Here is a 72,089-nt window from a genome sequence, read left to right as displayed (position 1 = left end):
AATTTATTTCAGGGTACAACGGAGCTTCCAAATACTAAATATACAAAAAAAAGTAGCATAACAAACAAATACTCACCTATTTGATTAATGCAGGCAAACCCTAAATATTATTCTTATTTTTATATTTGTGCTTAGTTAATATTTCAGTTCAGTTCAGTCATTCTGTGAGCAATTAAACTCAATATTTAAGGTGCATTAGAACATGATGGGGAAAATTTAAAAGGGCCAATATCCTACATTTTTCTTGCATTAATTTTTTTGGTCCATTTAAGACATTTCTGTGAAGGTATGTTCCAAAATCAGTCATAATCCATTAATACATGACCATTTTCAAACCTCTCTTTAACCCTTAGAATTACACAGGCTGTTTTTGTTACTATGCCTTCAACACTGACATATGTAAATGGGCTTTGCTCTGATTGGCTGCCCTGTATTATTCCTCATTCAAAAGACAGTCCAGGCTAAACCGGACTTATCAGTACTACTACAGAATGGACAGGGCTAACCTGCTGCAGGCTGAATAGGTGGATATTTGTAAATGTGTTGGGTTTCATGACTTCACAAAAACAGTGAATTCAGTGGGTTGTTTTGCAGTATAAGACCATATGGACTGAGGAGTGAACTGTACATTTTAAAACACTGTTTACATACTACATCAAACTCTTTTCTTTCAAAAGAACGGAAATTTCGGGTTTCTGTGATGTAAAAAATTAAGACATAAATAATTTACCAGTAACGCCCGTCCTCTGGTCTCGATAGGTAACAGGACAGTCCCCACAGCACACAGACAACATGCCAGAGAAAATGGACATAAGGCTAACAGCACAGACTTCGACATCAACACCTGAGACACACAACACAGCACACATTCACAGTTAACTGAGGTGAACAGGTACAAAGTCACCACTTCAAACATTCATGAGCACCAAGACAAATTCACAACTGTACCTGGGCTATAAATGGTGCTATCATCCCCCCGATTCGGCTGAATGAAGTGCAGAAGCCCATTCCTATAGAGCGCACTGCCGTAGGGTAGACCTGATTCACATGGAAGAAAAATACATGTACATATATTTTCTCATAATATATGAACAATATATCGCTGCTGTTAGAACAAAACCTCGTATCTCCAAAAAGGTAAGTTTACAGGAGAAGGAAAAACATTCTCAACTTTTAATGGAAGTAATTGGAGAAATAATTTTTTCTAAGTCATTTTGGACAATTTCTGTTGGTCCATTCATTATGAAGATTTGACACAACATAAAGAGCAGCTGCCTTTTTCAAATTATGTCAAAAAATGAAAAACGACAAAAATGGAGATATGAGGTTTTGTCCTGACAACAGTGATGTGATGTTTTAAAATGTGGGTACTAAATATATTTAATGGTGCTATTTTTGAATATTTAAATATATGCTAATATGTACACATATATGTCAATATATTGAAGCATACACACATGTAGATGAAATATATACACCGATCAGGCATAACGTTACGACCACCTCCTTGTTTCTACGCTCATTGCCCATTTTATCATTATTATTATATTTTATTATTAAAATATAATAGTAATAGTTATAAATCTATAGCTACAGTGATTTTTTATTTAATATTTTACAGACTGCACTTCACTAAATCCAATTAAAGAGTCCTTATTATGCTATTTACACCAATCAGGCATAACATTATGACCACCTCCTTGTTTCTACGCTCATTGTCCATTTTATCAGCTCCACTTACTATATAGGTGCACTTTGTAGTTCTACAGTTACAGACTGTAGTCCATCTGTTTCTCTGCATACTTTACTCTGTTCTTCAGTGGTCAGGACCCCCATGGACCCTCACAGAGCAGGTACTATTTGGGTGGTGGGTCATTCTCAGCACTGCAGTAACACTGATGTGGTGGTGGTGTGTTAGTGTGTGTTGGGCTGGTACGACACAGACACAGCAGTGCTGCTGGAGTTTTTAAACACTGTGTCCACTCACTGTCCACTCTATTAGACACTCCTACCTTGTCAGTCCACCTTGTAGATGTAAAGTCAGAGACGATAGCTCCTCTGCTGCTGCACAGTTTGTGTTGGTCATCCTCTAGTCCTTCATTTTGTTTAAAAACTCCAGCAGCACTGCTGTGTCTGATCCACTCAGACCAGCACAACACACACTAACACACCACCACCACATCAGTGTCACTGCAGTACTGAGAATGATTCACCACCCAAATAGTACCTGCTCTGTGAGGGTCCATGGGGGTCCTGACCACTGAAGAACAGGGTAAAAGGCGGCTAACAAAGTATGCAGAGAAACGGATGGACTACAGTCTGTAACTGTAGAACTACAAAGTGCACCTATGTAGTAAGTGGAGCTGATAAAACGGACAATGAGTGTAGAGGTGGTCAAAATGGTATGCCCGATCGGTGCCAGTGTTTTATATTTACATGTATAGTAGCTGTCCAAAAAACAAGTATCTCCAAAATGGTAACTTTACAGGAAAAGGCAAAAATATTCTCAACCTTTGGTACAAGTTGATGTAAAAAGAATTTAAAGTAATTTTGGAGCTTTTCTATTGGCCTATTCATTATGATTTTCATACTCAATGTAAAGGACAGTTGCTGTGTTTATATGATACAGAAAAAATAGAGATATGTTTTTGGACAGTTTTGGACAGGATGATGTGTATCAAACATATAGAAATATAACACAAACTTCACATATTTAGAAAAATATATGGAAATATTTCCTTTGCGTACAGGGTAGCAACAATACAGTGTACCTCTCAGTATATTTCTTCTTTATAGAACTGTATCTTGCACAACTTTGCATGCACGCAGATCAAGGGGACATGCACATACAGCTTGGAAACTGGCAAAAGTCTATGAATGAATGTTTCAGGTTATTGACCTTAAATGAAATTTCACTGTGCGGTGACTCACCTCTGCGGTGTAAATATAAACCACATTAAAATTCATTGAGACCAGCGAGCGGAGCAGGAACAGCAGCACAGTGAAACCAAACCTGCAGGAGAAAAAGATCACAGCAACTCAGCAGTGCAACAGAAGAGGGCACTACAGAGGAGAGTTACGGTATCTGTCAGAAAAGGATAAGAATGTATAGATACCTTTAAAAAAGTCCTGCACAGCTAAAATCAGCAGTCGCAGTAAAGGAGGCCAATATGACCATATTTATCCTGATAATGATATATTACATCACGATATGCTACTCTGTGCATATCATGGATATGGTCAGTATTACCTTCTGACAATGTCCACGATATGCTCAGAATTGCATATTGTGATGTAATTTATCATGATAAGGATGCTGATCAACATGTTTCATTATATAGAGAGCATAATTAGTCCTGTTTGATTGGATTTAGGAAAATGCAGCAGCTGAAATGTTGAATAGAAATAATTTTATCCACAGGTTTATTTCTTTAATTTTTTTGTAAACTGGCTGGTTTATTAAAGATTTGGGAAGAGCAAATAGTTATAACATTGTAAAAAATATAGTATTTTTTGCATTTCATTTTTATTTGCAAGACTGCATCCATAAATACGTGCCAATAACAAAATCTTTTTTCAAATAATTTAAAACCCCACTCTATACAGATATAATAATAAGAATACTATGGTTAAGGATAGTGTGATGATGTCTGGGCTCTATAATGCACATTGCATGCATTAATGTCTGGAGAAAGGGGGGCCACCTCAGTTTGCTGGGACTGAATGAAGGAAATATGACATTCAGTTTTTGGTGATATATTTTTTGTCTGTGCCAACTAAACATTATGATGCATATTGTGTATCGTGAAAATGTATCGTTCTATTATTGTTCTGCTGTACTGCCCACCTCTGAGTCGCAGCCATACTGAAGCTTAAATTTTTGTCCATGTTTTGTTTATAGATAACAGTGTGTGTCATACGGTGTCAGAAAGCACCTTAACAAGTCTTTTAAAGATGACTGAACAACTCAGTTTGAGGCAAATGAGTGATGATTTATGCATGCATGCAGTTAGCATGATGCTAACTGGTGAGTATAAGCTTGTAAGCTACATTAGCCTCATAAAACTAAAAAAGCAAACTTCAAAGACCTAATATGTAAACATTGATCACACATGTGGGGTAAAAAAATTTGCACAAATTAGATTTTTCAATTCATTTCCCAAAAAAAAAAAAAAATCAAGTCTTATACACATAACTTGAATATCTGAATACTTAAATAACTCACAACTTTACGAAATAAAGCACAGGGTGTCGGTACTCACATTGTAGTGCAGATATTAACCAGCATGAAGAAGATGGCGGACAGAAGTAGCAGGATGATCATGCTGCTTTTCCGGCCCACCACGTTCAACAAGCCGATGTTCAGAGGGATCACTGCGGGGAAACCAAACACAACAGCATTAGCTAATCAAACACACAACTGTAACATACTACTTAGAGTAAGTCCAGGTTGGTCATTCAGACTAATGGTGCCCAAACCTGGTCCTGTAACCTGACCCTGCACTTTTTTAGTATTTTCCTACTCTAACACACCCAGATCAACTCAGCAAGGGCTTGTTAAGTTCATAAGATGAATTAGGAGCACAGAAATCAGCAAACTATGCCATGCAGGGTTGGAAACCACAGGTCTAGATGACTAAATTGGAATTACATTAAGTAGTTTGTGTGATGTGGCACTACTGTTTTTGGTGTATCATGTTTGTTCCAATTTGTCAAACCTCAGAACAATATCACATTTGTGAAAATGCATCATGATGTAAATGTACAATCACCAAGCACTTTATTGGGAACACCTGTACACCTACTCATTCATGCAATAACCTAATTGGCCAATCTTGTGGCAGCAGTGCAGTGCAAAAAATCATGCAGATACAGGACAGCAGCTTCAGGTAATGTTCACATCAACCATCAGAATGGGGGGAAAATGTGATCTCAGTGATTTTGACTGTGGCATGATTGTTGGCACCAGACTGGCTGCATTGAGTATTTCTATAACTGCTGATCTCCTGGGATTTTCATGCACAACAGTCACTAGAGATCAATCAGAATGGTTTACCATCTTCTAATGGCGACTTTCAGCATGATAATGCACCATGTCACAAAGCAAAAGCCTCAAACTGGTTTCATGAACATGACAATGCATTCAGTGTTCTTCAGTGGCCTTCCCAGTCACCGGATCTGAATCCAACAGAACACCTCTGGAAGGTGGCAGGAATGGGAGATTCACAGCATGAAACTGCACCTGAAAAATCTGCAGGAATTCCATGATGCAATCACGTCAACGAGGACCAGAATCTCAAAGGAATCTCTTTAACATCTTGTGGAATCCATGCCATGAAGAATTAAAATAAGAAAGGAGGCCCTACTCAGTATTAGTATAGTGTTCCTAATAAAGTGCTCAGTGAGTGTATATATAAATATACATTGCTATACTTTTTATATACATATATATGCAATATTTTTGCAATATTGCCCACTCCTCATCCCAATACACAAATACATCATTTATGGTAAGACATCGTGCAAAGGAAAGAGGTCAAAGGCCACCCACGTGCCACCTCTCCCAGGCAGCTGATGAGGAGGGTCTGGTAGTCGGCCATGTTGAAGGGGATGCAGTAGCACAGCGCCTCTTCCTTGTTGTGTTTGATGCTGTGCTCTGCATCAGCGTCAGTCACACACAGTAGGTTCTTCTCCAGCAGCTCTGAACTGCTCAGCACTGAGCCGTAGTAGGAGAAGGAGGCCACAAACCTGCAGAGAGCCGGTCAGTTACATGGAAGTAACAGTGCAGCTGGTGGATGTGCTTTAACACTGACTGGAGGTCAGTTTAGCCATTGACTGATAGAATTTGGTTAGAGCTGCTCACATATTTGCATAAATGGGTGTTTGCTGGGTTGTTATGGTTGTAAGAAAACTCCAAAATAGCAACTTTATAGGAAAAGGGAAACAATCTTAAAGGGATAGTTTGGCAAAGAAGATCTAATTTACACAGTATTGTACTTTCTCCAGACGTAATTGATCAGCCGAGTCTTGTTTGGTGTCCAAATTATGTTTCTTTACTTTAGAACTGGAGCTATGAGGCTAATGTGTCTATAAAACAGACAACAGCCACCCTAATCAAAAAAACACATCCACCAAACCACATCCAGCTCCTCATCAAGGCCACACAAACTTGTCGATGTGGTTTAGAGCACAATATAACTATACAGTATGAGGTATACAAGCAAACAAAATCTCACCTGCTGCAGCGCTGCAGGAAGACATTTTAGACAGGTGCTGTACCAAATTCTGACCGACCTTCCTATGCATTCACGTCAGACAGAAATATGGACGCTATCGGTTACATTTGCAATTGCTCATCTATATTTTTCAAACTGGACATTTATGATTACAAATAGAAAAAACAGAAGTCGGGAGTCAGAATTCAACCCAATGCCTGCTGTCTCAACTGGCTGCCCTCAGCTGTCAGCAACACAGTGAAGTTTTATTCATTTTTACAGCTCACAGTAAGTCAGATGGTGCCCTAAACCACACTGACAAGTCTATGTGACCTTAACTCTTTTAACCCGAAGCCCACATTTTGCTGACTTCTAGCTTTCACAACTTCGGGCAAATTCGGTTTTCCATGATTTTGGCCCTTTAGTGAAAGGCTGGATGCAGTTATTGCGGATTGAGAGACGTTTTGGGGATGTATTAACAGAAAACATTTGGGTGACTATTGACTTTAAGTGTTAGCAACATCTCTCTTCTAGTGCCAGTTTAAAACTGAAGAGGCAAAATTTATATTGGCTGATCAACTACATCTGGATTAAGTGGAAAAACAGTGTAAATGTGATGTTTTGCTTTTTCAACATTTTTATTGGTCTGATAGTCATGAAATGTTCGCACAATGTAAAGGGCAGGTGGTCTTTTTAAGTGGTGTAATAATGTTTTTTTTCTTATAACAGCAACAATATAGAGTATAACAGTGTCACATACACACAGACACATACAGCCATCTGCAAAAGTTTGAACACCCTTGGTCAAATGACTTTTCTGTAGAGGATGTGTTAACTTGTTTTCACTTAAATCAACCAAACATATCATTGTCCAGGGGTGCCCAAACTTTTGCATATGACTGGATAGGAAAGAGAGTGAGTGTGTGACATTACCATGAGTACCACAGCAGGAGAGATGTTCTCCTGAAGGCTGGACTGAGCAGCGTGACTGCATTTCCTCTCTCTGTCTGAAAATACACAACACAGGTGGACATAAACTACTGGACAGTGGTGGCTGTATTTATGTGTGTGCATGTGTGTATAAAAGAGAGCTAACACACCACTACAGGTTCCCGTAGCTCTCCCTCTGGCAAACTGGCTCCATTCATCTTAGCGATCCATTTCAAGGTAGCAACTGCACCTTCTACATTACCTGCTGAGACCTGGAACCTCGCTGACTCAGGGATGAACTAAAAACAAGAACAAATGAAGGACAGAAAGAAAGAACAACTTAGGTTCCTAGTTACTGACCAGTCATCTACTCATGAGCATGGGTTGATAGATTAAAGGTTAGAGTAAGCTTTTTAAAATTTTGAAAAAAATAGCTGAGTGAGATTTTCTTTAGCAGGTATTTGTCTTTTGGAATGTGTCCAAAGTGGAGAACAAGACACAAACTGCCTGTGTCTGTTCCCAGTATGTCTTTAATAGCTGATAGCATTTCCCTCTCGAATGGCTGTATAACTGGACAAAAGATACGGAAATGACTTGTCCTTTTAGACATTTTCTGTGTTAGAAGTGAAAAGGAAGTTGGTAACTGAACTTTTTAATGTTAAAAGCGCGTAATTGAACGTGTTGTATGTTTGCTATGAATTCTGGGTAATGTAGGAACTTGATATCTGGTGCAAAGAGAACCATTAATGGGTATCTTAAGTATTTCTTTAATGCTCCTTTAAATGTTCTGGCTCTATGCCAGTTGGGTCATGTATAAAAGCGGAATTTTTAGTTATTCTTCAGCTATACAAGTCTTCAGTTGTGCAGCCGTACAGGCTTTCGATGTTGTATCCATGTTTTTAAATTCAGGTTTTTAAATTCACAAGGACTACATCGACTATTTCCACAAACAATCTAAAAGGTTGACTCATCAGACCACACAGGACCGTGCAAAAGTCAGAGACTTTCTTTATTAAGTTTCTAGTCATTCCCAGTCCATCCATTAAGCACAAGTTATTATTTTTTATCATCAGAAAAAAAACAGTAAACATATATTTAACAGAAAATTACACAGAAGCCTCAACAACTAATTCTCATTTGAAAACTTTCAGTATTGTCCACTCTTATCCACAAAGGGTGGGTGTGGCTGCAGGTTTTAATTCCAACAAAGCAGAAACACAGCTGACCAACTGTTTGAAAACTGAGATCAACTCATTAAACAAGTAGAATCAGCTGTACTTCTGCTTTGTTGCAAAGAAAACAAGAGCCACACCGGTCCTTTGTGGGTAAGACTGGACAATGCTGATTTTGTGTGTCCACTCTTTTCCTTTATTAAAAAATGTTTTTCAAAGAAATCTGCAGGGATATTTTTCCACACCTCCAAAGTTCAGTCTTGGAAAAGTGTTGCATTTTCTGCTTCTCACAATCCAAGAGACCCCAAACAAATTCAGTGATGTTGAGGTCTGGACTCTGGGGTGGTCAGTCCATTGTTCAGCCTCTTTGTTTGATGTGTCCGTCTCCTTTTCTCAGTGAGGCTTCCTGACAGCTGCACATCCTTTCAGACCCATAGCGCTGACTCGTCTTCTCACAGTGGAAGGATGAACAGAAACACCTGTGGATGTTTTCAGATCTGAAGCAGCTTGATTTTCTCCTCTCTCTCAAAGATGAAAGCTTTAACTGCTATTTATCTGAAGGGGACAGTTTTGGTGTCTACCAGGTCTGCACGGTTGTTAGGAGGATATTCCCTGAATCTTTTAACCATTTTTTGAAAAGTTTTGGAAACTTTCTTGTCTCTTTGAGGGGAAACATAATGTCAGTGATGCCTTTTGGAACAGCTTTTGTTGGGAGGACACAGCTGGAATGGTTTTAGGACTGGAAGGATGGGAGAGTTAAAGCAGCAGTAGGGTGCACAAACGTAAAGAGTGGACAAATTAAATACTGATAGTTTTAATATTATTAAAATATTTAATATTTTTAAAAGATGTTTTGACTGGAAAAAATGAATGAAAGAGTGGTCTCTGACTTTTGCACAGTACTGTATGAGGAGAAACCAACAAGTCATGTTCATTACGTTGGACAACAGAGTTAATATAATCTAATCTAAGTCCATAAGTATAATTTCATGGCAGGTTAAGGCATTCTAGGGTTCACCTGGAAGAGTCCAATGAGTATGAGGCCAGGGACGACGGACAGTCGAATCATCCACCGCCAGCCCAGCGTGGGCACAACTGTCATGCCCAGAATGATGATGAGCAAAGACCCCAGCATCCAGAAGATCTAACAACAGTTACAGGCAACAAACAGCAATGAGCCAACATTAGCATGTAGAATTTCTCTACAGAATAACAGCTCTGTTATATCAGGCCTTGATCGCTCACTCACCGAAGCAAGCGGCAGAAGGAACGCTCTGTGTTTGGCAGGGATGAACTCAGTTTTCAGAACAAACCTTAAAGAGGGAGATTAGATGAGTCATAGTCCGCTTTAGACGTCTATGACACATTGAGACACATCATTCTTGAGTGCAGTGAAAGGAATTATTTCATAATATAGTGTGCATTCGAGTGTGTGGGTACCCTTGTGATGTGGCTGCTACTCCACAGCCCACCATGCTGCGCAAGAAAATAAACCAGCCGTAGGATGGTGCGAATGACGTGAGCACAGAGAAATACGCAGCCCACACAAAGCCTCCAAACACCACCTGCACGCACACGCGCACATATAAACATATAAACACATACATGCATACATGACACCTAGCTTTTCAACACGTTTTAATACAAATGACTGCCAGTGTGCAATAACTTAACATAGACTGCCATTCAAAAGTTTGGAATCACAACCCATTTTAATATTTTTTGTTATTTTAAGTGCAATATATATAGTATGGATATGAATATTATTATAGACAGGACAACAACAGGTATTTTTCGGATGTTGAATTCAATATTTTCAGTTTATTTTTTATGCAATAATAACTTAACAGTTGTATGCAAAAGTTTGAACACCCTACCCTATCAAACTGCATATTTTGTTGATTTTCTAAGTTAAAATAAGTACAGGGTACAAACTTAAAGATGGCATTTCTTCTGCACATTTTAGCGCACAATTATATATTTAGTTATTTATTTTGTTAAAGTTTAACATATTTTATGAACATAAACTGTGCCATAACTTTAACACAGGTCACATTTTATGTTTTATTTCTTTTTTTTCAATATGTTAAATTCAGTAAATAACCAGTAATTGTGCATTAAATGTGCAGAAGTGTGTTCTTTGTGGAGGAGGTGTTAACTTTTGACCAGGGAAACTAAACTTTTGCATATGATTTTTTTTTTTATATCAATTTAATATTACAGACTAGACACCAAATGCTATTTCTTAGATGCTTTATTTAATGTTTTGAGTATTCCGGGATCAGCAAGAAGTTATTAAACAATAAATCATATACTGTTCACTGTTTATAGTAATTTTATCAGGTTTTCTGCCTCAAGATTTGATCTTCACTTTAGAAACAAACAGATATTCTGGATATTAATTGTTATTATATTTTTATTCTGGATGTTACACGGCTTTCTGAGTCATTTTGGAATCACTTGCAGCTCTGCTTATTATTTTAACATTATTCTTTTCCAACTTTCTTCTGATTATTTGAAAGCTGTGAAAGTGTGCAGGATTAACATATTAGAATATTTCATACATTTTTTTTGGGAACAAAATGCATTTTTTATACTGCTTCCAAACTTTTGAACAGTAGTGTATGAAAGACTAAACAGGTTTGTTTTGAGGAAAACAACATTACCTACATTAATTATTAGTGACAGTATTTGTTACAGTGCTATGTAGAGTAGTATTCCACACGTTCCCCTTGTTGTGATGTCAGCACTCAAACCTTTCAGCTGTTTAAACGCCCTTCTGGGCCAAAAGTTTCAATATGTACTTTTAATAATAGTTCAAAAAAAAAAAAAAAGTCATATCATTATTTAAGCAAAAACTGCTCTTCCTTCCACGAAAGACACTTTGGTGAACATGAAGTAAGACGTATATATAAATATCAGCAAATATCAACAAAATTCTGCAGGTATTTTCTCTTATATAACTGAAAACTAACAGTGAGAAAATTCAAAAGAAAGAAAACTGTCCTCAAACTTTTGACAAGCAGTGTAAAGTGAAGGCGTGACTGTGGTGCCTAAATGCTGTAAGGAGGATTGTCTGACCTTCCAGCGTCCATATTTGTCTGCCACATATCCACACAGCACCCCACATACCATGAAGCCGAGGAACACCATCTAGACACACACACACCATATACGAATCTTAATCCAAGAAAGTTGAGACTGTATGTGAAATGCAAATAAAAACAGAAAGCAGTGATTTGCAAATCCACTTCGACCTGTATTTATACAAAAATAGTACAAATGCAAGATATTTAAATGTTTTTCCTCATCAACTGCTTTGTGAAAAAACACAATACATTCTGAAATTGACACCTGCAACATGTTCCAAAAAAGTTGGGCATTTTAAGACTAGGAATGCTGTGAGATGTTCAGAAAACACCTTAAACAGGTGAGGCAATCAGGAGCATTAGGAGAAAGGAAATAATGCATAACGTGTTCTCTGGGCCAAATAAAAAAATGGACCATCCAGACTGTTACCAGTGTAAAGTTCAAAAGCCAGAGTCTGTCATGGTGTGGGGGGGGATTAGTGGGTAACTTTGACATCTGTGAAAGCAGCTGAAAAACACCGAGCAGGCATAACATTATGACCACCTCCTTGTTTCTACGCTCATTGTCCATTTTATCAGCTCCACTTACTATATAAGTGCACGTTGTAGTTCTACAGTTACAGACTGTAGTCCATCTGTTTCTCTGCATACTTTGTTAGCCCCCTTTTACCCTGTTCTTCAGTGGTCAGGACCCCCATGGACCCTCACAGAGCAGGTACTATTTGGGTGGAGGATCATTCTCAGCACTGCAGTAACACTGACGTGGTGGTGGTGTGTTAGTGTGTGTTGTGCTGGTCTGAGTGGATCAGACACAGCAGTGCTGCTGGAGTACAAAGTGCACCTATATAGTAAGTGGAGCTGATAAAATGGACAATGAGCGTAGAAACAAGGAGGTGGCCATAATGTTATGCCTGATCGATGTATACAGACACATTCTGGAGTATCTGCTGCCTTTTAAATGCCATCTTTTTCAGAGACGTTCCTGCTTATTTCAACATGATGACGCCAAGCAGCATTCTGCATGTGTTACAACAGCATGGCTGTGTAATCAGAGAGTGCGGGCGCTAGACCGGCCTGTCTGCAGTCTAGAACAGTCTCGCACTGAAAACCTGTGCTGCATTACGAAGCACAAAATATGACAAAGAAGGCCCGGCACAATCGTGTAGCTGAAGACATTTTTAACCGGAGAAATATTAGATTTCTTGACTATATTTAAGATAATTTTACTTGACAAGATGCCATTTCTGTAGTGTAGTAAACAGGTAAACAGGTAAACAGGTAAACGCGCCCTTGTATGTTTTTTCAATTGAATACAGGTCAAATAGAATTTACTAATCACTGCTTTCTGTTTTTATAGTCATTTTACATGCTGTCCCAACTTTTTTGGAACTGAGGTTCTAAAGTTTAATGTGTATAACTCTATGGGTGTGAAACACCAGCAGGTTTAACTTCAGTTAAATTGTTTACTAGAGACATGTCTATAAATGAGTACCAAAGAATCCTGATCTCTGATTGGCTAAAATGCTCACCGTGGAGACCAGGGCCACCTGCCAATCCTCCAGACGCCACTCGCATCGAATCTCAGGAGAAACCACAGCCAACAACATGATCTCCATCGCCTCTACAATCTGTACCACACACACACACACACACACACACACACACACACACACACACACACACACAGTAAACTAGCAGGAAGTGTTGATTAAAACACAGTATGCATTATTTTATCAGAGAGAGAACTTTCACACACACACAGAACAGATCTCTTACATTAGCACTGCCCATAATAACAAACAGGAGGACATGAAAGCGTCCGAAGCCGATACTCTCCACAGCCTCCTCCACACTGTAGAACTTCTGACCTGAGAGAACACAGAGGGTCACAGGGTCAGGCTAGCAATACAACAGAGAGCAACAGATACAAACAAATCTTCACAGAGAACTATTTCACTTCATATAATACACACACATCACCACGGGACTCGCACTGTGAATCTGACAGAGGAAAATCTAACAGACTGTGAGCCGAAGTTCTGATACTGTATCATTCAAAACAAAACAAAAAAATCCCGGCTATTTATGGTAGATAGAAAAGTCAAAAAGAAAGAAAGAAAGAAAGAAAGGTAGGAAAGAAGGAAGAATGAAGGAATGAAAGAAAGGGAAGAAAACAAAAGGATAGAAGGAAGAATGGAAGGAAAGAAAAACAGAAGAAAAAAGAAAGGAAGGAAAGAAAATAAAATAGAAAGAAAGAAAGAAACAAAGAAAAACAAGAAAGGGAAGAAAGAAAGCAAAACAGAAGGAAAGAAGGAAGGAAGGAAGGAAGAAACAAAGGAAGATAGAAGTTTAGGCCAAAAGACAGAAAGCAAATGAGACAGAAAGACAGACAAACAGAAAAAAAACATAGACAGACAGACAGAAAGGCTGAATGACAAAGAGACAGAAAAAAAGATGGTCAGACAATCAGAAAGATGTCAGTGAACAAATCCCATCCTTATTTTCACACAGACCCCCAGTGTGAGGCCCCTCATACTGCCCACCTTGCCCTCCGTTGGCCTTGCTCTGCGCTGCATCCCTCCTGTTCCTCTCCTCCTCCTGCTGCTGCTGCACCTCCACCTCCACCTCCTCCTCCTCCAACTCCTGCAGCTGGATAGCATTCACCAGCTGAGTCTTCATGGAGCCCTTGCGTCCTCCCGTCATCCTCCTCAGCACTCACTCACTCACTCACTCACTCAGTGAAATGATGAATGATCCTGAATGAAAAACAATAATAATTATACCAGTTTGATCTTAGACTCTGACTCTGTTATAAATATACCAGTCTGATCTTAGACTCTGACTCTGTTATAAATATACCAGTCTAATCTTAGACTCTGACTCTGTTATAAATATAACAGTCTGATCTGAGACTGTGACTCTGTTCTAAATATACCAGTCTGATCTGAGACTGTGACTCTGTTCTAAATATACCAGTCTGATCTGAGACTGTGACTCTGTTCTAAATATACCAGTCTGATCTGAGACTATGACTCTGTTCTAAATATACCAGTCTGATCTGAGACTGTGACTCTGTTCTAAATATACTAGTCTGATCTTAGACTCTGACTCTGTTATAAATATACCAGTCTGATCTGAGACTGTGACTCTGTTCTAAATATACCAGTCTGATCTGAGACTGTGACTCTGTTCTAAATATACCAGTCTGATCTGAGACTGTGACTCTGTTCTAAATATACCAGTCTGATCTGAGACTGTGACTCTGTTCTAAATATACTAGTCTGATCTGAGACTGTGACTCTGTTCTAAATATACCAGTCTGATCTGAGACTGTGACTCTGTTCTAAATATACCAGTCTGATCTGAGACTGTGACTCTGTTATAAATATACTAGTCTGATCTGAGACTGTGACTCTGTTATAAATATACCAGTCTGATCTGAGACTGTGACTCTGTTATAAATATACCAGTCTGATCTGAGACTGTGACTCTGTTATAAATATACCAGTCTGATCTGAGACTGTGACTCTGTTCTAAATATACTAGTCTGATCTGAGACTGTGATTCTGTCATAAACATACCAGTCTGATCTGAGACTGTGACTCTGTTCTAAATATACTAGTCTGATCTGAGACTGTGACTCTGTTCTAAATATACTAGTCTGATCTTAGACTCTGACTCTGTTATAAATATACCAGTCAGATCTGAGACTGTGACTCTGTTCTAAATATACCAGTCTGATCTGAGACTGTGACTCTGTTCTAAATATACCAGTCTGATCTGAGACTGTGACTCTGTTCTAAATATACCAGTCTGATCTGAGACTGTGACTCTGTTCTAAATATACTAGTCTGATCTGAGACTGTGACTCTGTTCTAAATATACTAGTCTGATCTTAGACTCTGACTCTGTTCTAAATATACCAGTCAGATCTGAGACTGTGACTCTGTTCTAAATATACCAGTCTGATCTGAGACTGTGACTCTGTTCTAAATATACCAGTCTGATCCGAGACTGTGACTCTGTTCTAAATATACCAGTCTGATCTGAGACTGTGACTCTGTTCTAAATATACCAGTCTGATCTGAGACTGTGACTCTGTTCTAAATATACCAGTCTGATCTGAGACTGTGACTGTTTTACCGCTGAGTATTTTGCTGTTGTTTCCTCACAGACTCCAGCCAAAGCTCGTCTATACGGAAACACAGTGTTTATCAGTGCTTTATTAGCTCCAGAGCTAAAACAGCAACTTTTTCCTGACTTACAAAAGCTGGGCTCGATCTAAACATCATAAACTTTCGCCATGTGACGTTTTTAAACTGCACTGTAATCTCGAGCATTAGCTGCAACGTGTTTACTCCGCTAAGTTGTTTTCTCTTTGCCGAAATTTGAATCACCAACTTAACTCAGAGCTAGATTTCTAGCTACCAAACTGCAACCAGAAGCACTGATAAGCAAAGGAGGAGGATGTAACACACAGATAACCTACCTTCCTTCTTCAAAGGGCTGGAAAAGTAAGTGGCAGTGATTTCAGAGGTGTTATAAGATCCCGGTCTGGACGCATCTTTGCTCACCCATTTCTTTCAAAAACAAAGTACCGTGTACCTGCCAACAGGTAACAAGCGTCACTGAGCCCGGAGGGAGGGGGCTGGACTTGGTTTTAAAGGGCCATGCTTACTGGGATCCAGTTACTGTGGGTGAGCGCACAGGGCAGGGCTGGCTTATGGTGGATCTACATTCTAGACTGCGGGTGGAATGAAGCTGTAAAACAGGTTTTAAAGCCTGTCTGTGGGTTTGCTGAGCCTCTCCTGCTCTCCCTCTGGTAACCGGAGTATCAGGAACAACAGTATGTGGCCCTTATTATCATGAGTAGAGAGACAGCTGATCATACAACACCATACAAACCTCTCAGAAACCTCACTGGGGATCCAAACAGATCTCTGTCACTTCAAAATGATGGTTCCTCAAGGGTTCTTCAGTAAAGAAAATGGTTCTATACAGAGCCATGAACACTCAAAGAACCCTTGGCATAATTAAAGGGTTCTTCAGATTGATGGAGAAAGTGCTGTAGATGGTTCTATGTAGAACCTTTTTGAAAAGCATTCTATGAATTTATCAAAGAACGCTTTACATAGTTAAAGGGTTCTCTGCATCGTGAAAGGGTTCTTCTTCTATATAGAACCTTTTTGAAAAGGGTTCTATAAATTTCTCAAAGAACGCTTTGCATGATCAAAGGGTTCTCTGCATCACGAAAGGGTTCTTCTTCTATATAGAACCTTTTTTAAAAGGGTTTTATAAATTTCTCAAAGAACCCTTTGCATGATTAAAGGGTTCTCTGCATCGTGAAAGGGTTCTTCAGATTCACAGAGAAAGTGCAGTAGATGGTTCTATTTAGATCCTTTTTGAAAAGCGTTCTATAAATTTATCAAAGGACCCTTTACATAATTACAGGGTTCTCTGTATTGTGGAAGCGTTCTTCGGATTGACGGAGAATGTGCTGTAGATGGTTCTATATAGAACCGTTTTGAAAAGGGTTCTATAAATTTCTCATAGGGTTCTCTGCATCATAAAAGCATTCTTCAGATTGATGGAGAATGTGCTGTAGATGGTTCTATATAGAACTATTTTGAAAAGGGTTCCATACAGCACTGAAAGGGCTTTACATCCACAAGGTAGACCAACAAGGTAGGTGTGTCTAATAGAGTGGACAGTAACTGAAAAGGCCTTTTTGGTGCTATATAGAACCCTTTTCAAAAAGGTTCCATATAGAACATCTACAGCACATTTTCCATCAGTCTGAAGAACGCTTTCACAATGCAAAGAACCCTTTAATCATACAAAGGGCTCTCAGTGTTCATGGTTCTAAACAGAACCATTTTCTTATATAAAGAACCCTTAAAGAACCATCTTTTTGAAGTGTGTAGCTTTATTTCATGGTCTGTGTTCATATTACTGTAGCCTAATTAGCAGTAAACTCAATGTTCTATTGTTCCAGATTCCCTTGTTCTGTTTTAGTTCCCTTCTTCAAATGAGAAATCTTAAGCTCATCTCCTATTTCTTGTTTTGACTAGTTATCACTTTTACTCAAAAACTGACCACTGCTGATGCACACCGACCGGCCACTTCATTAAGTACATCTCCTTGTTTCTTCACTCATCAGCTCCACTTAATATATAGGTGCACTTTGTAGTTCTACAGTTACAGACTGTAGTCCATCTGTTTCTCTGCATACTTTGTTAGCCCCCTTTTACCCTGTTCTTCAGTGGTCAGGACCCTCACAGAGCAGGTACTATTTGGGTGGAGGATCATTCTCAGCACTGCAGTAACACTGACATGGTGGTGGTGTGTTAGTGTGTGTTGTGCTGGTCTGAGTGGATCAGACACAGCAGTGCTGCTGGAGTTTTTAAACACCTCAGTGTCACTGCTGGACTGAGAATAGTCCACCAACCAAAAATATCCAGACAACAGCGTCCTGTGACCACTGATGAAGGACTAGAGGATGACCAACACAAACTGTGCAGCAGCAGATGAGCTATCGTCTCTGACTTTACATCTACAAGGTGGACTGACAAGGTAGGAGTGTCTAATAGAGTGGACAGTGAGTGGACACAGTGTTTAAAAACTCCAGCAGCGCTGCTGTGTCTGATCCACTCGTACCAGCACAACACACACTAACACACCACCACCACACCAGTGTTACTGCAGTGCTGAGAATGATCCACCACCCAAATACCTGCTCTGAGTGTTTCTATGTGGTTTTAACAGTAAAAACTAATGTATCTCTAATCTCTGGTACAACACGCTGACTGAACGTTTATATATTTTTTAGTAGACCAAATAGATGTTTTTTCTTAAAGGGTAATTCCACTGATGTTTCAAAATATTTGCATAATTAAAAGGTTAAGATGTAAACAGTCATTCAAGATGGTTTGACATGAAATCCTCCACTGTAGTGAAATTCACCCAGTCTGAATTATTCATGGTGGCAGTGATGGGAACTTCATATCTTAAGAATTTAAGGCCTATAAAAGCTCCCTCACAGTTATTAAATGAGATGATTAAAACTGGGTTACCTGATGTCCGAGACGTTGTTTTACAATAGTTTTGAGATACGATGTTGGCCTAAAATAATGGTTTTTTTTGTATATCCATTAATGGCTGAGTGCTACATGCAGGCAAAATAGTACTCAAAGAAAGCCTAACCACTATTTTGCCATTATCAACATTACATGTTAAAACTCACAAGACATGTTTAGGGTCACTGGTCATGTTGGATAGTAAATATATTTTGAGTTGTTGACATTGTGACCCCTGGTTCCCATCACCGCCACTGTAAAGAAACCTGAGTCTACAATTACCCAAAGCACATCAAACCATTCTTAATAACTTTGTTTACAACCGAACCATTGATTTATACAGAAATTTTGGTTGGATTCCCCTTTAGATAGACAAACTCTAATGTGCTTTTTCCCGCGTCCTGCATGTTTACTCAGCCTTGTGCTCTGTTGATCTAAGAGCAGTAAGTCAACGTCTTCAACCATCCAGTTCACGGAAGGTGTGGTTAGCTCATTTACTCGCTCAGCTGAGTGAGTGGAGGCCAGTTCCACTTAGCATTTGAGCTAACCACCGTCAAGGTCAATCAGTATGACCTCCAAAGGTCTGTACCAAAACGCTCGTTAGTTTTAATGCACATAATTTATTATCCCATGTTAAATTTACACAACAATCTAGAGACAGTACACACCAAATACAGGGATGCAGTTCTGCAGGGACCAAGAGAGAGATGAAGTAAAGAGACGGGGAGAAGAAACGAAAGGAAAGAGATTTCCTAGGTGCTGGCAAGGAAACATCTGCGAACATGAATGTAGAATAGAGATGTTCTATGAGTCTCCAAAACCAATAAACCAAAAATGAACATTCTTTAAAGGGGAATTTCACTGATTTTTCTTACATTTTACAAAATCCAATCAGTGAGACAGAAACAGTCATGTCTTAAATGTGAAACGGTGGAGAAACCTGCATACTCAGATTTCTTCACAGTGGTGTAACAGGAACCTACAATGGCATTTTATTTACTGTCCAAAACGACCCGTCAACCTACACGTGTTCTGAGCTTTCATATGTAATGTTGGTACAAAATAGTGTTAAATCCAAAAAATATTCTTAATGAGTTTCATTTGAGGGCTATTTTGCCTTACGATGCCCTGTATGTACCTCTCCATACAACAAATATATTTAAAAATAAGTTATACGTTTTTCTAGAACGACACATTTTACATCAAACCACTCTGAATGACTTTGTTTACATCTTAATGATTGAATTATGCAGAAATTTTGTAAAATCAGTGGAATTCCCCTTTTAAGTTTTCCTTAGTTTCCATGGCCTCCTCTATGGCACTCATACAGGGGCAAAGGGAATCATCTCTCACAAACAGACATACACACACAAATCCAGGAATATTCAGTATGAATTCTGCTTTCCTCTTTACAGAGTTTATACATTTACTTTGCTGCTGATATGATTTATCTGGGGTAAGGTTTTACTGGTCTTACACATTTGCAGTGGTCATTATTAAGTAAATACACACACGCATATCCACACACAAACACACACACACACACACACACACACACACACACACACACTCTATTGAATAGCACCATATCGGTCAAGTGGCTGGAAACATTACATGTAGCAGTATAAACAAAGGAAAAACTGTTTAACCTTTGCTTATGAATGAACACATTCCTGATGGACAGGTGCAGTGCCCAAAGAAAACCAAAATATTTCCAGATGGTCTTCGCAGAAGGCTGATGAAGAGGAGGGTCCTAGCAATGACGTTTGCCTCTACACGTTGTCGTTTTCAAATGTGGAGAAATATAGGTCCATATACATATTATAACTCTCTATAGTTTACACTTTAATCATAAATACTGACTTTTGAGTGGTTTCAAAAAATATTATTCACTTCAAGTTTATAAACGGCAAAATACTGAAGCTTCTTTTTTTCTGATGATTAAGATGGTTTTCTCTGTGCTTTGACCGCTCGTGGTTAGTCTCTTATACCAGTACACAGTATTCACTCATGTTGAACGAAATCTATCAAGCTCGGTTTTCATGTTTTTTTTTAAGCATTTCTTTTTTTAAGCATATATATTAGCATGCCCATCAAGACATTAACACATTAAATAAAACAAAAAAAGAAAAAGCTTCATTCCACATGCGGATTGACTTAAGGCCTGCTGGGGTGTCTCCTTTTAACTGTTAGAGACGAGAGAGAGAGAGAGAGATAGAGAGAGAGAGAAAGATAGAGAAAGTTAGAGGCTGGGACAGAGCAATTAGGAAAATACAAAGGAAAAAAGGTGAGAAGAAAATAGAGAGATCAAGAGAAAAAGAGACTGAAATAGAGAGCCTGAAAAGAGGTTGAGAGATCGAGAGACTGAGAGAAAGCAATAAAAAGAGTGAGGAGTTGTTAGAGATCAAGAGTGAGAGAAAGAAAGAGAGGGAGAGAAGGTGAAAAAGCAAGAATGAGAGACAGAAAGAGAGGGAGAGGTTGGGATACAGGGCCATTAAAAGAGAGACAGAGAGAGCGCAATCAAGAGAGTGAGAAAGTGGGAGCTCAAGAGCGAGAGATTGAGAAAGAGATCGAAAGAGGCTGAGACAGAGCCATTAAAAGAGTGAGAGACCAAGAGAAAAGGAGAGTGAGAGACTTGAGGCAGATAAGAAGACTGAGAGAGAGCAATTGAACAGAGAAAGAAAGAGTGTGAGATAAAGACAAAGGGAGAGAGAAAGAGGGATAAAAAGTCAAAAGAGTGAAAAAGAGTAAAAAAGCTAGAATCTGAGACAGAGTGAAAAAAGGTGAGAAAGAAATAGAGATTGAGAGAGAGAAAGTAGCTGAAATAGAGAGCCTGAAATGAGAGAGATCGAGAGACTGAGAGAAAGCAATCAAAAGAGTGAGAAGCTGTTAAAGATTAAAAGTGAGAGATGGAGAGGGAGAGAAGGTGAGAAAGCAAGAATGAGAGAAAGAAAGAGAGGGAGAGGTCGGGACAGAGCTGTTAAGAGAGACAGAGAGCAATCAAGAGAGTGAGGAAGTGAGAGCTCAAGAGCGAGAGATTGAGAAAGAGCGAAAATGAGCCATTAAGAGTGTGAGATCAAGAGAAAAGGAGAGTGAGAGACTTGAGACAGATAAAGAGTCTGAGAAAGAGCAAACAAACCAAGAAAGAGAGAGAGTGTGAGAAACTGAGAGCTCAGGAGCAAGAGATTGAGAGATTGAAAGAGAAATAGGCTGAGACAGAGCCATTAAAAGAGTGAGAGACCAAGAGAAAAGGAAAGGGAAAGACTTCAGACAGATAAAGAGTCTGAGAAAGAGCAATCAAACCAAGAAAGAGAGAGAGAGTGAGAAAGTGAGAGCTCAAGAGCGAGAGATTGAGAGAGATTGAAAGAGAAATACGCTGAGACAGAGCCATTAAAAGAGTGAGAGGCCAAGAGAAAAGGAAAGGGAAAGACTTCAGACAGATAAAGAGTCTGAGAAAGAGCAATCAAACCAAGAAAGAGAGAGAGAGTGAGAAAGTGAGAGCTCAAGAGCGAGAGATTGAGAGATCGAAAGTGAAATAGGCTGAGACAGAGCCATTAAAAGAGGACACCAAGAGAAAAGGAGAGTGAGAGACTTGAGACAGATAAAGAGACTGAGAAAGAGCAATCAAACCAAGAAAAAGAGAGAGAGAGAGAGAGAGAGAAAGAGAAAGAGAGAGAGAGAGAGAAGGTTTGGCCTCATGTACAACACAATACGTAACAGGGCCTTAAAACCACCTTATCACATAACCTCACAGCAACCATGGAAAAATCTCAGTAAAAATCCACATGATCATATACATGGAAATACAAACAGATTCCCTACTGAATTACTGAACCACCTATACGCTTCAACAGTGTTTTGGTCTTTTTTTTCATATCCCATACCAGTACTTTATCCAACATTTTTAAATACTTAATATTCTTATAGCAATAAAAATAAATAAAATCTAATATGGTCTTACACATCCAATAATATTGTGCTCATGGGGTATACATCAATATGTAATTCATATATTTATAAGTATTTAAATCTGTATATATCTATATAGGTACTTCATAATTTTTCTCTTTCTTTTCCAGGTAAACCCTTACATGATTCTGCTCGCTTGAGCATAGCATTGCCACCATGATAGTAATGTGCAAAGATGAAGAATGTGCAAAACAAACAGCAGTAAACTGAGAATTATCCACTCAAAGGAAAAGCGCTACTCGAGCCTCTACTCTAAGCGAACGCACGCCGGCTCTTGGCACAGCCAAACTCTCACGCAAGATCCACAGGCAACAAAATGAGCTCAACAAAGAAAACAATGCCAGCATCCTGGATGGCACGGTGAACTTGGATACGATGAGCACGAGCAAACACTTTTCCTCCGGTCTGCGCCTCGAGGCTGAATCCGTCTCTGGACTGAGTGAAAGTTTTGGCATCTTGACGCAGTTGTGGGTGATGGTCCTTTCTCTGGCTGTGACTGAGGATGAGCGCACGCAGGCCAGCTCCAATGGGCAGCTTCCCAGGAGGCCCTGTTAATTTACAGTCGTGACAGAAGGCTGTGACCACGGACAACAACTCTGTAAGGCAGTGGACACCAACCCAGTGCCAGAAGAGCTCTCCCCTCCTGCAGAGTTCACATCTAAAAGCCAGAGCACCAGACATCCTAACGATTTTAATTGCTTTAAGAATGTCCAGGAAAACCAGAGTCAATTGGAAGGGAACATTATAGATTGTCACAACAATCAAACATGACACAAACGTTTAGTCTGTGTTAGCTGGGGCTTGCTCAGTTGGTGTGCTCTGGCCTTAAAGGGGAATTCTACCGCTTTTTTAAATCTATGCATTTTAATCAGTGAGTGTGTATACATGTACTCAATAATCCGATCATAATCTGATTTCTCCAGTTATCTGATTATACAAATGGTCATGTAAACACCATACTCCGATCTAGAAATCCGATAGAGAGCTGGATTTTTGCTCAGTTATCAGATTTCTCAGAGCATGTAGACTCTTACTCTGATTTCTTTCAGATTTCTCAGTCTGCACATGCGCGAGAACAGACGGCGGTATCAGCAGCGTTGCCGCAAGACGGCAACAAAACACTTTTGGAGCAGCGCTGAAACCAAACACGAAATAAAGGATTTAAATATTCTTCATCTTCTAGATGATCTATGTTCATATTTTCAAGTAAAATCATGCAATGTTTAAAAAAAAAGCAGCGTCATGGAGTTTTTACGTTATGTTTACGTCACGTATTCTTCTGTGAGTTTATTGGCTGGTTGCAGAGCAGAAATCCGATTACTGTCTGACTCATGTAGACCAGGAGCTTCCCATTATCTGATTACTTAAGTGCATGTAAACATGTTGACTGCATTACTGACAAAATCTGATTTTCTGCAGTTATCAGATTATTAAGTGCATGTAAACGCACTCATTGAGATGTAAACAAAGTTATTCAGAGAGGTGTGATGTGAAATGGCTCCTAGTGAAACTTTCTGACTCTTTCAGGAACCAGGGGTCGTAATGCATACATTTATTTGCAATCCAAATCATTCAACCTACACATCTTCTGGGTTTTTATATGTTGTTCATAGTAAAATAGCAGCAAATCTGAAAAAAATAAGTTACTTTGGGGACTAATTTGCCTTACAGCATCCTGCTTGTACCAATCCACAGTGAACATCTGTAAAAAACAATGTTTTGGTATGTCTTAGGCTAAAATCAAACCAATCAGCTATCGTACAACAAACTCTCATTCATCATTTCCATTTCTTGTAATATCTTCCTGTGAGGTAGCTTTTAGAAACATTTATCTCTTAAGGCACCTGGTTCCTATCACCACCACTGGATACAACTGACTCAGTAAGTTCGTCTAGAACAGAGCGTTTCACATCAAACCACTTGGAACAACTCTGTTTACATCTTAACCATTTAGAATTCAGAAAATTTGAAAAATCAGTGGAAATCCCCTTTAAAACACCATATGCAATTACTCAAGTCCTCTTTTTTTCAGTACTGTATTTAACAAGTCTTTGCCAACTTGTGTACGTAATCTCCCCTTTGGGAATCCGTGGCACCATTTTAAGCAACATTATATGCTAATTTAGCTAAAGTCAAGTTTGTTAGATGACCCCGTGGAGGAGCGAGGGATCGGGTCAACATAAATAAAGATTTCAGGAATGGAACTTACTGGAAAATCATTGCAATTTGATGCAATTTGATTTGATTTCTTTTCACAAATAAAAAAGTAGATAATCTATAAGCAAGAGCAATTAATTGCTTTAAGATAACATCATTATCAAGACTATAATATTCAACTTGCTACATTGCAACTGGGCTTCATGTAGCAAACTACTCCATTGCTTTACATGACTGCATGACTGCTGATGTAATTTTGTTGCTTTACTCTGCTAGTTTGTTAGCAAACAAGAGCCAAACAGCTACAAAACAAAAAAAGAAGAGCAATGCACCACAGCCCTGATTTTTACCCGGAGCTTCAGCTTTTACGTTTGTGTATATTTCACTTAGACTTTTCAAAAAAAACGGTCTGAACAAAGGGCTAGTGGGCTGCTATTTAAAAAAGGTTTAACTGCGAAGGGGGGTTGCGGTGTTTGGGGGCGGTAGAGGGCAAAAGTCCAGAGCTGAATTTAGTTCCCAGTCCATCACTGGTCGGTTGTGCTTCGGACCCCCACGAGTGGATGAATCTGATGACTGTGCACATAGAAAGACTTGTCTTTCAAGCATGTAAGTGAATTATCTATTCATGTCATCATATATTCATCATTATAACATTGGCTTTTTGGTTTGAGACCAAAACATTGAGCCGGACCTTCTTCCTGGGCGTGCACGTTAACAACAAAAAAATCTTACATAGTGCTGCTTTAACTTCCATTATATATTAAGAATGTTTTTTTCTTCTTCTTTGAAGTTACCACTTCAGAGAAAGAAGATCTTGCTCCAACCCCAACGATATGTTCTACATAAGAGCATGTTAAAAACAGTACTGCGGGGGAAGATCTTCTGGACCAGGTATAGTTGATAAATTTGCAATTAAAAGCTATAATTAGGGATGGTATCCACTGCTGTAGGGCAGCCTCCTTGCCTATTTTAAGCTGTCCTGAAATGTTAGGAGGATCACGCAACAGCTGCTCACCAATTACAGATTGTTACTTAACAAACTACCCATTTCAGAGCAGCCAAACAAAAATAAAGATGTAGAGAAGGACAAAGGAGGACAGGACGCTACTTCAGAAGTTTTGGGCATGGCCACTGGATGGCATGACAGAGGAAAGAGGAAATGAGATTTAGCACCAGAGGAAGTCGAGGGGCTGGACGATGACCCTTCTGTAGGAAGCACTTTGACGGACATGTAAAAATGGCACTGAAGAAGGGAGGGGTGTCACATAGCAAAGGTCACAACAGAGTCTTTGTCTTCTGTTTCATTGCTCTCTCAAAGCATGCAATTTATGAGAGAGAAGCTTCTATTGGATACCTGTTTGAGGGAGGGTGACTCGTATCATAAGTAAGTGATGGGACTAAATTGGACAAATCTATAGTACACCTGTGGTGTGACAGGCTTGCATGTTTTTTTTCTTCAGTGACGATGAACAAGGTTAATGTGAGCATGACTGGACGTTGGAGGTCCATGTACCTTAGCACTGGTACCTGGTTTGTGCATGTGCTAGAAATGAGGACCTAAATATGAATTCTCTACTAGGGTAGTTTATCTCCTTTTGTATTAGTCCAGCTAGCCAAGCTGCGGTTGGATACAGAGACGGGGTACAAACAAAGCTGTGTCATCTCTGGTAGCTGTGTTCAGAGATCAATTAGTTAGCTTGTTAAATCTAGCTTGACCAGCTGTGGATGGAGGTTAGCCATGGAGGGGGTCAGGTAGGGCAGGTCTCAGCTGTGGTAGCTGGCCACAGCAGCCTGCTTCTGGGACAGTCTTTGCAGCTCCTCCCTGATGGCCTTAATGAGAGAGGCAGAGGACTGAGGGGACGGAGAGGACTCCTCAGGGGCAGCATAGCCTGGCGTGGGAGGGTCCAAGTGGGCCTGTGGGGTGGGAGGGTCTCTCAGGGATGTCCGAGGCATCTGGAATACGGGAGAGGAGGAGTACTCAGGGAACGACAGGATCTGCTGGAAAAAAAAGACACTATATAAATCTCTATACAGAATACACAGAATATATAAATTATGCATACATTTCAAATTTCTCAACAGATACTCTAGTTTATCTAGTAATTACTCTACTACTAAATTACGAACACAATCAATTTCAGACTCGTTATAAACCAAATGCTGTATATGTAATATAGCGATAACAAAATCAAAACAAATCAAGATTAACTTCAGGAAAAGGCAGACTGAATATTTTGGCTATCCACAGGAAATAAAGTCAAAGCAATGTACACATTTTTCATTTTAACATTCCAAAACAGGAGAAAATATTATTTTAAAACACCTGAAGATGTGAATATTTGAGCTGAAAGAGAATTAATTTGATTCATGTTTCATTGGTTTTCAATTTGTTTCAAAAGCAACTCTTGTAAATTAGTTTTTAAATAGTAAACACTATGCAACTCAATACATAACATGGTGATTTCATTCATAGATTTAAGCTTCTAAGAAATATTATAATGCATTAATACTTTTTCTGAAAGACTTTCTCTAACAAACCTGAGGCAAAAACACTCAAATCACCGAAGTAACGTTTATTGTAACAAAAATAATCCCAAAGGAACATGCACTAACAAGCTAGTTTGCCTGGGCGCAGGCTTTATTTAAAATATACACAAAGTGTGTGTGTGCATGGCCACAGACTGCTATTAAGTTCTGATGATTTGTCGAAGGTCAGTGATTCTCAAAAGAGGTTGTGAGATAATTTAAGGGGGGTGGGTTGCAGAATGGATGTTGAGAAAAAAGGCCTATATTTTTACTAATTTTTCCTAAACATTTTCCTTCCAGTCTCTCACAATAATGACATTTTCTTAAATTTGTTCATAACTTATGACTTATTTCGTTTTCAGCATTTAAAGTGACACTACATTCATTCTTAAGATTTGGATTCTTAAGAATTCTTAAGACCTCTCTGGTGAAAGAGTAGTCAGAGAGAACTCGGTCAAAACTTGCTGAAGGACGTGTCTTCTGAGGATGTAAGCAAATTATCTACTAATGTCATTCACATCTTCATCAGTATAATGCTGATTTTGCATTTGAGATCTAAACATCAAGCTGGACTTTCATTTTGAAGCTTGTGTGTGTGACGTTAATATGTAAAGACATCTGAAGTGGTCTGAAAAACTCCCGAGAAATTCGACATGACGCCTCTGACTTTTAAATTAAATATTCAAATATTAAAAATATTATTTTAAATATAATTTCAGGCTTTGCAGGGCGACTTACAGCGGCGCATGGACACCGCATTTTAGCATGTTTTTTTCTCCTTACTCAATAATACTATTTCTTTCAATTTTAACAAAAAATCTCACATTTTTCAAAATTGTGCGGCTTACATAAAGCAATCTTTACAATTTTTTGACCAATGCAAACAATGAAATAATCATTACACCACTGAACACATCTGCTCCACATCACACAATGAAGAAGTAATTTTAGAAAGAGACACACAAGCTCTTTGGCAGCCAGTTTTGTAGCAGCCTGCTGTAGCCTGAGGGACAGTGGATGTCAACACCCACACCACTATTGACTAAATAACAAACGACAGCAATGTCTTATGTTGCTTCTATTGTTAGTATGTACTGGAATTAAGCTTGTGTTTTCTGAACATCTCTAACCTAACCTGCTACAGTTTCATTTCTGTCATTTATATTATTTTTGGCATGTTTATTTACGATGATACCACTGTTAATATCTTAGTCTAGCAATTCTGCACTGACAATACTTTGACAACCATGCCAATAAATCTTTGGCAAATTGAATATTTGATCAAACTAGGTGAAGAACAGAGTTAGAAAGAAAATGACAGATTTCAGGACAGTTTTTTGAGCACTGTGTAACGTGAGTAAAGCTGTGTAACTGATTCACACACACAAACACTCTTAGTATGTGTGCATATCTGATATTTGTGTGCCTGTGGGTATGTTTGCTGGACTCACAGTCTCACGGTTGGCTCCTGGCCTGGAGACCTCTTCATCTGAGCGGTACTGGGCCCAACTGGATCCTGAGGGTCCGGATACACTACGGCCCACCCCAGGGTACATGCCAATCCGACTTGACAAGCCCACCTGCGTCAGCTGATGCAACTGTGCACCTACAAACACACACTCCATAGCTGGAAAAAACATAAACAGCCACAGGCTAGATAAACTGTGAAAGCCAAAGGAGAGATACGTACCTGTGCTGCCCCCTACTGGTCGTGGTCGAGAGGAGGATGGAAGGTCATCTCCGTATTGCCCTCTGCTGGAATACCCAGGATCTGACTGCAGCTCTCCTGACACCAAATAGCCAGAGCCCAGCGCCTGCCTGATAAGTAAAAAAAATCAAGCATGTAGTTCATCAGCAAAACAATGTAAAAAAAAATAACGATTTGACACGACAAGCTTTTTATGTATTCCAAGATAACATGCCTTACCAATACAAAAATATAATAAATACTATAGCAGCCTTTGTAATCTCTGCGAAGTGATTTACAAATCCTTTTCATTATCAGCTTACCTCTGCAGTAAGCCCTGGACAGATGTGGGTGACATTCCTAATTCAGCGTATCTCTACAAGGGAAGGAGGGCAAACAGCATGATGCTTCCTCACCTTGCAAATTCTGTCTTTTGTACATCTGTACTCAAATTCATGCTAGAGAGCTAAAAATGTGTGAACAAAATGTTGAAATGTAGGCTACATATTTGTGTTCACTCATACTCACAGCAGAGAAAGGGCTGTGCGCAGGAGCTACTGGGTAGGAAGAGGATCCCCATTGGCGGAGAGGACGTGGGGGCGGGCTAGAGGGTGCAACAGGGCTGACTCCACCCACTCCAGTAATTGCTGTAACCCCAGTGAGCGTGAGAGGGGCAGAGCTCCCTTGTGAGGAGGGTGAAACCAGAGCAAAGGCATCATCCAACAGTGAGTGCATTTGCTGGCGTGCCTCCTCAATGGTTGGCTGAGGTGGGACATAACTAGGTGGAGCAGGTGCTGGTCCAGGAGGAGGAGATCCCGGGTCAACAAACACCTCATCGGTGGGGGAGGGGCTACCGGCATCAGGGAGCTGATCTGCATCAGACTGGGGAAAGAGAGAGAAAGTAGTGTGAATACAGGTTACTTAAGCAAAACACCAGGGTTTGAATTAAAATGTATGATTTTACCACGTAGGCCACATTGTTGACTCCTGGGTACTTCCTATATGTAGCATCTCCATCAGTAATAAGGCGGTCCTTATCAGTCAGACTACCATTACCACTTGTATTCTGCCTTTGGCGATGTCTGGGAGAACGCCTGCCTCTGGAGCTGCACATACCCACATACTCACTGTAAAACTTGGTGTTTTTCATCTCAGACACAAATCAAATAGCCTAATAATAAAATAAAGATTTTGCTGAATCTATTAAATCATTATGCTTACCTCCTGTGTGGCTCTCTGCTGGGTGATGGTGTTTGTGCATCAGAATGCAGAATCTTGTGTATCTGCTCCTGAGCCTGCTGGTACACCCGCTGCTGCTCTGAGGTGTCCGCGAACGCTGCCATAATGTCCTCCATGGAGGGGAACTCATAGTGGCCTTTTCTTTTTGCCCGTAGCCGTATCTTATTCCGGTGGTGCTCAATCTCAGACTTATGCCTTAGAGCAACCTGAATCTTGAATGCATACAGAGCCAACAAATCCCATAAAAAAATTCAATATTCAGAATGAACTGATGTTAACTTTCTAATTCCACCAAGTCATTTGATGTTATGCTCATGTCTGGGTTTTCTCACCTCAGAGTTAACCTTGGCTCCGTCAGGCACCCGTTCAGTGAGGGCAGGGCTTAGGGCTTGGTTATGTGAATGAGGAGGCGGGCTTGGCATGGGCTGCATGGCGATTAGCTGGATCTTATTGGACACTCGTCGGGTTCCATCAGATGAACCTCGAGACAGGCGGTCCACATGTTCGAATATGGAAGAGGACGATAACTGTTCATCCACTCCACTGCCTGATGTTGCACCTAAAGTCACAGGGTGAGAGGTCAAAAGTACTTTAACATTCGGTGTGATGAGTATGATGAATGCTTATTAAATTAGCTCATTAATCAGCTCATTGAGAAAGAAAGCAGATTACCAAGTTTGTTCTTTGCTGCAATCCAAAGTGAAATGTAATTGGAAATGATTGAAAAAGCAAAGAGAAAAACGTAAAAGTGAGATATTACTTGTACAAAAACGGTTGTAGCTAGATTTCAATAACTGGCAGAGATATGCTTTGTGTGCATTCCTCCTTCAGCTCATGCTATATTATACTGTATTCCTTCATGATGTAAACTGCAAATACTCTTTGGCCTTGCCATATAAATATGTAATATGTAAAATGTATCCATGTGCATCACCATGCTTGCTCTTGCGGTGGTGAGGTTTGCTGTCGCTGGGTGTAACTGCAGGTCTGGTGCTTTCCTCTGCTGACTCTCTGCCACTTGACACTTCACTGCCCAGTGAGTCACCATCAGAAGGAGACAATCTAAAACATGCATGCGGAAATAATATGACATATGTCTTTCCACAAAACACAATACAGCTGCAACAAATATTCGATAATATACAATAAATTCAATAATGTAAATATTTAAAAATAAAAAAGCCATTTGAACAACCAACATGTTTACCACTTTCATGAAATCGCATACTTCTGTGGAAAAACAAGCATTGCCAACTCTGCACACCGAACTCATTGGAGACTGCAATTTGGCACAGCTTGCGAGGCTTACAGGTGACAGTATTGGTTTTAATTCCAGGTGCAGTCCAAATAAGTTTATTATTTCTCAGGATTTACTAGCTAGCTAGCCTGTTCTCAGTTGCAGCTGTTGCTAAGAATAAATGAATGTGTGCAGATGAGCTAGCTGCAAGCTTTAGGAAAATTACTCACATTGCTCGACGCTAGGGGTGGAATAATACCATTTTTTTCAGACCGAGTACAAGTATGAGTACATATTTTTTGGACTTGCCGATACCAAGTCTGATACCGTACTGAGTAACCTACTTAGAATTCAGTAGTTGTTAGTGTAAATGAGAGCAATGTGTTTTAACATACTAATATTAATAAAGCACTAGTAAGAATTTTTTTCCCACTTCTTTAAGGTGAAACATGGCATGAAATTTTCATATTCTTGTAGTATAATCATGCAATAGAGGTAATATTAAATAGAATATTAAAAATGAAAATAATTGATAGTTGCAGCCCTAAAACACACTCACACCCTCACTAACCTGCCCCTCCGTCGAGCACGTGATGCTTTAGTAGATGAACTCTTAGACTTGGGCGTGTTCAGTTCTCCACCCTCAGAGGGCGTGGCCTCTTTTACAGGCTGTGGTAAAGGTGCAGGCTCTTGGATCACCATGATGTCATCTTTACTGTGCTGTCCAAGGTGAAGCTTGGCAAAGTCGAAACCTTTCACACTGGGAGCCTGAAGCTGAACACACATACACACACAATAAAGTCAAAAGCATGACTACTTTATGCATTCCAAAAGACAAGACGCTCTTTGTACTGAAAACAAACAGTCATATCAACAATATTTATTAAATATTTTTCAACAACAGGGAGAGTCAACTTATAAGGTAGCTTACTGAGTAGTACACTTAGTTTAAAACGCTTGACTGGGTGAAGGAGAATGAACACAGTCAAGTGTCTACTCTACATTTAATGTTGGCAAGTGGCCCAATTCTACACACACACACACACACACACACACACACACATACACACACCACATCACACATACTCACATCAAACACAGCCTTATCCACCTCTCCACCTCCACTAAGTGAAAAAAATTGACCCAGACCTTTTGTCTCTGTTGGATGGTGCTCATGGCGTCTGGTTGGAATTCCAGTTTCTCTGAGCGGCACAGCTTCCAGTAGAGGATGATGACGATGAGGATGACAACCACCACAGGGACCACCACCCCAACAATCAGCCACACATTACTGGGTTGCGTCTCTGAAGGGGGAAGGGCCAGTTTCTCCACCGCTGGGATATACAACACAACGCAAAGACATAAAGTAAAGACTATTCGGATAGGCTTTGTTTTCCATTGTGAGGTTTGGTGATACTAGTTTACCACAGGATGTCTGTAATATTACGACCGATTCGCACGGGATAACAAATCTCGCTGTAAATGACAGAGATGGGAGTGGCTACTCAGTTTACTCACCGCCTTTACATTGGAAAAGAGTAGAAAAAACGTTAAAACAATTCATTTAGCCGTTATTCTGTTTACCCGAAGCATTTCCCTTGCTGCCTCACATGAATGCAGTGTGTCATCAGCATCACCATTAACTCTGAAATTCACGCCAAAGTCAACTTCACCACATAAAATCAATCTTTTTATTTTTTATCTGTAATGTTTAAATGTTCTGTATTATACGTGAGACAGGACAGCAGCGTTACATACAGGCCTGAATTTAGCACAAGCAAGTGCCTCCATACTTAAGAAACTCTGTTTCAACAGGCTATGATAGCATTTTCACTGACATGTTGATTCTCACGAGATTAAGATAACCTGAGGTTATTTCTACTGCTTGTTTTAAAAAAGGTAAAACGCGCCGGAATCTTTACTGACTTGGGAGAGCCGGTGGTAAAAATTACTGATATGACGCAATTGGACAGGACTAAAATCACTGTTAAACGCCGGTAAAAATGACATTACCCCATTCTCCTCATGTAAAACTAATCCTGACCGAACAGGGCTTCAGCGACATTAAGTAAATTTCCAAATGAGTTAAACCCTTATGAAAAAGGTTTATAGTAATACTACAGGAATTCTTACAGGATTCTTATAAAACAGTACATTTGACAGCTACTTTAGTTTACTAATAAAGTCTACACAAGTGTTATAGACTACTATAAAACAATATTACAGGGAGTATTACAGATTATTACGGCTAGAGATGTCCTAATCCAATTCAAAGAATCAGGATTGGAGAAGATTCATGAAAATGTTAATGGGTTCAGTATTGGTTACATTAAACCGTCCAAGCCTCTTTCTTGTTTTTTTTGCGTTCTACTTATGCCACTGTCACAGAAGTGACACAAAGTGGCATTATCGATATATCGACGTATAATGACAATAACAAATCCTTGAGTATTAGCTGATACTGAGCACAAATACTCATGCTAACACTGTTCAACCTAATACTGATATTTATGCATTTCCACTTCTAAATATTTTGATAAAACCTGTGTTTCTTGTCACTAATGTGTGTTTATAGGTATATATATACACATTTAGTATTTATTACTGTATAATTAAGAACCATATTTAACAACTGAAGTAAATGCTAAATATTTTTATATTATAGATAAACCTGTGGTCTTCATACATAAGCATGCCGCAACTTCTTTGGCAAAAACTGTGCTTATCGCTGATACCCAATACTGCATTTAAGTGCCAGTATTGGTGTCAATAACATTAGCATTAATGAGATCAACTCCTTTAGAATGCAGACCTCACCTGGAAACTTCAAATTTTGGGTAATGTTGTCCATTATGTACATTTGAGCCCATGATAAAATTCCAATAGTACTAAGCTATTAACAATGATTAAATGATCACCACTGTTCATGTAATTATTTTTTTACTGAACACAGTATTTATTATTCTTTACATTATATTTTTTGTTATTTCACTGTTTAAGTAAAGCAGTAGACCTCTAGAGTCTGTGGAGACTCAAAGGAAAGAAAAATCAAAAAAGAGATCTCCTTAATATCTCTGTAGTTTCTCCTAGCAAAACTGAAATCAGATGGAAAGACAAAAGAGAAATCTGCCTCCTAAGCCTCTCCTTTTCTCCTGAGCAAAAGAGCCCAACAATCTCATGTCTCCTCTTGAGTAATAAATTCACATACTGTGCTCAGACTTTCCGAGATAATAATACTTATCTTTACCTTAAACTGAACTGTCATTTCTCCATTATCTCTCCTCTATCTCATGCTTCCTTAATGCTATTTATCCAAAGGAGTTTTAAGATAATCACCTGAGCCTTCAAATCAAATTCAAAGCAACATTTCAGCAATAATATTTTCTCTGGGTAAGTGAATGAGGAGTGTAAGGAAGTGTATACTGTGTGTGAGGCTCACGTGTGGCCAGCAGTCCATGCACACGGTAGCCTAGCACGATGGCTGCCCTCTGCAGGTTGAGTCTGTTGAGCATGGCAGCTGTGTTCTGAGCTGACCACCTCTCTCCTGACCCCGCCTCCACAAAATACACTAACTCCAGAGGGTTATCTGCTCCGTCCAACCGTGAAGCTCGTACAATCTGACACACACACACACACACACGCAGGTAGATCGATGTACATTAAGACTTCTGTAAAAAGTAATTACAATCCTGTTTAAAAGACAGAGCCCACCAGACATTTATTTAATTTCCAGTCAAAATGGCCATTATTAAAAATTATTGATTTTTCAGCATCAAAAAAGTAGAAAAAATACATTTAACAGAAAATGACACAGAAGCCTTACCAACATCATCCCTTTGCCTTTATTATAGCATACATTCTTTACAGGAGACTCACTTTTAGTTTTTCAAAGAAATCTGCAGGGATATTTTTCCATACCTCAAAAGCTTCTCACAATCCAAGTAATCTCAATTACAGTATTAGACTCATTAGTCCATAAATCCTCACTCCACATCTTGGATGTCCAGGTTTGGTGTTCTGGTGCAAATTTTCTTTGTTTGTCCATTTCCTTTTCTCAGTAACACCTTCTTGACAGTTACACACCCTTTCAGACCCATACTGCTAAGTTGTCAGGGTTCAACAATAACAATTGCCTGAATGCCTGGGGCTTGTAAAATGCGACGTCAGGACAGCAGCACGAACAATCACTTCATTCCCTCATGGAAACCTCAGTTTTCATGGGTCAATTTTGAGCCCTCTGTACATGAAAGGTTTGTAAAGTTTGTAGGGAATATCCTAACAAGGCAGATAAAAGTGGTTCTTTTTTTAGTCGGAGCTACAACTTTTAGAAAACAGTCACTTGAGTGTCGCGACAAGTCTCTCACATTGCGTGTATAACAGTGAAAAAAGCTGCTAGCACATATGGACCACTGAGCATGTGCATACAACAGAGCACAGTAAAGCAGATTCCAAGTTGACCAAGTTAGCACATCATACACATTGACCAACAGCACATCATACAGTTAAAAGAGACAAACCTTTCACGGACAGGCCACATGACATAGACCTTTAAATTAAAAATGGACCGGAACAGGATTGTACCAACATGTCTTGCAGAAGGTAAGGAAATATTTGCTTTGGTGATACTAGGGTGATCTTATTTATACAAGCATGGTGTGCTTATTTATATTTAATAATATTTTAATAATACTTCAAAATAAACACATTCGTTCAGGACAGTAGAAATTTGGTTCGGGACAGTGAACCTTCAGGTCACTTGGCCGATTAGGCAAGTTGGGAAAAAAGTTAATGTTGAACCCTGGTTGTCTTCTCACAGTAGAAGGATGGACAGAAACATCTATGGATTTTTTCAGATCTGAAGCAAGAGTGGAGCTTGATTTTCTACTAATCACAGATGAAAGCTTTAAGTACTGTTTATCTGATGGGGACAATTCTGGTGGTCATACAGGTCTCTGTTGTTGCTGGTTGATAGCTTTTACTGTTTTTTTTTTTAACTAAAGTTTTTTCCTGTTTCACTCATTTTCATTTCTCCTTCCTTATGCAAGTGGATTGTCTTATATCTAATCTCCTCAAAACCGTCTCCTGAAAAATTAATAACTTGTACTCAATGGCCGTTTTGACTGGAACATAAATGAAGGGTGAATAAGTTTAATAAGTCATAAGTTTCAATGAAGTGTGTTTTTGTGCGTTTGTGTCTGTGTTTATTACCTGCACGCTGTTGTTACCCACAGCGGTGGCCCTTCTCCAGCGTCGGCCACTGCCTAGCCCAAGCCCTTCCCCCACTAACACAGCCAATCGCCTCTCCATCTTAGCCTGGAAGGTCCTCTCATTCACACGCTGATCTAACACACCCAGTAACACTGCAACAAACACACAAGTAATGTGTATACACAGATGATATCAATACATACACAGATAAAATGATAAATGCTTGAACTGATACAAAGACACAGAGAAACAAAACACAAATAAAAATTATAAATACTTCTGCAGTAAAAAAACCTACAAAATACTAATGGCACCAAATACCAAATATGTTTATTACTACAAATGTGTTTCAGATTTAGAAAATGCTTCACATACATGTATAAAACACACTTTTTTGTATCAGATAAAGTATTTTTACAGCATAAAAGTAATCAAATTAAAAGGTAAAAGTCAGATATATGAGCTACCTGAAACACACATATGAACCAGACATACCTGTCTTCACCCAGGACGACCGTAGTAGGTGAGATATATTCAGTTCTGGGTAATGGAACGCTATGAGAAAAGAGCAGAGTAGAGCTAAGCAATTTGTAGGAGTCTATAAACACTGTGTATATTAATCCTCTCTGAGTGAGAACAAGAGCTGTATGCATTTATATGTGTGTAGTCTCACGCTCTGCGATCTGCAGGGTAGGGAATCCCAGGTAGAAGCTGAACTCCACCACATTAAGCTGCCTCAGGTGGGAGCTGATATCTGACCCCTTGAGGTAGCCATGAGAATCTCGGACAGCGAAAGTGATTTCCACTGGAGTCTTCTGTTGCCGCTGGCCTTTTGTCATGCTGACCGTGATGTTCACAATCTATGCCACACAGGTTTCATACCACCAACGCAGGGATAAATGATGAGAATTATACATATAAAAAATGAACAGAGAAATGTAAGGGCACAAAATCTTCATAATGAGCAAAAATCCTTCAAGACTGGAATAAAAAATACAACACACTTCCCTGCTAAAGTGTTTCTGTTGGTTACTGATGGTTTTGTAGTGTGTTTTGGCTTATGTAATGGGTTGATATCACAATGTACAGGATCCTTATGGTTTAACAGGTGACTAATGGCTGATTCTAAATGCATGTGATGGTGTCCTAATGGGATCTAAAGGTGTTCTAAAGGAAACTAGTGGTCTCTATAGGAAACCATTAAGCCAATTCTCATTAGAAAGCATGTAATCTTAATCCTAATGGTTTTTAATTGTCCTTTTTCGGCAGGGTTGTTACTCAAATGCTCTTTCTAACACGTCATTCAATTCTATTGTGGCCTTGAGAACTGCTGAAGTCTAAAGTTTGTTTATAAACACCTAAATATGCATCCTGAATCACTGCTGGCATTAATACAGAACAATGAAATGTCATTTTTGTGAATTCTTTTTTAATTGGCTGCTGAAATGTCTTGTATTTTTATTGTATTTGAAGTGTGGCACTAGTGATAGATATAAAGTGGTGATACCACCTTTATTTTTATGATACTGAAGCCTTGAGTATCTGATAATGCCGATTTCATATTTATGAAATATCATACAACTAATAAGCAAGGTTTGTTAAACGATAAGAACGTATTCATTCTTTTTTCTACTCCGATATCCAATACAGCATTTTTGGTTGAGATCAGCCTGTATTGATACCCAGCAACAAATCTGTGGTATCTCTGAAAATGTCTACAATACCTACAAAGGATATATATACGCACATGTACAGTGAAGTTTCCATTTTCCTGTGACCGCTTGCGCACTTCCGCGTAGGCCATGAGTAGCCCCTTCTCCACACGTTCACTAAAGCTGCACACGCGTACGTCCACATGACTCGGCACAAACTGCAGCACTGCACACCACATTGCACATACACATTATTCTATGTAGCATTAATACAAGAAGGCACTATGATAGAACACAGTTAGCAGAATTAAAATACCTATTAAATTTGGTACAAAACAGACTTATCCACTCACCTGAATGCACCTGATATTTGTAGTCAGGCACTGCATATATGGGTGAGACTGCAAGGATGGTGGAGGAGGAGGTGCTGCGTGCTGACTGGCGTAGTGCATTGATGATTGACACTGCTGTGTATACCAGTGGTCCAGACACTGTCCGGAAGACAAAATTGGGTGGGGCTTTGAGGACCTTAAAAACAGACACATATCACATATCACAGGTCAGGGAGAGATGGAAAGTCTCTCATCATCATCCACAGTGCATACAATGAGCCAGAGACAGAAAGAGAGAAAGAACAATAATATAGATGTTCTCCACATTGCTAAGATATTTGTGTTATAACGAGCACTGAAATGAACTTGCCTGCAGCTCTACTGAGCGGTTGAACTCTCGTCTCAGAATCTCTTTTACATGAGCCTTAGCAAACGGCACAGAGGCCCCACTGGGCATGCCTGCAGAGGTTAGTCAACAAATTTCATCAAACTACTGTTGAACACACAGAATCAAACTGCTAAACTGATGTCCAGAGCGCACTGTATAAACAAGGCTGCCATACAGTTTTTTTAAATCAAATTCAATTCTTCAGTATACCTTTTCCAGAAAAATGAGGGTTAATTTTCCAACGTACAACACACACAAACTCAAATATGGCACGCAATAATGTCTGTTTAGTCCAACAATGGCTGTTAAGGAATGTATATGCTGGATATTAGGGATGCATCATATATTTCGTTACTTGCCGATACCATAAAGAATTAACCTACATACTTTGAATTAAGTAGTTGTTAGTGTAAATGAGTGCAATGTACCTTAAAAGTTAAACCATTGAAATCTAGCTGATTTGAAATGACATGCATTAGCTAGCTATGCTACACTATTTACCTTGGATTGAGTAGTGTTGCAATGGAGAAGAGTGTGTTTTGTTCTACATCAGAAAAGCACTTTTGTACAGCTGTAAGTAAAGTATGTTTCATAGCACCCCTGCTCCTCAGCTGTCTGAATATCAGTTGCTCTTGCAAAATCTAAATCAGATCTGATGTTAATCCAAGGAGCTCACGTTTCATGCTGTTGAAATCTTTTTGGCTGGTTTAACTGTAGTTGAAAATCCTATAAAGCTAGACATACACTGTGCGATTTTAAAAGTCAAGGCCTGGTTCAGTGGTAACTCACTAACATGGTATGAAAATGCTACGTTAAAAACAGTCCCTGCAGACAGCTCTGTCTATGGGCAATTTCAAATAAATCTGTTTCATTCAAAACAACACGCTGTGCACCAAGTACTGAACAAACACGCTGAGAAACTGAGCTACAGCTGCTTGGCTAACCAAACTGTGCACGGTAATGTACAAGGCAGGACAGTACAGTCTCTCTACAGCCTATTTTACAAAGACAATTAAAAAAGTCACCATATTAACATTTATACCTCGCTATTATATTCAGTCAAACAAAGTAAAATCTGTATATACAGACTTTGGTAGCAAATGTCAACGTTTTTCGTCTCCAGTTCGCTGGCCTACGTGTCTCCACTCGTATTGGGGAACTGGCTGTGGTTGTGTTTGTGTGTGTTTAAAAAAATTACACAGTGTAGTGTTTAAAGAGACCGACGACTTTGTGTCCAACCACCAAGAGTCAGTAACTCTGTGTGAGCAGACCCTCCTTCACTGCCAGCTTAAGTCGTATGTTCATTAGCACAGCAGTGTACACTCTTACGTCACACAGTATCAGCTGTACTGGATGTTAGTATCGGTGCCTTTTGTGAGTACAAATAAAAGAGCGCTCCAGTATCGGTATTGATGCATCCCTAATGGATATGGATATATGCTTTCAGAAATAAGTATGACACATATCACAGTCATTAGCGCTCTTCTCAATTTCCCTATCTAGGAACTCTCTGTTTCTTCCACAGTAATTTCAGTATGTTGGACTATGTTATCAGTCCTGCCACCCTGTAGACCTTAATCATCGGTCACTTTCTGACCACAGGACTCTATTCTATTTTGTATTTTCTCACTCTGTTTTGGATATTTTCGGTTGGTGGACTACTCAGAATTTGTTTAATACTTTCTTTTTTCTGCTTTTTCAGCCATTTTTTCTGGCACTTTATAACCTTATAATTTTTACATTTTTGGAAGACTGTTTTTAAGATAAAGTTTTAAAGTCACTCTTCTAATTTAGAAGAAACACAGGGACTCACCCACTCTGACTAGGTACATGTCTGGCTTGGTGATGTTGCAGACATACTGTCGAGGTGCAATGGAGAGAGGGACTCTGGGTGTAGGAGGAATCAGAGGCTTGGTAGAGAGGGTGGTTGTGGTTGTTGTAGTTGTAGTAGTAGTGGGTTTGGTAGTTGTGCGAACTTTTGGAGGAGAGGGGGGTTTGAATGTGACAGCCTGTATAGCCGGACCCTGTGAGATGACCTGTGGGGTTTGAGCTGAGGGCTGGGCACTACCTGCTTTAGGGCTGGGCAAGGACGGGTGAGGAGGTGCTTTTCCTGGAAGAGAGGGGGCACCAGCAGGCTGCTGATGATCCAGAGAGGAGTCAGAGGGTGAGGCAGGTTTTTGCTGTGGTGTGGGTGTAGCTATGGCTATAGGGTGATGGCTGTCCACTTGGTCTGGCGCTTCCGCAGGGCTTGCACCCAGAGAGGTAGAGGGTGGGTGCGTGGGGCGTGCAGGGTGTGTGTGTGTGGCTGTAGGTTTGATGTGGGGATGAGTTGGGTGTGTGTGGTTCCTAGCAGCACTGGCATTCTCTTTGGCCTGCAGAGTGTTGTAGTACTCCATACTGTTCATGTCTGGAAGCAGCATCTCAGTGGGCTCAATAGGGTATAGTTCTGCCCAATCAAAATCCAGATCATCATTACCGTCCTGGGTGGAGTCAGGGACATGGGGCAGGCGGGGATCAGTGGGGTGAGCAGTCCTTAGGTTGGTGCCGTATCCCACGGTTACACTAGGGAGAAGGACTCTAGAGGAAAGGGTGAGAACAGGCCGGGAGGGAAAGGCTGTGTTGTAACTGACCCCAGCGCTAAAATCGTCATCATCATAAGGGTCATATCCATGAGTTGGGAGGGTGGTGACCATAGAAAACTCCTCACCTTCCGAGCCCATGAAGGTTAGAGTCTCCAGATAATCTCCAGAACCCCAGTCCACCTCCACAGAGTGGGCAGGGTACAGGTCCTCAGGTGCAATCAGAGTGGGAGGTGCCGGTGTAGGCGGGCTGTGGCCGTGGAGAGGAGGCATCTGACTGGGTGTCAGGAGGTCTGGTGGGCGTAACAGCAGGTGAATGCCATGTGCGCCATCTCCAAGGTTACCAGACCCCCCATCAGCACCAAGGGATGGGGTGGGAGCTATGCTGGATGTGTTGTCATGGTGAGCAGGGCGAGCAGGATGCTTGGCAGCTGATGCCGGATGAGCTCGGCGTCTGCTGCTCTCAGAGCGCTGTGATGAGGATGATGAAGCTGGAGGTGAGCGAGTCTTTACTGGGAAGTTGCCAAGGTCCCGCTTGGATAGATTTGATGGGAGCTCCACTGAGAAAAAAGAGAGAGAGAGAGAGAGAGAGAGAGAGAGAGAGAGGTGAGCTTGGCATATAAATGAAACTGGAACCAACATTGATCAATACATCTACACAAAGTAGTCAGACTGACTAGGCAGCTAGTCCTACTAATGCAAAACACAGTAACTGAAAAACAGTCTCAGGGCAATGTATGATGACAAAATCTTGGCACTGCCTTTTTTTTAATTTTTAAAAATAACGTGATAACAATCACAGCCTACGGCAGCATTTGCCAGCAAGGAGTCATGCAGGACTAAAGGCGAAGCACACCAATAGTATCATTTTAGATAATTTAGGGACATGCAGCTTGGTTGGCTTTTAATGCCAATAGCGTTTCCGCACTAGTCAGAAAGAGAAGAAATGCCCAGGGAAGGAGAGATGGAGTAAGTAATTTCCTGCTTAAGGAAAAATGGACTGGCTAATATTATATCAAAAGCTTAGTTTAAGTAAGACTATTAGAGATTCTGGCTTCAATTATTACTGAAGAGGCAGTAAAATAAAGGATGGTGATGTAGATGCGAGTTGTTTCAAAGAGTAGCACCATGGCAAATGCTAAAAAAATTGCAAGTTTTACTAATCAAAAGATTAATGCCAAGTCATACCAGTGAAGCTCAAATGAATCAATGTATATTTATTTCCAACATAATGGCCAGGCAAGATAAACAGATTGTCCATGCATGTTAAAACACAATTATTTTTATTTAATTTTTAAAAATGAATAGTATAAGTGACTACATGTTCTAGCATTTTTAGCAATGACGCACTGAAGAAAGATGGTGCATAAAAGCACATGATTTCATGCCTGTCTCAGTGTTTGTCATGGGCCGTACTACACATATCCTATCTGTTATGTGCAATAACAGTATGTGGCTATGCACATTGTCCTCTTCCTCCATGATGATTCACTGAGAGAAAGAAAGAGAGATGATCGACTCTGAGGCTTAGTAGCGAGTTCAGCTCTGTCAGTGGAGCAGGCAGAGTGAAGGAAGCTGGCAGCGGCGTGCACTGTTTGTGGGCCAGTGTGTCATTCTGCCTCAACCTTCAGACAAGAGAGACAGCCAGCCAGCCCCTAACTCACGTATCCGCTATGAGCTGTCAGAATGTTTTTAGACAGCTATTATCAGCCCAGGTCAGGTGGATGTGCCGATAAACACTGGCTTTCCAGCTTTGCTTCATAGTACAATGTTTCCCTCAGGCCTGAAACAAATTCTGGGGGGTGGAGGGGTGTGGAGGAGGTTATTTTAAAGTGAGAATATCTGAATTCATCATAGCATTGTCTACATATTCTTGTAAAGCATCAAATAAGTGACTGTTAAACCTTCTATGTTTTTCATTTGTACATGTGATCTCATGGATTGGCTAAAGTGAAGATTTAGGTTGTGGAAATGTGTCTCACTGTGTTAATAACATGGTTAATAACATGGAGTATTAGGATATTTTCTGTTTTAAATCAGTTCCATTGAGACAAAACTCAAATTGGATGATGCTGAAATGGGATACACTTGGGTGGCCTTTAATATACTGGGGGTGTCTACAGGTGGGAAACCCTGTAGTATCAGCAACATTAGCTCAGCTAAAATCTTTCTGCATCTGTGGTTTGTGAATATGCAGCTTTTCCGATAACTAGGCTAACTACCCTATGTGGTGTTGGCTAGGTCCATAAACAGTGAAAACATTTTTTTCTGACAAACTACCACGTCCATCATCCACTGAGGTGAAAAGACCTTAGAAGATAACAGCTCCTCGTCAGCATCCAACACTGTACCAGTTAGTGTTATCTGATGAGCTCACCTGAAGAGGCAACTTCCAATACTCATAAGACACAAAACCTACTGATTTCACACTGCTCTTTTAAAAAAATAAAACGTGTTTTTAAATATGAACCTCCAGCTGCACTGTGGAAGATCTGGAGACTTTTCTGAGAGAAATGTGTAATTGCATGCAACATGTGGAACATGTGTGCATCACAGGCGGCAGTGGGTAGCGCTGTCGCCTCACAGCAACAAGGGCCTGGGTTCGATTCCCCGGCTGGGCGACCAGGGTCCTTTCTGTGTTCTCCCCGTGTCTGCGTGGGTTTCCTCCCACAGTCCAAAGACATGCAGTCAGGCTAACTGGACATGCTAAATTGCCCCTAGGTGTGAGTGCATGTGTGAATGTATATGCCTGTCTGTCTGTCTGCCCTGAGATGGACTGGTGACCTGTCCAGGGTGTATCCTGCCTTCCACCCAATGACTGCTGCGATAGGCTCCAGCTCCCCCTGTGACCCAGAAGGATAAGCGGCTTAGAAGGTGTGTGTGTGTGTGTGTGTGTGAGCTGTGCTTCCCACCCCTTCCCTAAGTGGATAAATCTGATGACTGCGAAAAAGTATTCAAAGAGAACTCAATCAAAACTTAGAGAAGGATGTAAGTGAATAATCTACTATTGTCATCATGTCTTTAGCAGAACAATGTTGATTTTGCATTAAAACCCAAACATTGCACAGGACCTACTTTCTGAGCCTGTGCATATGATGTTTAAACATACATGTGTATGATGTGGTGCTCTGACCGAACATCTTTGACTTTTAAATTATTAAAATTTAAATTACTTTAGGCTCTTCAGACCAACTCACAGCAGCACATGGACACCATATTTTAGTGTTATTCAATGCTACTTTCTCCAGTGTTAACAAAATATCTTACAAAATGCAGCTTTAAAATTAAGCATACAGGACTACACTAATATTGGTTGCTGATTTTCCCTTTCCTGCGGTTACCCGGATACCCGTTTATGAACTGTCATGGTTACTTGTATATCACAATTAGTCAGAATTCCTTTAAAGGGATGCAATATAACGTACTTCTCTACCATGACTGATGGTATACTTCATGTCAAAATGAGCTTAGCTATAAGGACAGTGGTGCGTGGCTTTGAGACCACAGGATGAACGACTCTTGAGAACACAGAGCAGAATAACTCCAGTAATTAGCTCTCGTCTTACTTAACTCTCAGAGTGTCCCTTGTGGAGATTACAACTCCACCACACATCTGAACAAACACTCACACACACGTACATCACGGTGTGTTAGGGCTCAGTGTTGGAGATGGCTCTGTGGCGTGGTCGGGCAAGGTGTTTCCATGGTAATACTGTGTGAGTATGTGTGTGCGTGTACGTGTTGCAGTAGTGTGTCACGTGCCGACCGCCTCATCAGTATTCCAGAGACACGGTAGATCGAGCTCACAGGCATTTCTCACTCCACCAGCCGGCAGAATCAGTTCTCTCTCTCTTTCTCACACACACATAAATGTACAAAAAAAGGGGGATACAGAAAATACAGGAGTATCTAAGAATAGCACCGCATAATGGTATTATTGCTGTCTGTGGTTCAACTGCTTTCACACTTATCCTTACAAATATAATCAAGACGAGCTATCAGACAGACATACATATACATGTATACTGACTGTAGCCCATCTGTTGTTGGACAATTGATCAGCCCTGCACTAACCCCTCTATCAATAAACAGGCAACTCTGCTGACTAGTTTTCATTTTGGTGGCACACGGTAATGCCATGATAGTGTGTGTTGCGCCAGTATATCATATGATCCTGTTGGCTCTTGTCTGGCATCGACCAGAAGAAAGTGAGTATGATGCATGAGAAGGATCTTTAATTACGCTCTATTCCTTCCTGAGCACATTAATATAAAAAATCACAGAACTGCATTCTCAGCACAGCAGTGACAGTAACATGGTAGCGGCATGTTACCAGGTGTTGCGCTGGATTTGTTGTGTCAGGCTGGGAAACACCCCTAGGTTTTGAATAGTCCACCAACCAAATAAATATTCAGTCAAAAGTGGTCTTCTGGCCACTGACGAAGGACTAGAGGATGACCAACTCAAACTGTTCTTGGAAAAAGATGCATCAATCTACAAAGTGCAGCAACAACATATGAGTGGTCAATGGCCAATAGGTTTATAAACACACAAACATTAGGGATGTGCATTCTGACTAATTTTGGTCTTCAACTATCGATAAGAGTTCATAAACGGATATTAAATTAACTGTGGAGAACAAAAAAATCAACAGCAAACTCTGAAATTAATGTAGAGCTGTGGTTTAACTGGTATTGCACAAAAACCTAGCACAGTGCAGAGGAATACACTTCAAAACAAGTGTTACTATTCAAAAATAGCTGAGGTAAACCACTAGGTTTTCATGTCAGATGAGTAACACAACAGAGGCTCCCTCAGATTAGCTAATGTGCTAAAACTACAGCTAACTGGTAACACTGGATGCTAATGGAGACTCATTGTCTTCTACAGGTGTTTTTACCTCTTCAGTTGATGATGTGGCAACATGTTAGTTTGTCAGAGAAATATATCACTGTTGCTGAAAGAAAACCTTGTATCTCCAAATTGGTAACTTTACAGGAGAAGGAAAAAACCTACTTTACTTTTAATGTAAGTCAATGGAACCAGACTTTTTTCCAAGTCATTCTGGGCCGTTTCTTTTGGTCCATTCTTCGTAAATTTTATGATAAAGGACAAAAGTGGAGATACAAGGTTCTCTTCTGATAGCAGTGATATATTAACCATTTATGGACATCAGCCTACCCTATTTAGCGATAAAATCTACACTGTCTCTGCCCTCTCAGTCACATTCTTGGCAACGCATCCTTTGCAACGCACTTACTTACAGTAGCAAAGTATAACAGATTTATTCACAAATACAAACAAAACTTTTAAGTTTTACAGTTCTGTTGAAATATAAAATCACTGTTTTATTAACCTGTTACTCTGTTTATTTCCACGTGATAAAACACAATGAGTACCGGAACAGAGATTTCAGTATTCAAATACTGGCACCTTGAACAGTTAACCGAGTGCTCTAGCACCTGTGCACATCTCAAAGAAACAAACACACATATAAAAGGGCTGATTACTCTTAATTTCCCTTCTGATGTATCTATAGTACTGTGCAAAAATCAGAGACCACCATTCCTTTATTTAATTTTCCGGTCAAAACAGCTATCAGCTAAATAAAGGTTACTAATTTTTCATCATCGGGAAAAAAATAAAATACATAGAAAATTACACAGAAGCCTCAACAATTAAATACAAAATTAATTTTTTCACTATTCTGTGTGTCCACTTTTGCTTCTACTATTTTGCTTCTTCCATTCTTTTCAGAAGACTTGCTTTAATTTTTTGAAAGCAATCTGCAGTGATATTTGTCCACATTTTTAAAGTTCAGTCCTGGGAGTTGGTTGTATTTTCTGCTTTTCGTTGTCTGAGTAACCCCAAGTACATTTAGCAATGCTGAGGTCTGGACTCTGAAGTGGTCAGAACTTTGTTCTTTCAACACCAGCAGTTTCTCTGCTTGATTTACAAGTTCTTTCAAATTCTTTGCCTATTTCTGTTTCTCAGTCACATCTTCTTGACAGCTTCACATCCTTTCAGACTCATAGCATTGAGCTGTCTTCTCACAGTGGAAGGACAGAAACACTTGTCGGTTTTTTCAGATCTGAAGCAAGAGTGGAGCTTGATTGTCTCCTCTCTCTCAAAGAGGAAAGCTTTAAGTGCTGTCTATCTGATGGGGACAGTTTTGGATGTTAGGGGTGCCCAGTTCTTTATATCTTTATTTAATCATTTTTTAACCCGAGACTTTGGGAACTTATGTTTTTGCTTATTTTTCTTTGACCTTCCCAACTAGAAAATGAATAACTTGTACTTAATGGGTGTTTTGACTGGAAATTAAACAAATGAAAGGTGGTCTCTGACTTCTGCACTGTACTATACGTGTTCGATTGAGAGAAAAGGACAGATGTGGAACCCACTTCTCACTCACCCAATGAGCACTGACCATCACTCACCTGTGACACATTCTCAACCATCTGTGTGTGTATGCACCACACTGAGCCATCTGTGCCTAAGTGTGCGTGTGTGTGTGTGTGTGTGTGTGTGTGTGTGTGTGTGTGTGTGTGGCTGAACAGTCACTGTAAACATGCTCCCTAAGATCACCCCACTAGCTGCCCCTACTGTGTGCTTCCCCACCAAAACCCAGCAGGTCCAGAGGCATTCGCTAAAGGACCAGAGATTTCATCCTTCTCTTACAGCCACTGCGATGTCTGATCTAGAGCCACACAGCCATCTGCCTTCACAAACACTGCTCCATCAGCTGTCTCCCTGCCTGTGTGTTAGTGTGTGCACAAGCTTCAAAACCCGTGCCAATAGTCTCCCTTACAAAACCACTTCATACACTTTATGATGCCTATTTATAAACGCACACTCATAGGCTTAGATGTCAAAATTCAATCTCAGACTTCCTGCTTTGTCTTGTAAGATATGAACACAGTAATCAACTATTGCTACCTCAACTTCTTTGTAAACACTTACACAACCAAAATATCTATGACCCTTAGCAGAGAATATCACACAAATAGGATTTGGAACTGCATTACAGCTTTTTGAGGCTATTACTTCTGCCTTAGCTTAAGGATACTACAAGTAAAAGATATGTTCTGCTGAATTTTAGAACAGTCAAGGTCCTTCTAACTTCATGTACTGGAAAGTGCTGTACAAAGACTTCCAAGCTGAAGTTAAACAAAAAAATGCTGAGCACTTCGGAAAAATAACCATGGATGCAGACGGACACAGGTTTACAACTGTTTCTGGAAGTTACAACCCTGCCTTAGGCTCATATGAAAGTCCTTATCCACCATATCCTCACACCCAACTTCCCTCAATCGGTACACTGCCATTTCCATTTTTGACAGGTATATAACGTTAGTCAACAACTTATCTCATGACTCTTTAATGTGAGCGCTGGTTTAACCGCACTTGTAAACTTCCCGTATCATCTACTATCTGGTGCGGCCCAGAGGAGGGTGGCCTCCCCCACTGAGTCTTGGTTCAGTGATTCTTCCACATGCTCTTTTAAGGACTGCTTATATTTGAGTTTTAGTTCCTCTCAGTGGTTCTTTCTCACGTTTCTCCTTTTAAGTCTTGGTTCCTCATTGCTTTTTCTCATGCTCTTACAGAGTTTTCTCTTAGCCCTTCTCAGTATTTGTTCCTCATACTCTTAGTGTTTCTCCTTTTTGAGTCTTGGTTCTTCTTAGTCTTTCTTCCTCATGCTCTTAAGGACGCCACTGACGGTTCCTATTAGTGGTTCTTTCTCACGATCTAAGAAGTTTTTTCCTTTTAAGTCCTGGTTCTTCTCAATGTTTCTTCCTCATACTCTTAGTGTTTTTCCTTTTGAGTCTTGGTTCTTCTCAGTGTGTGTTCCTCTTGCTTTTAATGACTTTTTTGAATCTTGGTTCCTCTCAGTGGTTCCTTCTCACGCTCTAGGAAGTTTCTCTTGTTAAGTCTTGGTTCCTCCCAACATTTCTTTCTCATGCTCTTATAGAGTTTTTCCTTTTGAGTCTTGGTTCTTCTTAGCATTTCTTCCTCATACTCTCAGTGGTTTTCCTTTTTGAGTCTTGGTTCTCCTCAGTGTTTCTTCCTCATATTCTTATAGAGTTTTCCTGCCACTGTCACCTTCAGTTTGCTCATTAGGAGCCTGGACCTGGATATCTGCAGAGCTGCTCTGTGACAATGTCTCTTGTAAAATGCAGTACATAAATAAAACTGTACTGATCTGCATCAAAACACTGAGACACTGTTCAGAGTCACTGCTCTCAAACCCTTTACGTAAAAAACAAAGGCTCAAATTAATTTGCCAGTTTTTCCCAGGTTTAATCGTTAGCCAGTTCCTAGTAGGCCCATCCCATACTGTCTATTTCTTCCTCATGCTCTATGTGACTTTTTCCTTTTGTGTATAGGTTTTCTAAGTATGTCTTCCTCGTGCTTTTAATGACTTTTTTATGTTTGAGTCTTAGCTCTTCTCAGCATTTCTTCCTAGAGTATTTTTTGAGTCTTTTATGTCTTGGTTCCTTCAGTGTTTCTTCCTCATGCTCTTAAGGTTCTTTATTTTTATGTCTTGGTTCCTTCAGTGTTTCTTCCTCGCGCTCTAGGACGTTTTCCTTTTGAGTCTTGGTTCCTCTCAGTGTTTCTTACTCATATTCTTATACAGTTTTCCGGCCACTGTCACCTTCAGTTCGCTCATTAGGAGCCTGGATCTGGATATCTGCAGAGCTGCTCTGTGAACTGATCTAAATCAAAACACTGAGACACTGTTTACAGACTCACTGCTCTCAAAGCCTTACATAAAAAACAAAGGCTCAAATTAATTTTCCAGGCTAAATCGTTAGCCAGTTCCTAGTAGGCCCATCCCATACTATCACTAACTGCATAAATTCAGATGGATTAAGAGTGACTTTTGTAGAATGTCATAATTTTTCTGTAAGGCACTTCATGAACAGAGGCTTACTTATGTACTACAAAGGAGCGCTCCTATAAACAACATCCATTAACACCCAAACACCGGGCCACTCTGTCCGGTCTTGCATCAATACAATCACTGGAGCCTCGTCAGTCGGTCTTGACGCGTCACTCCGTACCTGACACAGGTGTGCCCGTCGTTGCTATGGAGACCAGCATCACCGTGGAGATGAGGAGCGCGCAGGAGCCAAGCAGCGCCGTCCTCGCGCCCGCGCCGCGCGACCTCTCCATCGCGCTCGTCATTCACGACACGGAGCGCGAGCCGCACGCGATTCCTTCACGACGGCCGACCGCGTTGCCGCGCGACGCGCTTCTCCTCTCGGGCATCTCTGAAAGGAAAGACAAGAAAACCCATTTGTAGTTAAGAAAATTCAAGTTTGGTTATTAAAATCTGTGTTTCTTTCCTTGAACGACTTCTAACTCGCTGGTGTTCACAAGCACATATTAGGTTAACGCGTGAGGCCTCACGGTCTGACGTGAGAACTTCTCAGTGAGTGAGACCCCTCAATAAAATGACGAAGCTTAGGTCAGAATTTCCCCGTTCCACCTTAAATGGTGTAACTGCTGCACCATTTAAGGTGGAACGATAAAATTCGAACAAAAAGGAAGCCAAGTTCAGCCTCGCATTAAAATGCCAGTGAGGCGTTCACCGAGATGTAGGTTACGGTGATAAATCACCGGGAAAAGGCCCCTCGGTCAGACACCCCCACAGAAAACGGTGTGGATTTCTATCGGTGTGACCGTCGATGTAGAAAAGGGTGGAGGGAGGCGTAGCATCCGCATACAGATGCCACAGATAGTGAGAGGGTCACACACAGGCGCATACCCTCACTGACAAACCTCTACCGTTACCGTTCACACAGCACTTAGCAAGAGGCGTTAGCCGCCGAGGAGACTGGCTAGTGAGGAAAAGGCTGACAGGAGGCGTTATTTTTCCGTTAGCTTAACGTACCTGAGGTTTAGAGATGCAGCAGAGGGCCAGACTCATATCACTCCTCTCCGGCTCTGCACTGCCAACTTCGTCCCAGCCCACAGCACCGAACCGGCCGCGAAAAGGGCGCGAAAACGGGACACAAATCGGCGTAACGGTACAGCGAGTACCTCACACACCTAACATAGCCGACAGCCGACGGCTTCCACGGTGAACCTGTAAAAAACCCTGACGCCCCCTTAGCAAACCATGCCAGAGATCCGTTACACTATCCACTGCCCGTGATTCGGTTCGCTCGGCGGAGCCTCCGAGCTCCGGAAGATTCGCGGAGCCTCCATGTACGATGACTCCGGGACGCCGTGGCTGGAAATTAAGGCTCCTGTTTCGTCCGTTAAAAATAAAAGCGGCGGTTTGAAAAATAACGGCTCCTCCGCGCTGGTGTGGTCGCTGCCCGGCACTGGGCCCCGCCCACTTTTAACTTATTCAGAGCGATGTATAGATGAGGGCGCCGCTGCGATTGGCTCACGGCGCTGTCAATCACACACCAAGCGTCTGTAGTTGATTTCGCATGCATCGCTGAAGCAGCACGGCGGCTTGCGGTACACGGTATGTCTACGATCACTGAGATAACATGAATGAGTTTTACAGCCAGAGAACGGCAGCCGGGTCATTTTCTCCAGATGCTTTGTATTGAGAGAACATAGCTGACTGAACAGGAGCTACAGGTCTGGTCCAGCAAGGAATGAAGGTCAGCAAAGAGACTGGTGATGCTCAAACGCACCTTTTTACTTGAATACATTATCTCAGTATGCTAGTTTATAGTTTATGACAGAAAGAAACGCACTGTAGTATATTTTATTCATTCCTTCCTAATAATACATTACTGCCACCTACTGGCCGTGGCTTGACATTACAAGCGAGAGTAAACACTCGTCACACCCACCAGTGGTTACCAGATGGCGAGCATTGCTATTTAAATATTGGCATTTAAATAACGAATAATCATTATATAACAAGCCAGAATACATAATTAAAGCTCAGTGACAAAGATTTCTGCTTCGGCACCCATTTTCACCTTAACAAATTATATTCATGTAAAAAGAGGCACAGCAGGGACATGGTATACGTTTATTAATGAGTGTGGATGCAGACCATAAAAAATAAAGTGCACATCTGAGGAATGAAATGCTATTCAATAGAAACAGAAATAGCCTAACACATTAGGTTGCAAATAAAAGCACGAATAAGAAGAAATATGAAACGATAAGCAGCACTATATATTATATATCACTCTGTATACAGTGGCCCCAAGTATTTGGACATTTGTGCCATACTTAAAAAGGCATCACATTCATCATGTTAGGAGACGGGCCGGATTTGCGAAAGTATCTGAAGAAAGAAAATGTTCTTAAAAGTGTAACTTCAAAACTTCATTCTTAAGAAAAACGTTATGAGGAATTGTTATTCATCAAAAAGAATTCTCTTATTTTCTTTACTGTTTTCTTAAGAATAATTCTAAGAACAAGTGGTATTCTTGAAAATATTACAATCTTAAATATGTTCTCAACCTTAGGTCTCACACTTAGGTCTTAGGCTGTAAGAGCTGACAAGCATCTAAATTTATCTCCGTCGCTGCCTCTGCTGCCCCTCATCCTCGTCTGTCACCTCACAATTATTATATTTTCCTGTGAGGATTTTTTCCTGCTGGCTGTTTCTTCCACCATCACCTCTAGTTCTTGATTGCTAAAATGTTTTAAACACTATGTTTTTCCTCCATTTTGCTCCTCTGAGCAGAATAAACTACATAATGGAAATTACAGTTAACACAAACTCAAAATGTATCTCGTGTCGTTTACGGTACATGGTAAAATGCAATGTAGCCTACATGAGAAAACAATGAAGATCTTAAAATAATTAAGATTATCTTAAGAGAATATCTGAGAACTTCATGAGAACTGCATGTAAGAACATTCTTATGCACTTCTTTTTCTTAAGAAAGCTTTCGTGAATCTGGCCTCAGTATGTCAAATGCAGAGCGGCACTTCTTAAAAACAGATCACTAAAGCATCTTGCAAAAGGGATGTTGACTGTAATGGTTTAAGTGGTTTCTTTGCAGGCTTCTGCAGGTCTGTGTCCAAAACACCTCTGTACACTTCTGAGTTCATGATCGTCGATGAACGCTGACCAGCACCACTGTAATAAAAATAGCCCCAGACTTTGATGTTTCCACCTGAGCACTCTTAGTGCAGTCTGGGTGAAGCTCTTCTCCAGGCTTTCTCCGCATAAAGAGTCTATTTTCAGTTCAATGTTGTCCTAAAAGTGTGTTTTTTTTTAAAACAAATAACATTTCGTTAACTGTATTACCAAGTAATGTAAAGAAGTCAATGTATTCAAACACTTTTTGGGGCCACTGCATGCTTGACTTGTGAAAACTTGAGAATGATAAGAAATCGCAAACGTAATGCATGGTATTCTGAAAGAAATGTTCAGTTTCATTTAACCCATTTATCCAGGTTGTTATAGCCAGTTTCCAATAGTTTGTATTACCTAACGTAATGTCTGTCAGTAACATTAAAAATATTGACCTGGAGCCTGTAGGACTCCCCTTAGCATTGCTAAACAATTCCTTTATCAGTAAAACACTGAGTTTTTACAGAATCTTTGTAATATTAACTGCAGTGAAAGCCCAACAGACTTCAGTGGCCGGTTGCACCAGCTGTGCTCAAGTTCAAACGTTGACTAGTTGTAACATAAGTGTTTACTAAGTTCAGGTTTATGTATTACTAAATCCAAACGAGTTGCACCACACAAACTAGTTTCAATGTTGAGTTTAGTAGTTACTAAACATTTAGACCTCCTCCTCAGCAGGTTTAAGTTTTAGGAAAACCATCAGAAACAACATAGAAAGCACGAAAAACCTTTTTGGTTAACTAAGCTGAAATTTCTATATGTTACACGCTGTGATTTTACTTACAGCTCTAATCATCGGCCTTGGTTTAAACTCCGAGCATGAAGCTAAACACCCACAGCTCCAGCTCAGTGAGACTCAGCAGCTGCACAAACGGCTAAACTGAGGCTGCTGTTGTGTCGGTTATCCAGAAACTGTCGTTTAAAAATCCGCATACTTGGTTTTCTCAGGGAAATATTACAGAATAAACAGACAGTGACTGTAGATAATTCGTTTTATTCAGTTTAACCTGTACCCATCGTTCTCTTCTATGCTGAATATTTTTCCGAGGAAAACTCAGAGCCGTAAGTGCTGTCGCGTTTCCATGGCAGCGGGTTTACTGATTGGTTCTGAGCACGTTATTATCATGTTAAAGCGACGTACGCATCAGTTAGTCGATACTAGTTAAGATACGACATATGGATTTGTGGTGCAACCAAATTTAGTAAAAGGATGGTCTGAAATTAACTAGTGTACCTACGACTAAGTAAAGACTTTACGCACAAACTTAAGTATAAACTTATGCAAACCTGGTGCAACCCAGTCCAGCTGTTTGCCAATAAGACCTTTTGCCTGAGTTGCGTAAAACAAGCTCCATAATCAGTGCTATTGAAATTACAAAATGGAACAAACGCACAGGCTTTGAATCTTGCCGTTAACATGATCGGGTACATTTCATTATTGTTTACTGTCATTTTACACTTTCCTTATTGTTCATAGTTATAATGTATTCACTAGTTATACAACATAAATCAAAACTAGTCACTGATCACTACAAACGAATGTGGGAAATGTCCCGCAAATGTAGTCACATTGACTATTTGGTACTCAGTGCTATATCTGAATATGTTTCCTCAGGTATCTGTGAAGAATATCAGTATGTATATGCGGAAGGGTGTTTGTGTGGACTGCTCGACTGCGCTACTTTGCTCTCCACCTCGCTGATGGAAACAAAGCGTGGCCGCCTGCGGACTCTCCTCTTCGTGTTGTGTTTGGGGTTCCGCTGGTACATATCTGCAATGGAGTGCACAGTGTGCTTTAGACAGAACCACAAAATCAAATGTTGTTCAGAGAATAAATTTTTCTGCAATGTTTAGTGCACAGTTTCTGTTTATTTGCTGAGTGTAACATATTACTACATATTAAAAAAACATTTAAGTGTAATTAATAATTTTTGTACAGGACACCTCCTTGTTTCTACGCTCATTGTCCATTTTATCAGCTCCACTTACTATAAAGGTGCACTTTGTAGTTCTACAGTTACAGACTGTAGTCCATCTGTTTCTCTGCATACTTTTTTAGCCCCCTTTTACCCTGTTCTTCAGTGGTCAGGACCCCCATGGACCCTCACAGGGCAGGTACTATTTGGGTGGTGGATCATTCTCAGCACTGCAGTAACACTGATGTAGTGGTGGTGTGTTAGTGTGTGTTGTGCTGGTCTGAGTGGATCAGACACCGCAGTGCTGCTGGAGTTTTTAAAAAAGTGCAGAAGTGTGTCTGTGTAGAGGATGTGTAACTTATTTTCGGTTGGAAAATCAACAAAAGGGCTGCCCAAACATTTGCCTAAGCCTATTTGCTTTGTCAGCATATATTTGACAATGTTCCAGTAACTTTTTATCACACTACGCTGGACACAAGTTGTGCCTAAACCATGTCTTATTCAATGTTTGTGGTGAGTTGAGGGCCAAGACAAAACACTACACCAATGAAGAAGGTAGGTTTCAAATTGAGTCTTTAAAAAGGTATTTTATAACATTACACTGTATATTATTTTGTTACTTAAACTAAATACTGTAACTTTAGTTTCCTGAAAGTTCCCACAATGCACCGTATAAAACAGAGAGCATCGACTGTTCACTATGCTCCCTGACTGGAAATGCTGGAAATAGCATCACATCTCTAGTTCGACTCTCATAAATGTGTTCTCTCATTTGCCTCTTATAAGGTTTTGGTCTAGCAAGACACTTTGTCACAGTTTATCATTAATTATCAGTTTTCTACTGATTGAAGTGTTCATAGCATTCTGTTAGCTACTTAGCTAACCAGCTGCATTTGTCTCTAATTTAACTTGACTTATACGCTTTGATGTTAAAGGTGCAGTGTGTAAGATTTAGGGGGATCTTTAAACAGAAATGGAATATGGTATACAAAACCATGTTTTCTTTAATGTATAATCACAACTACGAATCACTGTTTTCGTCAGTTTAGAATTAGCCTTTCATATCTACGTAGGGAGCAGGTCTTCTTCCAACAGAGGCCACAATATTGCGCCGCCAGACAGACCAAACATTAGCTCCAGAAAGTGAATTTTGGATTTTTACATTGAAGTGACAGCTTGAATTTGGTGGTGCAACAGCACCGGTTGGGAGACACTGAAAGAAGAAGAATCATTTTGTGTTGTGAGAAGTTTGACAACACAAATTTTGACAAATGGAGAATCAGACTTACTATTCAGCATGAGAAAAAGCAAAGGAGCCTCGTCGTCAAAGAAGCAAAAACAAGACAGCCATCGCTGGTTTTACTATGTGCTTGGAAAGGGAGGGGTGAGGGAGGGGTATTCATATATATTACCACTAAATACCACTAAATCTTACATACTGTACCTTTAATGTTTGCCACTAACTACCTGCACTACTTACAAAATAATATCACATGATACATTTAGCATAATAACATACCAGAACATGCTCGTTTCACAAGAATTGCACTTCATTTACTCATTTTATGAACAAATGACATTAAAGTAGCCTGACCTGCTAACAGGCTGCATTTGCATTTGGAAATATTCAGTTACAGTGTTTAAATCTTGACTGAAAGGATCAGATGGAATTTCTATTCCGTCATCAATTGACTGTGTTTTAGCTACAGCTGCTATGAACTGCTTAGGGAAAATAATGGTTTGCTTGGCACAAGAGATGCTAATGGAAATTAGCATTTATGCTAGCAGTGTTAATCGCCTGAAGAAAGGCTTACTTGCATTAAACATTGCTACGTGTGACTTACTCACTGGATGAAATATTCCATTCATGAAAATGACAGCATGGCATGGAGTCATCAGCGTCCCAGTGTTCCCCCCCTCCATGGACCTAATGCCAGGACCGGTGCCCCTATTCGTATTTACTATGCACTGATTAAATACATACTGAACTAGTGAGCAAATTCGGACAGAACCTAAACTTCACCCATGTCAAGAGCATTAGAGGAGCACCTCTTATTCTCCAGGGTGTATTTTGGTTGTTTTTCCATCTGAATTTAAATGCCCAAATCATAAGACAAATTATTCAGCATGAATACTGCATGAAATAAATGTAAATATTTAATTTAACCATGCAGCAGGATGCGGTGTGCATTTAGAACAACCACAGTAATTAAGAGCAGCATTCAGATTATTCCTTATAAGCTATTATTATCAGTTTATAGATTATCCAGACAAAAAAACAGAAAGATCAGAGGCGGTACATGTGCTATGCAGGCACAGTCACTAGCTGCTTTTACTACTTTTTTTTTAATTTGGTAACCAGGGTTGCCAACTTCAGTGAGGTGACTGGAGTGAGACCTTCAGGTGGCTGGAGTGAGAACAATGCATAAATGCATTTCGCTGTTGTCGGAAGAACCTAAACTTCACCCATGTCAAGAGTATTAGAGGAGCACCTCTTATTCTCCAGGGTGTATTTTGGTTGTTTTTCCATCTGAATTTAAATGTCCAAATCATAAGGAAAATTATTCAGCATGAATACTGCATGAAATAAATGTAAATTTTTATTTTATTTATTTCTTTTTTTTTTGTAAAAGCTCCCCTCAAATTAACAGAATGTGTTTTATGATCATACACATATTGCTATATGCTTACAATTTAAGGGGTCATCTTTCAGCTTCTCCTATTATAAGGGTTTAAAATTACATTACCCATCTATTTGATTGGAAAGAAGACCGTTACAGCTCTCATACAACACCCACCTTTTGAATGTAGCTAATGAAATGTGAAAGTTATGAAGAATATGACGAAGTGCATTTTGGAGCCACTGGTGGTCCCAAGGAGTTAAAAAGGTTAAGCCAAAATGTGAATTATGAATAAGAAACTAGTAGTGGACAGTTATGAGTAGGGGTGTAAATATGTACTGTGAAGCTGCATTTATATCACAAAGCAAATGTGACAATATGCATCATGCAGATATGACACATCATGGGGAAAGGACAATCTGTTAATTATGTCATCTAACGCAGCTGCACTCTTTAAACACTGAAGTTTGTTTAGAGCAAAAACAATCAGCAACAATCAATCCTCACTCCAGCTCTCCTGCAGCCTGTCAGCTCTAGTGTCATTAGTAAGTTGTTCAACAACATAATTATGGTCATCACTTTTCTAGAATCGTGGGCTGTATCGTTACACCCCTAATAATGATCATGCAAATGAAATGACGTTTATCACTGGCTGTTTTCAAAATGTAGTGTTCACTTTTCTATCCATTGTGTAACGTCAGGCGAACACAACTCTTGGGTTTTCTGCGTGTATGCATGTGAAGTTACCTTGGAAACTGACAAAGTAATGCCTGTTGCCCTTTATGACTGTGACCTCTGCTGTGTTGCCTGTCAGAAAAGCTTCTTCCAGATCACGGGACGTTACAGATGTCACACGCTGCTTATCGTCCTGAGGAAGACACACATAAAACCATGCAGCAGGATACGGTGTGCATTTAGAACAACCACAGTAATTAAGAGCAGCATTCAGATTATTCCTTATTAGCTATTATTATTAGCTTATAGATTATCCAGACAAAAAAACAGAAAGATCAGAGGCGGTACATGTGCTATGCAGTCACAGTCCACAGTCACTAGCTGCTTTTACTACTTTTTTTTTTATTTGGTAACCAGGGTTGCCAACTTCAGTGAGATGACTGGAGTGAGAACAATGCATAAATGCATTTCACTGTTGTCGGAAGAAAACTTTGTATCTCCAAAATGGTAACTTTACAGGAGAAGGAAAAAACCTGTTTTACATTTAATGTAAGTCAATGGAACCAGACTTTTTTCCAAGTAATTTTGGGCTGTTTCTTTAGTCCATTCTTCGTGAAATTTTCTTCCGACAGCAGCGATATACTATCTTACACTGTTCAAAAGACTCATTTGAACCACATGAGTCACTAGCATGTAGAGTTATGGCTCTCAAACCGGTCCTCAGAGCTCCTCAGCCAGTCCATATATATATATATATATATATATATATATATATATATATATATATATATATATATATATATATATATATAACACACATGTACCAAGCTAACAAGAGGTTAGGGGGACTGAATAACTGGAACAGTTTAGCAGCTGTTAATCAGGCTGTCTTTAATCTGAGCAAAGGCAGGTAGAGTAACATGCCTTTTAAATGTTTACTTTAAATGATTTTTAATTTAAAAGTAAATTCTGAACTTGAATTTGCTGTTCCACCTTAATGGTGCAGCAGTTAGGTGCTGGAACGTAACTGCTGCACCATTTAAGGTGGAGCGGAAAATTTAAATAAGAAGCTGTTGACTTTTTCGCCTTCAGCTTCGTACATTGACCATGATTTTGATGTCTTTTCTGTAAACGTTGTTCAGTTTCTTTGATCGTTTTGGTTTCTGTTGGTTTCTAAATTCAATTCAAATTTGCGGTTGTTTTAAATATACATACATACACACACACACACACACACACACACACACACACGTATATATATATATATATATATATATATATATATATATATATATATATATATATATATAGAGAGAGAGAGAGAGAGAGAGAGAGAGAGACACAAGTCAGTATGCATTCTTCATCTTAAATTGGATTAGGGATGAATACTGACTTGTTTAGGACTCAAAGATTAGGACTACTGACTTGGGACTCGTCTGTACTGACTCTGGTCTTGAATCGAGACTCAACTATCTTGATTTCGGACTTGACTCGGGACTTGAGTGTCAACACTTAAGACTTACTTGTTACTTGCAACTTAGTGACTTGTTCCCACCTCTGTTCATTTGTAATTGTATTCTTTATTTGAGTGTCCCAATGGCTTTGGTGGCAGGAGATGAATTTAAAGGAACTCAAGAGTTGAGGACCTTAGCATGTGTTACGCTTGCAGAATGGAGGTATCAGAACGACCTTGGAGCAGATAGAACCCCAACGCTGCAACTTTCTAAAGTCGCTCCTCGCTCTAGAACAATCATGTCACTTCAGTCTGTGACACTCTGTCCGTGCTGGTAAAATAACCAAGGCGGAGCTGCTGGAGATATAGGCAATATCTTCTCACTAGTCTATGATGTGAACCAATCAGATGTCACTATCCAGAAAGCTTAAAAATAGTTGTGATGTGAGTCAGTTCTGAGCATGCAGGCTGGCTGGCTTGAGATTTATTTGTGCAGTGTAAGAGCTCGAAAAGAGACCCAAATTCCGTGTCACATAGCAAAACCGTGAATGAAACCCTGGATAACTCGGAAAGAATGCACTCGCAGCACTTCATAAGCTGTCTGAGGTGATGCTGTGTGGTCTCACCGGCTTGCCGTACTCTATCCAGTTCTCGTGGTCTCCTTTGTAGTACCACAACCACTGTGTAGTCAGAATGTAATGGACCGGCTTGGTGACAGAAGACGCTGTGGAGAGACGCCGCACCGGATCACTCACCCGCGTCATCGATAGGAAGTCCACCGGCTTTGAGCCCGGACTGAACCAACAGAGACAGAGGGGAAGGCAAGATGAGACAGGCCCAGAAAGAAGAAAAGAAATAAATATAAAATTAAAAAAAAAAGGAAAGCAGATGTAAGAAAAGATGTTACACACAACTGTACATAGCTCAATTTTCAGAAAGAACAGTTCAGTTCACTCCTACAGATGGAAGTAAATCTGTCATGCTTTCCTGTAAAAGCAGTAAACGTACGCATGCCCACCTGTGTGTGTTCTTGGGGTCACAGTAGGCTCTCTCTATCTCCTCCATCCCCCTCAGATCTCTCCAGCCATCGCCCTCATACACCTCCCATTTGTATGGTAGATTGAAATGCACCCGTTTGCACTGCTCTAAACATGAATCAGCAATATGAGAAGAAAATGACTTAGGAAGAATACAGAGAGGGAGAGAGAGAGAGAGAGAGAGAGAGAGAGAGAGAGAGAGAGAGAGAGAAACAGACCTTGAAACCTGCAATTCCGCCTGATGAAGTGAATACAGATCTCACTCTTCTCTTCTGCCTGTGTAAGAGGTCTCTCTGAAAGGCTTGCTATTCTCTCTGAAACAGACACACAGACATCTTTAATTTCTTTTTGATACAGTTTCACACGGTACATATATTAGAGCTTCTTAGCTCTCCTTAGCCCATTTTTATCAAGCATCTCAGAGTAAGAACACTGATCTAGGTCTCATCAGACCATGTAATGAAATGATTAGCGTCAGCAGAATTATCTCAACAAACAATATAATCTTGATCCAAATTCAGTGACAAACTACCGCATGTGAGCGTTAGAAGCTACAGTTACTCCCGATGGTAATATAATTACTATGTAATCACCAACTGGGCTAGCTTAGTGCTTCAGAAATGAAAAATCCACAGGTGTTTCTGTCCATTCTTCCACTGTGACAGTGAAAGCAAGTGTCCTGAAATGAATGGAAGCTGTAATGAGGGCCAGGGGTGCACACACTAAATACTGAAACGTGATTTTATATTTCGATGTTGAGGCTTTTTTCCAGACATTGAAAAATGTGTTAACTTATACTTAAAGGGGAATTTTCTGGTTTCTTTGCAGTGGTGGTGATAGAAATATAGACATTTATTTACTATCCAAAACCAGTGAACCAGCGAGCCTTCATGTGCCTGGGTTTATATTTTGTTAATAATGATAAAATAGTTCATGTTAATAATGATAAAGGTGAAAAAATAAGTTTTCTTCATGCCTTGCATGTCTAAAAAATAAGTTTTAAGCCAAAATCTACTCAAAACTATTATAAAACAATGTCTAAGGCATCAGGCAGCGTATTCAGAACTACTACATGTAATAACTTGTAGCTTTTAGAGACATTAAACGCTTAAATCATCTGGTTCCTATCACCACCACTGTAAACAATTCTGACACTGCAGGTTTCTTTGGAACGGAGCATTTCACACCAAACCACTCTGAATGACTTTGTGTACATCTTAAACGTTTAATTACAGAGATATTTTGGTGTCTGACCGAAAATAAATGAAGGGTGATCTCTGACCTTTGCACAGTACTATGTGAGGACTGAATTAGTTTGGCTATAATTAAGTGCAGTCTTTTCTACTGTATACATTTTTTAACTAACCATAGATTATTCAGTAATTCCAGTCATCAGACTAAAGCTAATCCCAGATCAGCATTCTTATTCAGAGAAGTTACGGGTCAATATATACCTACTTGTGTAATGAAACAACATTCCATGACCTACCCCTGTCCAGTCCATGGGAGTTGAGGCGGTAAACGTTCTGGTAGAGGTAAGGCAGGTCCTGGATGATGTCGCTGCTGAGGCCCCTTTCCTCCAGCATCCTGCGGCTGTACTCGTCTACGCTGTGGAGCCTCTTGCATTTGGTGCCGAAGATGCAGTCGTCCTGCACAAAGTGCTGACAAATGTGCACCTTAGTGCAGCGCTCCTTAAAGGTGCAGGCCCCGAACAGCCCCGAACCTTTATTGTAGTGAGAGCACACCTGCACACGGACACAGCCCGGTAGTTTGGTGAAGCGTCATGATATTTGCACGGAAAAATACAGAACAGGAAAAAGAAAAAAAAACACACACGCACACATGCACGTCCATTCATACCAATACATACACATACCAAGTGCAAAGGCAAAAGCATAAGGATCACAACTATTAGACAATTTCTCATTCGCTCAAATTCTTTCCAAACCTCAAACCAGAGTGTTCTACTTTACCTCAAGACTTACAGGCCTTTCCTCTCGAAAAATTAAGACATCAACAGGTCTTTTTTCTTTTCTAGTTTTTTTTCTTGTTTTTTTTTTTTTAAACGTCGAGTGTGAACTCCCACTCATTTCCCAGGGTGAAGCTCCTTCACTTTGAAACATCCACCAACATCCGTTCATCTGCAACTCTTCATCCAAGAGGACAACAGACCTTCTTTCTCTTGCACACACCTTGGTTTTGTTTTCCTTCATTTTCTTTCCTTCTTTTTTTCTTTTCTAATTCATCAAATGTCACTGTAACTACAAACTACTTCTAGATTAAATTCAGCCAGATAACTTGGTGGCTGCACCCTTTTCCAATCCTTTCCATTTCATGTAACTGGTACTGACTGACAGACACAGAAACTTGGACATCTTCTTTCATTAAAGCATCTGACGTTTCTTTAGACTCATACAGCCGCGCCAGCTCCAGGCTAAACAAAGGCTAAACATGCTAAATATGCATGTAAATGCTATAAAATGTTATTGGAAAAAAATTTGTCATCTGAGTGCACTGAGACAAAATGCAGAGGAGAGTTTCAAACGGCAGGAGCAGTACCTAGAATGCAGAAATATCCCAGCTTGAAATGAAACTTAAATATTAGGTAAATAAAAGCTCAGACACAAAAAACAGGAAAAATGCAAAAATTAAACAACAATATCACCAGTTACAATGTATGTTTTACACTGGGGAGAATATGTGGTGGACAACTGTCTGACTAACATTCTGGAGTTATTAAAGACACTCCTTTGTCTTTATATTAGGCTGACCTGCCGTACAGGTGTGTCTAACAGGCCAATATACAAATTAAAGGGGAATTCCAGTGATTTTTCCAAATTTCTGCATAATTAAATGGGTAACATGTAAACACAGTGATTCAGAGTGGTCTGACGTTAAATTCTCCGTTCTAGAGAAACTTACCGACTCAGAATTGTTCACAGTGGTGGTGACAGGAAACAGATGTGTGGTGCGTAATGCTTCTAAAAGCTACTTCACGGAAAGTCATTACAAGAATTGCCTGTTTTACAATAGCTCTGAGAAGGTTTTGGCCTAAAATTTATTCATGGTGGAGAAATACATGCAGGGTGCTGTGAGGCAAATTAGTGCCTAATGGAAACAATTTTTTTCAGATTTATCTCTCTCTCACCATGATCAACGTTACCTATAAAAACTCACATAAAAGACCTGTGTGGTTTTGGAAAGTAAATAAAACAGCTACATCCGTGTTGTAAACATCATGACACCTGGTTCCTATCACCACTGTAAAGAAATCAGTCGGTATGTTTTTCTACAATGAACCATTTCACATTAAACCACTCTGAATGACTTTCTTTACATCTCAACCACTAAATTATGGGAAAAGAAATATTGAAAAATCAGTGGAATTCCCCTTTAAGAACAGTTTAAATATAAACTAACATTGCTGTTGGACTCAGAAGTTCGCTGCCTGACTGTAACATGACTAGTATTCTTCACAAATTGCATCAGTTTTCATTGCTACATTTCATTAAAGACCTGTTTCTAAATACAGGGCAGAAACTGGAATGATTACAATATAGTCACAAGTGGCAACCTGTGGGGTCCAAGCACCAATCAGCTCAATAAGGTCTAATAAATCAGACTGGAGGAGGATACATGATAAAATGTGTGTGTGTGTGTGTGTGTGTGTGTGTGTGTGTGTGTGTGTGTTTGTGTGTGATTAATTATTATGTGGCAACTATAGTGGGCAAAAAAGTCAATCAAGTTTCAATAGAACATATAAAAGCCTTCATAAGTTACAGCTGTTTTAGTCAACACTACTCTAATTCAGAAGGAATGACTGGCATGTGGTGACCATGTTCTTTACAAATGTCATTATTTTTGATAATTGTTGAGGTTCAGACATATAATAAATAAGATCTTATTCATTTCTATTAATTACATTAAATTCTGTTTTATTGTGTCAGTGTATTTATCACATTAACGTCCATGTCTAAGATCTCACAGACTCCCAGCCACAGATGGCTGTAGCATCACCGGGGATAGAACTTGGCTCTGGAACTCTGGAGGTTTTGGTGAATTTTGGTTTAGTATAAGTCATGAAATAAGCAGCACCCAGAAATATGTAGGTATGTAGGTATGGGATGGGCCAATGTGTCCGAATAGCGGGAAGGACTACAACTTATTGACCAAGTCCGAGCAAATACAATAAGGATCCAGCACGGTTGGTGCTTGGACCCCTAAAAATAATGGCAACAATTCAAGAACTTCAGTAAAAGCATATGAATCGGATTTTTGTGAAAATACACTAGGAGAAATGTCACTAACAAATAAATAACTACATATTTTCCTTTTCAGCTGCACTTTGCTTTATACATATTTGTTTATGGTTCCGTACCTGACCAGGTACTTCTGCACAGCTCTAGTGAGTCAACTAACTTCTGAGGTCAACAGTGATGTTAAAACAGAAAACTGGCTTTACAAGGTGCAGCAGCCCAAATGATTGGTGGCTAACAGAGTATTTGCTGAGTGTGTGTGTTAACACAGGTGCATGCTGACAGACGTGTGCCCTCACCTCAGGCAGTAGAGAGGGATCATTCTGTAGCAGGAGGAGGAAGAGATCTTCCTCGTGAAGCTCATGAAGGGTGCACTCCCGGAGGAGGGGAGAGTTATGCTCTGACTGAATATTATGAGAGAATCTGCACTCCTTCCTAAATGACCAAAACACAAACAAACACACTCAGCAGCTGTAATTACAACAGATCACCTCCAAATGTGCACTGTGCTAAATCTGGAATGCCTGCGTATAATAAATTTGATCTTATTAATTTATATTAATTACATTAAATTCTGTTTTATTATGTCAGCATATTTACCACATTTAGAGGAAAATTCCATCAATGTTTCAAATTTCTTCATTACATTTGTAAGATACAGACTTCTTCACAGTGGTGGTGATGGGAACCAGACGTCCATCTCTAAAATCTCCCTCACAGAACGTTATTATATGAAATGGCTATACTTTGCCTGATGGCTGAGACTTTGTTTTACGATAGTTTTGTGATATGCTTTTTGCCCAAACTTTATCTGTAAAATGCATGCAGGGTGCAATGCAAGGCAAAATGGTACCCAAAGGAAAACACATAATATATATTATTAGGCCCCTGGTTTCTATGACAACCACTACTGTATAGAAATCTGAGATAGATTTTACTTATTAACAGGACACACCCACTCGAATAACTTCAGACCAATCAAAACCGTTCTTATATTGAGGAGGATTACAGCTATGATTCAAGGTTGTGAAGGTTGAATTAAGGTTGTTTCTGTCTATAAAGCAAAGCACAATATTAAATTACAGGGCCCTTAATCTACACTCTTATATTTAACCTTTTCCCCTGAGGTTCTCTTATAATGCTTGTGTGGTTTCTGTATCAGAAATAGTCAAAATAATTTTCACATGACCATTTTCTGTCCTCTTTTTATCCCTTACAATGACTGTTTTTTGTTACTGTGCCTTTAAGACTGATATAGGTAAATTACCTCTGTTCTGTCCTGTATTGTACCTCATTCAAAAGGAAAATAATCCAGGCTGATATATTCGTTATAACTTCAGTGTGAGTGGGCGGGGCTAAACTGCCATAGGTTTAATATTTAAATGTGTGTTGGCTTACATGACATCATACAAACAATACTGTTTTTGCAGCTTATTGTCCATATATTGACTGAGAAGAAGTGAACGGTACATTTTGAAGTTTGATGTTTACATACTAAAAGCTACAAATATTTGATTTTCCCTGATGTGAGCTCTTTAAAATATCTCACTTTAATTCAGACTGACAGATTGTAGTGAGATGTGATGTGTTGTAACATGGAAAAAAAAATCTCCCATGTCTCCGATACAAGACCAATTAGTTCTACTATTACTGTTAATTATGATTTATGTATTTATACAGAGAAAGAGATGAACATTAGCAAGGCTAAGCTAACTGGACTGACTGAAGAACATCAGTGTGAGTGGGCGGGGCCAAACCGCCTCAGCTTTAATATTTAACTGTGTTGGCTTATATGACATCACAAAAACAATACTGTTTTTGCAGCTTATTTTCCATATACTGACTAAGAAGAAGTGGTACATTGTGAAGTCTGATGCTTACATACTTCATCAAACATATTTCTTTCAATAAAGCTACAAAAAATAGATTATCCATAATATGGTCCCTTTAAAATGCCTCACTTTAATTCATAATTGACAGAGATGTTGTGATGAAAGAAGTTATGAAGAATATGACGAAGTGTGTTTTGGAACCACCGGTGGTCTCAAGGAGTTGAAGAGGTTAAATGTGTGTTGGCTTTTATGGCATCACAAAAACAGTACTGTTTTTTTTCAGCTTATTTTCTATATATCAACTGAGAAGAAGCTGTGCATTGTGAAGTTTGATGCTTACATACTAAATCAAACATTTTTCTTTCAAATAAACCTACAAAAATGTGATTTTCCCTGATATGGCCTTTAAAATGTCTCACTTTGACTCACAACAGACTGAAATGAGAGGTGATGTGTTGTAACATGGAAAAACCCTCCTATGTCTCAGATACAAGGCCAGTTAGTTCTACTGTTACTGTTTATTATGATTTATGTATTTGATGTGAACTATTTATTTCTGAGAAATAGATGAACATTAGCAAAGCTAAGCTAACTGGACTGACTGAAGCACTTCAGTGTGAATGGGCGGGGCTAAACTGCCTCAGGTTTAACATTTAACCTCTTATTCTCCAGGGTATATTTTGGTTTGTCCATCTGAATTTACATGACCAAATCGTAAGGCAAATTATTCAGTAACTGCATGAAATAAATGTAAATTTTTATTTTTTTTTTTTTGTAAAAATTCCCCCACAAATGAACAGAAAACGTGTTTTATGATACACATATTGTTATATGCTTACAATTTACTGCTGAAAGTCAAAAATCCTAGATGCTCTTTGTATTATTTTACAAAAGTAATTTTTACAGACCAGATCACTGAAGAGACGCCATCTGTTTATAGTTTACAGCCCAGATTTGTGGAAAAATGGGTCGACTTTCAGCAGAAAAAAAAATTGAGAGTTCAGCTTCTTTTATTATAAGGGTTTAAAATTACATCACCCATCTATTTGACTGGAAAGAAGACAGTTACAGCTCTCATATGACACCCACCTTCTGAATGTAGCTTATGAAATATGAAAGTTATGAAGAATATGACGAAGTGTGTTTTGGAACCACCGGTGGTCTTCAGCGTTCGAAGAGGTTAAATGTGTGTTGGCGTTTATGGCATCACAAAAACAGTACTGTTTTTTGTTTCAGCTTATTTTCCATATACTGACTGAGAAGAAGCTGTACATTGTGAAGTTTGATGCTTACATACTAAATCAAACATTTTTCTTTCAAATAAATCTACAACAATGTGATTTTCCCTGATATGGCCTTTAAAAATGTCTCACTTTGACTCCCAATGGACTGAAATGAGAGGTGATGTGTTGTAACAGGGAAAACCCCTCCTATGTCTCAGACACAATGCCAGTTAGTTCTAGCATTGCTGTTTATGCTTTATGTATTTAATGTGACCTATTTATCTTCTAGAAAGAGGTGAACAAGCGCTACCTGGACTGACTGAAGAAAACAAGGAAAGCCTGATGACGCTGGAGTTGGTTCCACCTTAAATGGTGCAGCGGTTACATGCAACCATTTAAGGTGGAACGGGGAAACTGTAACAAGCTGACTCTCACCTTCCTTTTCCATATCTGCAGTTGCCATAGACGAAGTATTTGCACAAATGCAGGTCCTGGCAGCCGAAGCACTCCTGCTTGGCGTAGTTCTTACACAGGCGGAGGGACGTTTTGGCCACTATAGTGCAGCCAGCCTCCCCGGTCTCCGCCTTCTGCCCGTTCCGGACAACAACAGCAAACCTCGGGCATTTTTTCACGATGTACCAGAAATCTTCGTCGCTGATGTCGAAGCGCTGGAAGACCTTCCTGTGCAGCTGCGCCAAGTCCATGGAGCCTTTATGGCTGCATAATATACTCGTGGCGTGATGAATCACCCTCGAGTAGCTCGACATTGTCCTCCTCGGCTCTTGCAGGCGGTCTGCTGCTGCAGCTGCTGCCCACAGGACCCACAGGAGGACCTGCGTTCGTTTCTCTGTAAATGAAACAGCCGCGTCTGTGAAACCACCCACATTATGGGACGCTCAACATGGCCGCTTGGAGCGCCTTCAAAATACAGGTCGACCGCTCAGTTATGATGGCCAAGGATTACTGTTGTAATACACACCGGTCAGCCATGGCATTGAAACCACCTCCTTGATTCTACTCTGTCCATTTTATCAGCTCCACTAACTATATAGGTGCACTTTACAGACTGTAGTCCATCTGTTTCTCTGCATACTTTGTTACCCTGTTCTTCAGTGGTCAGGACCCCACAGGACCACCACAGAGCAGGTACTATTTGGGTGGTGGATTATTCTCAGCACTGCAGTGACACTGACGTGGTGGTGGTGTGTTAGTGTGTGTTGTGCTGGTATGAGTGGAGTTTTAAACACTGTGTCCACTCACTGTCCACTTTATTAGACACTCCTACCTTGTTGGCCTGCCTTGTAGATGTAAAGTCAGAGATAATAGCTTATCTGTTGCTGCACAGCTTGTGCTGGTCATCCTCTAGTCCTTCATCAGTGGCTGGATATGTTTGGTCATGGACTATTCTTAGTCCAGCAGTGATGCTCTGCTGTGTCTGATCCACTCGGACTAGAGGCCTGTCAAGCCTGTAACAATAAAAGACCCTTTTTAGTGCTGTATAGAACCCCTGTCAAAAAGGAACCTTTCTGAAGAACCATGCAAAGGGTTCTTTTGATGTCCATGGTTCTAAAGAACCCTTGAAGAACCATCTTTTTTAAGTGTGTAGGCTTAATCTGAGTCCAGGAAAGCGACTCACATGATATAAATAACAGCACTATGGTAATAAACATGTACTTACATGTCAGTGCACAAACAGCCTTGCAGCTGGTGCTTTGTGGATACAGCCAGGCCAGCAGGTGGTGATGCAGGATCACACATGGAGTATACAGTCCCTGCCACTGGTAATACATCATGCAAAAGTTTGGACACACCTGGTCAAATCATGTTCTGTTGGTTTTTAAGTTAACACCTCTTCTACAGAGAAGACACTTACATGTGGCATTTTTCTGTCAAAGTTGGTGCACAATTTCTATTTGCTTGCTGAGTTTATCATATTGCGAAACAATAAAACAAAATATTAAATGTGCCAAACTTTTTGCATAAGTAACTTTTCACATTTTATTTTCCCCAATATGTTAAATTAAGCAAACACACAGTAATTGTGCACTATTAAACTAGTAAATGTGCAGAAGTGAAACAGGCCACGTTAACATGGTAATAGTATCAGAGATAAGTGTACGACATTTGAAGTAACTGCTTAGAAACTCTTGGTTACTGGTAACGACTGAGACTCACCCTGTGCTGAAGAGAAACCACCATTATCAATCAGCTGTAGCCAAGAAACAGGTTTAATCTTTCCCCAAGTGTCCAACTGAAGCTTAAGGTGTAAAATGAACTCAAATCAGTCTCATTCAAACGAATATTTAAGGCCCATATCCAGTTTTCTGTTTATTTGAAAGCTCATATATCGGCATAAACCACAACATCCTCTTTCCTGATGCCTCAGTGAGAAAGTCCTATAATCTATTCCTATTCCTGCACGGAACTGGAACGCTGAAGGAACATTCCACCCAAAAATCAACTGCCATACATGAAAGATGAGATTTAAAAGCCCTTCCTCACATTGAATGACTTAGCTCTGCTTAGTCTTTGTTAGTATAAGAATGACATAACTAAATTTTAAATGAATGTTCTTCAAGTCACAAGCCACAGTTGGGAAATGCAAAAGTACTGATATGTAAGTACACAACAAAAACTGGGCAAAGTCTGTGTACAACAATAAAATCATACAATATCACAGTACAGGACTATAATAAATGAGGGAAAACTGTATTCTTATAGGAAATATTCCTTTGGGAGGTTTTCTAAACTTATGATTTAGCAATTAGAAAGCAGAACCTTCCTGGGAAGTCCATAAGTATTTGGACAGTGACTTTTTATTTTGGCTCTGTGCTCACATACAACATATTGGATCTGAACAGAAACCGTGTGTGTGGAAATGAATGCGCAGGATTTTAAGGTTTAATTTATGTAAGTAGTACATGATACCCAGATTTCAGTTGTTGCTTTACTTGGTTCATAATTCATCCTCACTGATATGTGGGGACTGTCTGTATCCTCAGACTGAAGCTATATTCTCTCAGTGTTTTCATTTAAAATTCAATGTACTGGCACTGAAGCCAAGAAAACAATATTAACCAGCCAAAGACTTGCAGTCCGAATACTTACGGAGGGCACTGAACACAGTCCAACCCAGAAACGCATATAAACAGTGGAATTGTGGGTGAAGTTTGTAAAGTTTAATTAAAATGAAACTATGAACAAAGTCAAGAGACAATAAAAACCCACAGTGTTTTTCTTTTAATCCTAAAAAATATATTACATGATTGACAACAGAACCCGGCTCAGAAAAAAAAAATCTATTTAAAAAAAGGGAACGTAAAAATAAATAACAAAAAGGTTATACACTTTTCTTTTGAAGGATATTCTTTAAGCTGGATATTATCTATCGCAACAATAAGTCCGCTGTTTGAGTGAGTGAGTGAGTGAACAGGCTTTCCGAGATCAAAACATCTGTTCTAGCTATGCTCACATGACGTCAATTAGTCCCAGGAGACAAAACACTGGGAGAGGACCACCATGTTAGAAAAAAGAGCATTGAGGATTTATTTGA

The 72,089-nt window shown here is 39.8% G+C and overlaps 3 protein-coding genes across 4 annotated transcripts in view; all 3 read right to left on the bottom strand.

The window, feature by feature from the left end:
* The window catches only part of svopl (SVOP-like), a 17,323-nt gene extending 1,214 nt beyond the window's left edge, over window positions 1-16,109 (bottom strand). Inside the window, exons 1-15 of the mRNA XM_036563782.1 lie at window positions 15,896-16,109; window positions 13,950-14,162; window positions 13,183-13,274; window positions 12,936-13,034; window positions 11,399-11,470; window positions 9,758-9,882; window positions 9,567-9,630; window positions 9,336-9,461; window positions 7,316-7,444; window positions 7,149-7,222; window positions 5,552-5,748; window positions 4,263-4,374; window positions 2,932-3,013; window positions 949-1,038; window positions 731-844 (exon numbers count right to left, since the gene is read on the bottom strand). Of these exons, the coding sequence (XP_036419675.1) occupies window positions 731-844; window positions 949-1,038; window positions 2,932-3,013; window positions 4,263-4,374; window positions 5,552-5,748; window positions 7,149-7,222; window positions 7,316-7,444; window positions 9,336-9,461; window positions 9,567-9,630; window positions 9,758-9,882; window positions 11,399-11,470; window positions 12,936-13,034; window positions 13,183-13,274; window positions 13,950-14,109 (1,536 nt within the window). The 5' untranslated portion in view covers window positions 14,110-14,162; window positions 15,896-16,109. The remainder of the gene's footprint in view (window positions 1-730; window positions 845-948; window positions 1,039-2,931; window positions 3,014-4,262; window positions 4,375-5,551; window positions 5,749-7,148; window positions 7,223-7,315; window positions 7,445-9,335; window positions 9,462-9,566; window positions 9,631-9,757; window positions 9,883-11,398; window positions 11,471-12,935; window positions 13,035-13,182; window positions 13,275-13,949; window positions 14,163-15,895) is intronic.
* A 10,263-nt stretch (window positions 16,110-26,372) lies between these two features.
* On the bottom strand, window positions 26,373-50,569 carry si:dkeyp-27e10.3 (UPF0606 protein KIAA1549). Its single transcript, XM_036563785.1, has 21 exons — window positions 50,522-50,569; window positions 40,691-42,016; window positions 38,860-38,948; window positions 38,511-38,685; window positions 38,253-38,383; window positions 37,179-37,365; window positions 37,001-37,060; window positions 36,506-36,657; window positions 34,737-34,914; window positions 32,447-32,631; window positions 31,869-32,071; window positions 30,995-31,122; window positions 30,733-30,747; window positions 30,393-30,619; window positions 30,043-30,272; window positions 29,786-29,927; window positions 29,350-29,703; window positions 29,145-29,197; window positions 28,825-28,952; window positions 28,586-28,740; window positions 26,373-26,603 (listed from the first exon to the last, which is right to left on the bottom strand). Exons 1-21 carry the CDS (start codon window positions 50,559-50,561, stop codon window positions 26,373-26,375), a joined length of 4,389 nt encoding a protein of 1,462 aa, XP_036419678.1. The 5' UTR covers window positions 50,562-50,569.
* A 2,713-nt stretch (window positions 50,570-53,282) lies between these two features.
* On the bottom strand, window positions 53,283-69,407 carry parp12b (poly (ADP-ribose) polymerase family, member 12b). 2 transcript variants are annotated; one of them, XM_036563794.1, is made up of 8 exons: window positions 68,972-69,407; window positions 65,781-65,916; window positions 62,715-62,970; window positions 61,444-61,539; window positions 61,207-61,333; window positions 60,815-60,983; window positions 58,808-58,928; window positions 53,283-55,294 (listed from the first exon to the last, which is right to left on the bottom strand). In XM_036563794.1, the coding sequence occupies exons 1-8, from the start codon at window positions 69,301-69,303 to the stop codon at window positions 55,155-55,157; spliced, it is 1,377 nt and encodes a 458-aa protein (XP_036419687.1). In that variant the 5' UTR covers window positions 69,304-69,407; the 3' UTR covers window positions 53,283-55,154. The 2 variants fall into 2 exon arrangements, with proteins under 2 accessions (XP_036419687.1, XP_036419688.1); XM_036563795.1 differs by lacking the exons at window positions 65,781-65,916; window positions 68,972-69,407 and adding an exon at window positions 63,199-63,666.
* Window positions 69,408-72,089: the final 2,682 nt, after the last annotated feature.

The sequence above is a fragment of the Colossoma macropomum genome, unplaced genomic scaffold (assembly GCF_904425465.1).
Source record: "Colossoma macropomum unplaced genomic scaffold, Colossoma_macropomum, whole genome shotgun sequence".
Classification (NCBI taxonomy): domain Eukaryota; kingdom Metazoa; phylum Chordata; class Actinopteri; order Characiformes; family Serrasalmidae; genus Colossoma; species Colossoma macropomum.
Note: the sequence above shows the minus strand (reverse complement) of the source record. Positions and strands in the feature narration are given on the sequence as shown.

Coding starts and splice junctions, on each gene's coding strand:
- parp12b (XM_036563794.1), bottom strand. CDS start 69,303: ATGTCGAGCTACTCGAGGGTGATTCATCACGCCACGAGTATATTATGC. Junction 60,984..61,206: donor GACCCCAAGAACACACACAG/GTGGGCATGCGT, acceptor CTGTTGGTTCAG/TCCGGGCTCAAAGCCGGTGG. Junction 55,295..58,807: donor TTACTTTGTCAGTTTCCAAG/GTAACTTCACAT, acceptor ACTCCATTGCAG/ATATGTACCAGCGGAACCCC.
- si:dkeyp-27e10.3 (XM_036563785.1), bottom strand. CDS start 50,561: ATGCTGGTCTCCATAGCAACGACGGGCACACCTGTGTCAG. Junction 38,384..38,510: donor CAAATATCAGGTGCATTCAG/GTGAGTGGATAA, acceptor TGTGGTGTGCAG/TGCTGCAGTTTGTGCCGAGT. Junction 36,658..37,000: donor GTCGTCCTGGGTGAAGACAG/GTATGTCTGGTT, acceptor TGTTTGTTGCAG/TGTTACTGGGTGTGTTAGAT.